We start from the raw sequence: 69,694 nt of genomic DNA, 5'->3' as shown, positions 1-69,694 counted from the left end.
GGGTCCCACCCACAGTTTTCCCTGCCAGTTTAGCAAGGCAGGAGACAACACCGGTGGTATGGGGGAAGGGAGGGAGGGAGAGGTGGAAGTGGGGGGCAACAACCAGGGCCGGCTCTAGGTTTTTTGCCGCCCCAAGCAAAAAAATTTTTGGCTGCCCCCCACCCCAGCCCTGGGCTCTCCCCCCCAACCTGCACCCTCCTGCTGTCCCAGCCCTGGGTCACTGGTAACTCACTCCCAGGGCGGGTCATTCAGCAGGAATTTTGGATGTGCACAGAACACAGATAGGATTGGTTCCCATATGGTTACAGAACTGCAGTAAAGTGGAACAATTTTCAGCTTGTGCGATTGGAGGATGTCTGGATGCATATTATAAGACTGTCCTACATAAATGAGGAAAAGTTGAGGTGCCTTTATTATTCTTTTGTCCCACTCTTTGTTTCTATAGGGAATTTGCCAATGCAATCACTGTCTTCCTTTTAAACAAATGAAACTGAAAAAAAAAAAAAAAAAAAAAAAAAAAAAAGCAATGGCTGTTGAAAATAGCAATTCTAGTCCTAAAAATCACTGGGAAGCATTGCTTGCTCAATTGTATCCTACTTTTTCTACAGCAAGTTACAGTGGATCAGTATATTTGATTTGGGAGAAATGAAGTAACAGCTGCCCAAATGGAGCTTGAGCACTCCTGAATTTTGAAGGTGTTCAAATCTGGAAGGCAGGTGCTAGATTCCCTTTCTGAATATTAGCTATATCTGGAGAGGAAAAGTCAATTTCTGCTTCCATGACTCAGAAGTGGAAATCCTCCTACATGCCTGGTACTGTATCTAAAGCTGCCCAGGTCCTCTAGCAGAGCCTCCCCTCCCTTACTTTTCATTTTAAAGTCTAGTGGGATCCACGTACCTCCCTTGCTAGGCTTCATATAGAGAGGTGCACTGTCCCTTTAGTCCACCCAATTCCTTCTTTGGGGGGTGCAAGGTGAGGTCACACCAGTATCCCTAATCCAGTCTGGGGGTATCTGGGGCAAAGCCTTCTACTCCTTGGGCTGGGCACACTTGTCCCCCACTCACAGTGCCACCCCGTTCTAGCAGCCAGCTCTCCATTCACAGCAAGCTGCAGCATGGCTCAGCAACCTCACTCCCTCCCCCTCCCTTTCCTGTTGATAGCTGCCAAGGGATTGCTGGGAAATGTAGTTCTTGCCCTGCTCCAGGGCTGGCTCTATAGGCAGGGAGCTAGGCAAGGAACTACAGCTCCCAGGGTGTGCATTACTTTACATTTATCCACATTAAATTTCATTTGCCATTTTGTTGCCCAATCACTTAGTTTTGTGAGATCTTTTTGAAGTTCTTCACAGTCTGCTTTGGTCTTAACTATCTTGAGCAGTTTAGTATCATCTGCAAACTTGCCACCTCACTGTTTACCCTTTACCTATGGCTCAGATTCCTGTGCAAACATAGGAGGGGTCAGGCTGGCTGGTAGTTGGGGTTCTCCTGTCAGGGAATGACTGTCTTTCTTTGGGACAGGATCCAGGCCCTGCTCCTGTACCAGCTGAGGATCTGAATTTGAATCCAGGGTCTTACTGATCGCCACATTTGGGGTCGGGAAGGAATTTTCCTCCAGGGCAGATTGGCTGAGCCTCTGGAGGTTTTTCGCCTTCCTCCGCAGCATGGGGCAGGGATCTCTAGCAGGAGGGTCTCTGCCGATTGAAGTCACTAAAAACAGGATTGGGGACTTCAACAGCAGAGTCCAGGGAAGGGGTAGGGACGGTTTTATGGCCTGCAGCATGCAGGGGGTCAGACCAGATGATCATAATGGTCCCTTCTGACCTTAAAGTCTATGAGTCTATGAATCAATCAGCTGAGACTGAAGCGGTCAGTGAAAATGCAAATGACCTGGCTGGCAGGGAGAAGGAGTTGCTAAGCTCAGGTGTCCTGCCTGTCTATAACCAGCGCCCTGGAGCTGAGTGGGACATGGGTGGAGGTGGCTCACACCAGCTCTGATGCTGTGAGCAAAGCAGCGTGCTCACTGCCTACCCTCACTGGGACAGCAGGGGCAAAGCTGAGCCCAGAGGGATCATAGACCCAGCTGAGTGTGAGGAACCACAGCCAGGGCGGGACAGCTGCTAACCAGGGTTTCCTTATCCAGAGGTGCAAAAGGCCTGGGACAAAGGTAAAGCAGCCTTGAGACACCTGCCTGTCATAGAAGAGCCTTTTCAGAAGGGGGCCATGGCCATAATGGGGCCCCTCAGCAAGGCAACCTGGGCAGGGAAAAAAATACATTCTGGTGGGGGTAGATTTTTTTGGTACCCGTTACCCAGAGGCAGTGGCTCTGTCCTCCACTGAGGCAGACACTATGGTAGATGTGCTGTTGATGGTTTTCAGCAGAGTGGAGTTCCCCAAGGAGATCCTTACAGTCCAGGGGTCCAACTTTGTCAACCCTTCTCCAGTGCTTGTAGGAGAAATGTGGGGTCCGGCACACCTGAACTTTGGCGTATCACCCTGTCCAATGGGCTGGTGGAGAGATTTAATGGGACCCTGAAGATGATGCTGAAGACTGTCCTGGGCCAGCATCTGCAGGACTGGGACAAGCATTTACCCCTCCTGTTTGTGTACAGGGAAATGCCCCAGGAACCCATGGGGTTCTCTCCTTTGCAGTTGCTGTATGGGAATGGAGCGAAGGGACCCCTGGACTTGGTGAGGGATGAATGAGAGGGAAAGGCCTCCCCCGATGGAGAATCAGTGGTGGAGTATGTACTGACTTTCCGGGAAAATCTCAGTGAGCTCATGGGTCTGGCCAGGGAGAACCTAGCCAGGGCCCAAGGGAGGCAGGTCTGGTACGACCGCTCAGCCTATGGGACCAGGTGAGGGTTCTCATCCTGGTGAGGATGAATAAGCTGCCTGGGATGAGTCCTTCAAGGTCATCAAGCAGCTGAATGAGGAAAAATAACCACAACTATACATACAATATGATGGGGGCTAATTTAGCTACAACAAGCCAGGAAAAAGATCTTGGAGTCATTGTGGATAGTTCTCTGAAGACGTCCACGCAGTGTGCAGCAGCAGTCAAAAAAGCAAACAGGATGTTAGGAATCATTCAAAGAGGGATAGAGAATAAGACGGAGAATATCTTATTGCCCTTATATAAATCCCTGGTACGCCCACATCTTGAATACTGCGTACAGATGTGGTCTCCTCATCTCAAAAAAGATATACTGGCACTAGAAAAGGTTCAGAGAAGGGCAACTAAAATGATTAGGGGTTTGGAACGGATCCCCTCTGAGGAGAGATTAAAGAGGCTAGGACTTTTCAGCTTGGAAAAGAGGAGACTAAGGGGGGATATGATAGAGGTATATAAAATCATGAGTGATGTGGAGAAAGTGAATAAGGAAAAGTTATTTACTTGTTCCCATAATATAAGAACTAGGGGCCACCAAATGAAATTAATGGGCAGCAGGTTTAAAACAAAAGGAAGTTCTTCTTTACACAGCGCAGAGTCAACCCGTGGAACTCCTTGCCTGAATGAGGAAAATTATGTGGAGGAAATGCCCAACCGGGCTCACAGCCACTGAGGGGACCATGTCAACATGCTGGAGCCATAATGTGACAGGGAGAGGCTGGTGCTGGCCATGTGTGGCCAGTGGGAGAAGGGGGAAGACCCCCCGGTGGGTCTCTTTGTTGTACTTAAAGTACTGCACAGGATCTTTTCAGGGGGAATAAGGCAGAACGCCACATTTATTAGTAATACATGTATTCATTAACACTGTATTATATGCATATAATATATTACACTTACACTCTCACACACGCACACAAACACACTCCGTCTTGTTGTTACCAATTAGTTGCTCCCCTTAACTTCACTGGCCAGGTGAGTTAGATGGGGGAGGGGGTGGAGCCAGGCTTCTGCTGATCCGGATCGATGCTCCCATGTTGACAAGACGAGACCCGGGGTCCTCTGCAAGACACCTCACTTTTATAGCAGCTTTCCTCTTATGCAAATCTATACCGGATTCAAACTCTGTGTCTGTGTCCATTGGTCCTTTGTGCTGCTTTTTTTTGAGTGTTGTCCCAATGCTGCAAAGAGGGTGTTTCCAAAAGAAGGTGCTTGCTTCTAACCCCCCGAGGAGGCCGTCAGTATGTCTGCTTGTCTTTAATGAGCCCACTTGACACGTTTTATTGTCCTTGGGTCTGGCTCCCAGCCCCTCTCCAACAGTTGAGGCTGTCTTGAGGTGCTGCCTTTCATGCCTTGCTTATCCACACCTCATTCATTCAACAGGGCAATTGATTAAGAGTGGGGGGGGGGGGGGAGAGCTCTTGTTCTACTGCTAGCAAAAAGAAATTTCTCTTCCATCCTCAGGGGCTACAATCTACACCAAGGGCAATGCAAAGCTTCCAAATGAGGCCCCGACACAAAGTCCCATGAAAACAGAGGTCACACGTGGGTAGACCCACCACAAGGCTACATGAAGAGGCACAATGTAAAGACATATGAAAATTATCAGAGATTTATCTACATCTTCCCTGAGACAAGAGCCGGCCTCTTGCTGGAATCAATACGCCTCTCTGACCTGCTAACCCCTGCCCAGCAGGCAGAGATCAGAGAGGTGCTGCATTCATACCAACAGCTGTTTTCCAACAGGCCTGGGCTCACTAACCAAGCTGTCCATTTGGTGGAGATGGGAGCTGGCCCTCCCATCAGGTGTTCCCCATTCAGAGTAACTAGGAACACAGCCCAGCCCTGGAGGGAGAGGTCAGAGAATTGCTGGCTTTAGGGTGATCCAGCCATCCACCAGCCCTGGGGCCTCTCCCATGGTGCTGGTCCCCAGGGTTGATCTGATTTTGTGTGGCCTATCAGAAGCTCAATGCTATCACCATGTCTGGTGCCTGCTCCATGCCTGGGCCTGATGAGAGCCTAGACAAGTTGGGAGGGGGAGGACTGGCACTACTGGCAGGTGCCTTTGGATCGAGATGCCAGGTTGAAACCTGCTTTTGTCACCCCTTTGGGGCTGTACAAATCCCTGGTCCTACCTTTCAGCCTCAAGGAGGTGCTGGTCACTTGCCAGCATCAGGTGGATCAGTTACTGAGGGGGATGGTGAATTTTACCCTGTGTTGTTAGCCAGACCTGGGAGGACCATATGTCCCAGGTGAAGAGAGAGCTGGATTGCCTCTAGGCTGCAGGCCTGACTGTAAAAGCTGGCAAGTGCAAGGTGGGGATGGCAGAGGTGTCGTACCTGGACCACAAGATGGGGAGAGGCTGCAAAGCCAGAGCCAACCAAGGTGGAGCGATCAGAAATTGGCCTGCTCCCCAGACTAAGAAACAGGCCCAGGCCTTTAATGAGATTGAGGGGTACTACCAGAGGTTTGTGCCCCACTTCAGCTCTGTTGTCGGCTTCCATCACTGAGCTATGCAAGAAGGGTAAGCCAGACAAGCTGGTCTGGACCGGCCAGTGCCAGAGGGCGCTCTGCACGCTGAAGGAGGATCTGGTCAAGGGCCCGGTGCTGGGAAACCCAGACTTTGACAAGCCCTTTATGGTGTTCACCACTGCCTCAGACACAGGGCTGGGCATGTTGCCAATGTAAATTGATGCAAAAGGGGAGAAAAAACCCATCATGTACCTAAGCAGGAAGCTGCTGTCCCGGGAGCAGAGCTATGTGGCCATAGAAAAGGAATGCCTGGCCCTCGAGTGGACTCTTAAAGGCTGCAGCCGGATCTATTTGGGTGCCACTTCACTGTGTACACTGACCACTCACCCTGTCATGGTTGCACCAGATGAAAGGGGACAATGCCAAGCTCCTGAGGTGAAGTCTGTCTCTCCAGGATTATGACATGAAGATGGCCTATGTTAAGGGGAGAGCAATGTTATAGCTAATGCTTTGTCCCAGAGGGGGGGCCTGAACTTTCCCAGGCCACTGGCTAAAGTGACCTCTCTCAGTTTGGTCTCAAAGGGGGAGAGATGTGACAAAGTGGGGATTTTCCCTTGTTATGTTGCATGTGAGCCTATGTGAGTTTTACTGTTCTTCATGAATAATGTGTGTGCCTCAGTTTCCCTGTGTGCTGCACCAATACCTTAGGGGGGTGTGACTTTGGCATCTGGCCCAGGACTCCCCAAGATGGGCTTGGCTGAAAGTCACTGTTTTCTGTGCTAACAAGTTCTGTTCCATGCTGTGTTCCTGTTGACTTATAAACCTTCCATTTTATGCTGGCTGAGAGTCACTGCTGACTGGGGAGTTGGGGTGCAGGGCCCTTTGGCTTCTGCCGGAGCCCTGCCAGGGCAGACTTGCTGCGGGAAGTGCACGGTGTGGAAGGGGATGCTGAATGCTCCGAGGTCAGACCCAGGAGGGTCGAATCTGTGTAAGCTTCTTGCCCTGGAGACTGTATGCTCAGAGAGAGAAGGCTCCCGCAGAGTCCTGACTGGCTTCACACGGAGTAGTTCCAGAGCACCGCCCCGGTGACTCCATGATAGAGAGTCCGTAGCTTCTTAGCAACCACACCCCAATTACTGCATACAGATATGGGCACCATGTTGCCAGAAAGACAGGGATGTAGAGAAAATTCAGAGAAGAGCAACAAAGGACCAGGGATCTGACAGGGTCCGTGGATTAACATTTGCCCAGGGGCAATCGATTTAAAAACACATTTTTCCTATTCCAGACAAAACATTGCTGTCCACTCCCGCCCAGGCTCACTTGTGAAGCCACGAAGACAGAGGGGAGAAGCAGGGTCCATGAGCATCTCACAGACTCAGATTTTTAAGGCCAGAAGGGACAATCATGATCATCTAGTCTGACCTCTTGCACAAATCAGGCCATCTGAGCGCCTTCAGAAGGAAGCCAGTTTTGTACAGCACAGCAGCCGTGGGTTGCTGGTGCAAGATAGGGCAAAGAGGATTCATGTGCCTCAGTTGGTCACTTGCCCATCTTAAAATTTGCCAGCTCCCATGTTAGATTAGAGAGAAAGATACAGAAGACCTTAAATAGGTACTTACTGGGCAATCTCCCCACTGTCAAACCAGATCTCTTTCCCCACATTTTCCAGCACCCCTTTCACACGGCCACTTCACATCACATGACAATGGCCTGGGCTGACAGTTCTCACCTGGGGCTGCTGCCACCCAGGCTCCTGGGGAACGAGCTGGAAATCCTCTGCCAGGGCCACGGCCTCCTGGCCACTCTCCGGGCCATACTCTCGCACCCAGCTCTGCATTTCCTCAGGCAGGAGGTTCAAGAACTGCTCGAGAACAAGCAGCTCCAGCACCTGCTCCTTGGTGTGGGTCTCTGGCTGCAGCCAGCGATGGGAAAGTTCCCACAGGTGGCCGTAAACCTCCCGTGGCCCCTCTGCATCCTAGTAGCAGAAGCCCCTGAAGCGCTGGCACTGCACCTCCGGGTTGTAGTGGCGAAGGATGGCTCCTTTCATCTTGGTGCCATCACTGGCCTCGCTGGCATCCCCCAGTTGCTGCCGCTCAGTCACCGTCTGTGGCAGCACCAGCCAACTCGGGAACTCCCCAGTCACCCAGCACTGCCCTGCTGCAGGGCCTTTCTCTGCTTGATCCACTTTGTCCCCCTGGTCAGGGTTGGCTCCATCCGGCCTCTCCAGCTTCACGGTGCCTGGCACCTCCAGCCTTGGCACAGCTTGGGAGTGGAGCCCAGAGGCAGCAGCTCCTCCCTGCTGGGTGGCCATCTCCAGCCTTGGGGGACTGGCCTTGGTACCAGCCTCCGGTCTGTGCTCCGGACACCCCCCCTCTGTATGTAACTCCGCAGCCTGGGGCCAAAGGCCGGCTGTGCGCGCTTCAGTCTCCAGGCCCTAGGGCAGTTCCTTGCCCAGCGCCTGCCCCTCTGGGGGGGACAGGGAGAAGGTACAGGGGCAGGCACTGCAGAGATGGAGGCTCCCCGCTCTATATGGACTGCCCCCCAGTACCCCGGAAGGAGAAGGGCCCTCCCGCTCTATAGAGGCTGCCCCCCAGTGCCCCAGGAGGAGAAGGGCCCCCCCGCTCTATAGGGGCTGCCCCCCAGAGCCCCGGGAGGAGAAGGGCCCCCCTGCTCTATAGGGGCTGCCCCCAAGAGCCCCGGGAGGAGAAGGCCCCCCCCCGCTCTATAGGGGCTACCCCCCAGTGCCCCGGGAGGAGAAGGGGCCCCCCCGCTCTATAGGGGCTGCCCCCCAGAGCCCCGGGAGGAGAAGGGCCCCCCCACTCTATAGGGGCTACCCCCGGTGCCCCGGGAGGAGAAAGGCCCCCCTCTATAGGAGATGCTGGGCCCAGCCCTCTAGTCGCTGCCCGCAGGGCCGGCTTTAGGAAGTGCGGGGCCCAATTCGAACAGTTTAGACGGGGCCCCGACAGGGATGACTAAAAAAAAACCACGTTAAAAAAAACACGTGGGGCTTGTACTCACCGGGCCGCGCTCCTAGTCTTTGGCGGCGGGTCCTTCACTCGCTCTGGGTCTTCAGCGGCACTGAAGGACCCGCCGCCAAAGTGCCGCCAAAGACCCGGAGCGAGTGAAGGACCCGCTGCCAAAGACCTGGAGCGCCGCCGGGTGAGTAAAAATTAAAAAGGTGCCTCTAGCCAGGGAAGGGATTCTCTGCCACTTGCCCCACTCTGGGCGACCCTGCCACTGGGCGCGGGGCCCTCTTAAGCGCGGGGCCCGATTCGGGGGAATTGGTGGAATTGGCCTAAAGCCGGCCCTGGCTGCCCGCTCCCATCACAAAGCGAAGCCCCGACTGTTCCCACCCACCTGCTGCCACTGTCCTGAGAGATAGGGTTTGGGAAGCGAGTCCCAGCGCCAGGCTCAGGCTCCCGCCCCTGCTGCTTCTGTGGGAGGTGCGATTGGCCAGGCTGCGTGTCCCTCAGGGGTGGACAATGGCGATTGGTCGGGCGGTTCTGACAGGCAGGTGGAAGCTCTTGGCCGGGCGGCCTGTCCGTCAGCCTCTCCCCCAACCACATTAATTGTATTCCTCTCACAAGCGCCGCCCCACGCCTGGTTGAAAGCCCCGCATATGGGTGGGGCATCTGGGCCTAAACCCGGGAGCATCCTGGGTAGGCCTGGCCCCGGGCAGCCCCCTCCCTTATGTAGTGGGGGGAGGCCTAGTAGCCGGTCCTGCTCTGAGCCGGGGAGTGAGTCTGGATGTGCTTGGGCAGGGAGCGCAGAGAGGAGAGGGGGCGATTAGGGGCAAAAAGGGAAGATAGGCAGGGAGCTGGAGGGGATGAGGAAGTGGGGGATGGGCAGGGAGCTGGAGAGGACGGTTAGGGAGCTGGAGGGATGGTTGTGGGCAGGGAGCTGGAGAGGATGGTTAGGGAGCTGGAGGGGATGGTTGTGGGTAGGGAGCTGGAGGGGATGAGGAAGTGGGGGATGGGCAGGGAGCTGGGGTTACCAGATCCTGGAAAGGGGAATAGCTGAAGGATCCTTGTCTTCTGCCTCTCTCTCCCATTTCTCTCTTTGATCTGTTTGCTCCTCTTGCCATAGGCGTGCCCCCCACACAGGAGAACCTGCTGGCTGAGCCCAGGGCCTTTGTCTCTGCAGCACCCCACACTGGGCCTTCTCCCCATCCACCCCAGAGGGGCAGGTGCTGGGCAAAGGGCTGCCCTAGGGCCTGGAGACTGAAGGGCGAACAGTTGGCCTTTGGTCCCAGGCTGGGGAGTTACATACCGAGCATGGGCCGGAGGCTGGTACCAAGGCCAGTCCCGCAAGGCTGGAGATGGCCACCCAGCAGGGAGGAGCTGCTGCCTCGGGGCTCCACTCCAAAGCTGTGCCAGGGCGGGAGGTGCCAGGCACCATGAAGCTGGAGAGGCCAGATGGAGCCAGCCCTGACCTGGGGAACAAAGTGAATCAAGCAGAGAAAGGCCCCATGGCAGGGCAGTGCTGGATGGCAGGGGAGTTCCCAAGCTTGCTGGTGCTGCCACAGACAGTTACTGAGCAGCAGTGAGTATGGGATGCCAGGGAGGCTGGTGATGGTGCCAAGGTGAGGGGAACCGTCCTGTGCCGCTACGACACGGAGATGCAGCGCCAGTGCTTCAGGGGCTTCTGCTACCAGGAGGCCGTGGGGCCATGGGAGACTTACAGATGTCTGTGGGAACTTTCCCATCTCCGGCTACAGCCAGAGACTCTCACCAAGGAGCAGATGTTAGAGCTGCTGGTTCTTGAGTGGTTCCTGAGCCTCCTGCCTGAGGAAATGCAGAGCTGGGTGCAGGAGGGTGGCCCAGAGAGCGGTGAGGAGGCTGTGTCTCTGGCAGAGGATTTCCAGCTCATCCACCTACAGCCTAGGAAACATCAGCCCCAGGTAGGAACATGGGAGGTGAGTGGGGTGTCTGTCTCCAAGGCAGTTTTCAGCTCCTGTCTTTGTCACTGGTGAATCAGTTAATGACACCTCTGCCCCTGTTCTTGGTCTGACTAGGTGGGGGGCTGGCTGACCCAGCAGTGGCAATTGTTAAGGCTAGGTCCACACTACCCGCCTGATTCGGCAGGTAGAGATCGATCTTCTGGGATCGATTTATCGCGTCTCATCTGGACGTGATAAATCGATCCCAGAAGCGCTCCCCCATCGACTGCGGAACTCCTGCTCCCCGAGAGGAGGAAGCGCTGTCGACGGGGGAGCTTGCCTGTGCCGCGTGGACCCGCAGTAAGTAAACTTAGTTCAATCTAGGAAATGTCGACTTCAGCTACGCTATTCTCATAGCTGAAGTTGCGTTTCCTACATCAATCTCCCACCCCAGTGTGGACCAAGCCTAAGTGGGGGGATGCCGCTTGTTCCAGATGCCAGTGACATTTGAAGAGGTGGCCTTGTATTTGACCGCAGCAGAGTTGGTTCTGCTGGATGAGCAGCAGAGGGAGCTGTACAGGGACGTCATGCAGGAGAACTACAGGAATGTCGGCTTGCTGGGGAAGGCTCAGGTATTAGCTGCTGTTTACTCTCTGGGCTGGCTGGGTCAACTTAAACTCAAGGCTCTGGCCTGGCTCCTTTGGTCAGTGTCCGCTCTCCCCATAATCTTTGTGGGAGACTGTCCTTCCCATGTCAGTGGGGCTAATCATCCTTCCTCGGAGTGCATGTTCACACCCTGTCACGGAGTCCCCGGGCGATGCTCTGGAACTACTCCCTACGAAGCCAGTCAGGACTCTGGGGGAGCCTCCTCTCTCTGAGCAGACTGTCTCCAGGGCAAGAAACTCACACAGCTTTAGGGTGACCAGACAGCACATGTGAAAAATCAGGACTGTCACTATAAAATCGGGACATCTGGTCACCCTACACAGCTTTGACCTTCCTCGTTCTGACCTTGGAGCATTCAGCATCCCCTTCCACACCGTGCACTTCCCGCAGTGAGTCTGCCCAGGCAGGGCTCTTGGGGAAGCCAGAGGGCCCTGCACCCCAACTCCACAGTCAGACGTGACTCTCAGCCAGCCAGTAAAACAGAAGGTTTATTAGTCGACAGGAACACAGCATAAGGCAGACCTTGTTAGCACAGAAATCGGTGACTTTCAACCAAGTCCATCTTGGGGAGAGGGGAGCCCAGAGCCAGAGCTCTGATCCTCCCCCTGAGCCTCAAGCCAGCTGAGATTGACTTGCTTCCAACTGCCTCGCCCCTGCCCTGCCCATTGCTCCTCCTCTGGCCTTTGCAAGAGTCATCTGGTCGTGTCCCCCTCCTGGGTCTCAAGTTATCTAGGGGCGGCCACAGCAAACATGCAGGCAACTGGAGTAACCCTTACAAAAGTCACACATGCTTATTCCCACCACCTAGACATTGGTACAATACACAGGGAAACTGAGGCACACACAGCATTCATGCAAAACAATAAGACTCATGTACAACATAACAAGGGGAAATCCCCACTTCATCACACACCCGATTATTAAGAAATGGATTTACATAAGGTCACACAGGAAATCTGAGAGTCAGAAACTGATCGCAGGTGTTCTGGCTGCCAGGCCAACATACATTTCTTACTTCAGAAATTATTGACAGCTCCTTGTTTTCTCTCCTGCAAGCAGTTCCTGTTGTTTCCCAGATGGAACAAAAGAACGAGCTGAGTGTCCCAGGTCCCCAGGGCTCTGAGGAAATGGAGATCCCAAGAGGCGCCTGCATAGGTGAGGAATGGGTTAAAGCCTCTCTACGACATCAGTGAATGAAGGGAAAACTGGGATCCCAGCAAAGCAGCTGTGAGCTTCCCAATTCCATCCTGTCTCATCTCTCTGGCTGTGTTGGGGTGACGATGGAGGGAGGGCCTTAGTGACACTCACAGTCATGGACCCACTGTGCCACTGAGCTGGCTTCTCCCAGAGTGTCCTTTCATAGTCAGAAGAAGTCCAGCTATAACTAAGTGAAAGCCCCAGGGCATCAGTAATGATGGGAGCAGGAAGCAGAGATTTGAACTCATCATTCGCCTGGGGTAGAGTTGTGAACCTCAATTATGTTATAAGAGGCTTGGCCTCCTGCTGTGTAGAGTCTACCTTGCAGCCAGGGAAGCTCTGCTCATTAATTACATTATCATGAGAGCGCTGGGTGTGAAGAGGGAGGAGGTTGCATTTCTCAGAAGGAAGAAATTGGAGCATGCAGATGTGCTGAGACTATTTCGGAAGCATTTGTTCCAGTCTTGGCACTCCTGCAGGGGAGGGAGAAGGGGCTGTTGGAAGCTTATTCCACCTACATCTTCAACCAAGATTACTACCTTCTGCCTCCACCCCAATCTCTGGACTTCTGTGCCCTGCCACAGCTTCCCCTTTTTCAATGCCACCTTGCCCTCTCTTCTCCCTCCCCTTTGCCCCCCCACCCCCCCATGTTCCTTCCTTGCTGGATGGATCTCACACAGCTGCTCCAACCCAACCAGGTTATACAAATCCTCCAGCATAGTGACCCCTGCACCCTTACCCAATTTGCGGAGATATTCTCCCATCTGGGTGGTAACTTCTGTTGGTGACCCAAGGTGTTTTGCAGACCTCAGAATCTTTTCCTATACATGTCAGGCATCAGTTCAAACTTAAGCAGCAAAGCTTTTATGAACAGTTCATAATCTCCAGTCTCCACACCTTCCATCTGGCTATACGCTTCTCTAGCTTTGGGACTGAGTGGGTGGGGTAAGACAGCAGTGCTGATCCACAGGTTGCAAGCCTTCTCAAAGGCAGTGAAGCAGGCATCTATATTCCCCCCCCCCTTAAACTGGGGCAATGATTTGGAGCCTATGTTCCCTGTGGGATTGGTATCTCAGAGTCTTTCCCCACTTACCCCTTGCCTCTCCACTCCTCCATCTCCCATTCATGGTTCTGCTGCTTCTCCTGCTGTTCTGCCCCATGCTTTCGCTGCCTCTCACTGTCCTCTAGCTTTTGTTGTTCCAACTGCGACTCCTTTGCTCTCCGCTCCAACTCCATCCGCTTCAGATCTACGGACAGGGAACCAGGTCATGAAGACGCCCTTCTGGACGGGTAACTGGATCTTGTGGACACCCTGCTGCCACTCCAGCTGCTCCCTCTGCTGTTCCCACACCCCCTTCTAGCCCCGTTTGAGTCTGGAATCTGCTTCTTAGACTGATCATCCTTCTCTAGCTGTGCAATCAGCTGTGCCGTGATGAGCCTCGCAATGCTCCACCTTCCCTCCACACAGGTCTGCGATGGTTCTACGCCATTTCTTCATTATTCCCTCTAGTAGGCCCCTTGTTTTACCACTGCCCTTATGGCAAGATGCCTCTGGTGCCTTCCGCAACCAACCATCTACTGGGTGCATTTGGTAACCATCCCACCGCTGCCATCATCTGCCACAGATCCACAGGCAGATGAGAAATCAGGTGAGGAACCAGGGCCCTTTAAGTACTCATCAAGTGCTTGCTACAAAAAAGGAGCCTGCCTTTTCAGCTCCCCGGTGATGGGGCCTTTCTGGGACCCCTGGCTGGGGAAAGCATGACAGGGCATCTCGTCCCCAGGGGCTAAGCTCCAGGGACAGTGCTGCCACGTGATTCTGGGGAGCTCCAATCCACTGAGCCTCAGACAGCTGGGAGCAGTGTTTGCTTCTCCCAGCTAGCTCTGAGGGGGCTACAGCAGAGGTCTTCATGGCACTGTGGTGAGCACAGCACCGCGAGCTCCTGGCCTGGCCCCTTGTGTTCCCAGACATGGCCCCCAGGGCAGCCAGGGACCTACCACGCAGGGTGAAGCTATGGAGCAGAGCGAGGAAGGGAGATTGGTCAGCTCGGCTAGAGCACGGGGATGCAGGCCATCTGACTTCCAAGGAACTGCTCCAAGCCCAGACACGAGTCCAGAGCTCCACAGGATGATGCCCCCAGGCCAGGCTTGGGGACTCCCCAGCACTGCTCTGCCATGGGGCCTATTGGGGTTCCCTCCCCACTCTGAACTCTAGGGTACAGATGTGGGGACCTGCATGAAAGACCCCCTAAGCTTATATTCCACCAGCTTAGGTTAAAAACTTTCCCAAGGCACAAATTCCTTGCCTTGGGATGGTATCACTGCCACCACCAAGTGAGTTAGACAAAGATTCAGGAAAAGGACCACTTGGAGTTCCTGTTTCCCCAAAATATCCCCCCAAGCCCCTTCACCCCCTTTCCTGGGGAGGCTTGAGAATAATATACCAACCAAATAGGTAACCAAGGTGAGCACAGACCAGACCCTGGGGTTTCTAGGACAGTAAAAACCCAACCAGATTCTTAAAAACAGAACTTTATAATAAAGAAAAAAGTAAAAGAAGCACCTCTGTAAAATCAGGATGGAAGGTAGCTTTACAGGGTAATAAGATTTAAAACACAGAGGATTCCCCTCTAGGCAAACCTTTAAAGTTACAAAAAAAAGAATAAACCTCCCTCTTAGCATAGGGAAAATTCACAAGCTAAAACAAAAGATAATCTAACACATTTCCTTGCTATTACTTACTATTTCTGTCATATAGGATGTATCATTTCAGTAGGAGCTGGATTACTTGCTTGGTCTCTCTCTTTGTCTCCGAGAGACCAACAACACAGAGCTCAAGGCAAAAACCTTCCCCCACAGATCTGAAAGTATCTTCTCCCCTTATTGATCCTTTTGGTCTGGTGCCAACCGGTTATTTGAGCTTCTTAACCCTTTACAGGTAAAGGAGGGATTTTATGCTACCCTTAGCTGTATGTTCATGACAGGGCCTTTCTCTGCTTGATCTACTTTGTTCCCCAGGTCAGGGCTGGCTCCATCCGGCCTCTCCACCTTCACAATGCCTGGCACCTCCCACCCTGGCACAGCTTGGGAGTGGAGCCCAGAGGTGGCAGCTCCTCCCTGCTGGGTGGCCATCTCCAGCCTTGGGGGACTGGCCTTGGTACCAGCCTCCAGCCTGTGCTCCAGACATGCCCCCTCTGTATGTAACTCCCCAGCCTAGGGCCAAGGGCCGGCTCTGTGCACTTCAGTCTCCAGGCCCTAGGGCAGCCCCTTGCCCAGCGCCTGTCCCTCGGGGGGGGGATGGGGAGAAGGCCAGTGTGGGGTGCTGCAGAGACAGGGTTCTCTGGTGGGAGGGGGCACAGCTATGGTGAGAAAAGAGATACCTACACCCTGGGAAGGGAAGGTGCCCCCTGCTCTATAAGGGCTGACCCCCCCCCTATGATGGGATCCTCATGGTACAAGCTGGAAGTGGGGTGCCACTCTACCCCCTTAACTCTCCAGCCTGGGCTGTCTTTCAGGATGCTTTGCTAGTGACAGGCAGCAACCCCTCCGGATGCTATTATCACTCAGCACCGCAGCAGTTGGAGCCCCATACCCAGCTAGATTGCATGGAGCTACCCAAAGCCTCTCATGAATTACACAGCAAAAGGCATCAGCTAATTCTCCCTGGCCTTGGCCCCTGAGCTGTACCGTCCTGCCCTGGGCAGAACCTGATCAGAGTAAGTTTATTACCCAGTCCACCCCTCCTTCAGTGTGGAGAGGACATGCAGCAGCTTTTGTACCTGAGCTGAGATTTCCCAAGCACTTTGAGCAAAACACACTGTTTTAGGTAAAATATAGAACAGGTTTATTAACTACAGAAAGATTGATTATAAGTGGTAGACATAAAAGGACAGATGGTTTCCAATGAAGATAAAAATAAGCACACAACCTAAATTTTAAACCTTATTACAGTAGGCAGTATTTAGATCAAGCAATGTTCTCACCCCACTGGATGTTACAGTCCTTAATATATGGACTTCCCCCTGAAGCCTGGACCAGTCTTCTCAGATGATCTTTGTTGTCTCAGCATCCCAGTTGTTTCCAGTGTAAGTGGGGGAGGAGACCAAGGCATGGTGCCACTGTTACCTATTTTTTATCCTTAGCTTTTTTATTTATTTATTAATATTTGAGATATCCAATGTCCTAGAACTGGAAGGGACCTTGAAAGGTCATCAAGTCTAGCCCCCTGCCTTCACTAGCAGGACCAAATAATGATTTTTCCCCAGATCCCTAAGTGGCCCTCTCAAGAATTGAACTCACAACCCTGGGTTTAGCAGGCCAATGCTCAAACCACTGAGCTATTCCCCCCCCTGGTTATCCTTGCCCAGATGTGGCCTGGTGGGCTTTGCTGAGTCATTGGGTTGAGCGATCCCCCTGGTGTGGTCTTGTGCAACTGAGTCAGGGGGTTGAGGAGTCCCCATTGTGTGGTGCTTGCTCAACCATCATTGAATTATAAATCCCTTGACTACACCTCCCCTGCTGATTCATGGTTGTGGGAGTAGTTACCTTCTTTGTATGTCCCTAACAAACTTACAGCACATCTCAGGAACAACCATACAGCACAATCTCATAACTTGATACGTACTAGCGATATACACATTTGGCTAGAACAATGGGTTTCAGCAGATAGCTTATAAGGCCTGCTTTGTCTGAACCATCTCATAATCATATGACAGTGGTGAATATGGGGGTTCCAGGGTGCTCCTTTGAGGCACAGAGTGCCCCAGGAGAGGAAGGGCCCTCCACTCTATAGGGACATCTGGGTGAGGTCCCCTTCCCCAGTCACTGCTGCCCACAGAGCAGGGCTCCAGTAGGACACACTCACCCACTGCCAGGGCCACACCTGGGGAGATTTGGGAAGTGCCCCCATCCCCATGGCACCCGTTGCAGACTCCAGTAGAATCCAACAGGAGAGCCCCTTTGCACAAAGGCCAAGGAGCATTAGCTGACTAGTGTGATGCTAGTATCTTTTCAGTCAACTTTTAACCTGAGCAGGATTTCTCAAATCCAGACACTCACCTATTCTTAACCAGCCGACAATTTGTTAATACACCCAGAACCACATTAATACATAATAAGCAGTTTAACCTTAAATGTAGACACAATTGCCTGGATGTGCTACACACACAATACAGTCCCACAAGCAGTGCTCCCAGACTAGAGTTGCGGTTCAGCAGTTACACCAGGGAACAATGCAAGTTTACTTACAATCATCAATTCTCAGTTCTTTAGTATCTCCCACATTGCTCACACTGCCCAGGTGCACTTGTCCTGAGGTGCTTTGAAGAGGGTGCTTACTTCTTTGACTACATTGGTCCAAAGGGGACAGGGTTAGAATATTAAAAGCAGTGGCTTAAAACAATTTGTTTCAACCTCTCTGAAGTGAATTTGCTTGGACTTATAAAGGAGTTAAAATCTAACATATGGCTATCATAGAAGATTAGGGTTGGAAGAGCCCTCAGGAGGTCATCTAGTCCAACCCCCTGCTCAAAGAAGGACCAACCCCAAGTAAATCATCCCAGCCAGGACTTTGTCAAGCTGGGCCTTAAAAACCTCTAAGGATGGAGATTCCACCACCTCCCTAGGTAACCCATTCCAGTGCTTCACCACCCTCCTAGTGAAATAGTGTTTCCTAATATCCAACCTAGACCTCCCCCACTGCAACTTGAGACCATTGTTCCTTGTTCTGTCATCTGCCATCACTGAGAACAGCCGAGCTCCATCCTCTTTGGAACCCCCCTTTAGGCAGTTGAAGGCTGCTATCAAATCCCCCCTTACTTTTCTCTTCTAAATAAACCCAGTTGTCCCAGCCCCCCTAATAATTTTTGTTGCCCTCCACTGGACTCTCTCCAATTTGTCCACATCCTTTCTGTAGTGGGAGGCCCAAAACTCGCTGCAATACTCCAGATGTGGTCTCACCAGTGCTGAATAGAGGGGAATAATCACTTCCCTGTTAGGCAAGAGTTAAAAATTCAGTTAGCAGCTGAGACAGAAACCCACGTAACTAATGTAGCCCTTCTGCCCATCAGAGTTGGCAGCAACAAGGGCCGGGTTCAGTATCTAGGGGTTCCGTTTCACTAACACAATGCAAAACCGGCTCAAGCCCCCACCCAGTGACCTGGGACAATTACATACCACCCCCCTGGGCACCTCTAAGAGGCAATACCCCCTCTCGCAAGCACAGAGTCTGAGTGTAGCAAAAGCCTTTTAATAAAGGAGGGAAACATTGTGGCATTATGTTGGGCAAACACCACAAACAGGATTCATAACACGAACCATGAGCAAAAGACACACCCCCCCCCCAGTAAGTTTGGCAGTGTCCTTTTCCCCTCAGGGGAAAGTCCAGCAACCCAACAGTCACCCCCAGCCACAGTTTCTGTCCTTGGTCAGTGCAGCCCCCAGAGTTCAGAAGTTCATCTGAAGAGTTTACCTCCCAGCCTGGGGGGAAGTATGGGGGGCAGCTTCCATGCTCCGCTGCTCAGGTCAATGGCCAATTGCCATACCTCTCAGCAGGATTCTGCTACAGTCTTCACTGCCAGCTGCGCCTCTCCGCTAGCCAGCCTGCTAGCCACTCACCAATATGTCTTCACCCCACACACACACACACTTAACACAGCTCTCAGTAACTTCAGCTCTTTGGTGATTTCAGCTGTTAATAGGGGAGCCTCAGTGCTGGCACACTCAGAACCACTTGCCCGAAGTAGGTCTAATGCTTAGACCTAGAAATCAGTGATTTCAAGTCTGCAGCATGTAACAAGACTCCTAATGGAGTCAAAATTAGCAATGTTATTACACAGTGGAGAGAGGATGGGGGTCAGAAGGGGACCCACACTACCAGGTACACATACCTATCCCCAGCCTCTCTCAGTTCACTGGGCTTTGGAGCCCATGTCCCTTGTCTAGCAAGTGTTACTTAGTTGAGGGTGAGTCCCTCTGTCATAAAATGCCAAGTACAGTTCTACTGTCCTTGATTCCATAACCAGGACAACAACACTTTATTACTCCTGCCCCAATAACAAAGGGACTAGGGGTCCCACAGCAGCCAAAGTGACCATTTGGGCAAGCAGTCCCTTGATGCTAGGCAGGGTGGGTGTGCCCATGCAACTGAGATCAGCTCCTGAAGTCCTTTTCCACAACTCACCACCAGATGTCAGGGGAGAGCTCATTCTGACTCTGCTTACACTAACAAGCAGAAATACCAGAGGCCCAAGGACAGTGGCAGCTGTAAACACTTGATAGACTTAGATGGTCAGATGTTCACCCAGTAACTCGGCCTCTCGGTAAGAAAGAACAGTACAAAGCCCCACCACAGCTCTCCGGATATCTGTGAATACTCACCCCTTCGCCTTAAGGTAGTCATAGATAATTGATGTTATCAAAATAGTTGTATGCATATGTTCTGCTCCTGTCATTATCATGCTCTCTGAAACAATGTTTGTCTCTGTAAGTACAAGATAAATACAAATGAAATGATAAGAAAAATGTATATAATTGGTCACTGTAGGACCATACTTTTGAAGCTGTTTATCAGTCTTCCAGGTACGGTGAATAAACCCCTTCAGTATTGTCTATGCCTGCCTGATTCTTGGGGAAAAGAATCTCCTTGCTTCACACCTTGATCTGCTGGAAATGCTCCTACTAATGCAACCCAATATGCCATTAGCCTTCTTGGCAACAAGGGCGCACAGTTGACTAATATCCAGCTTCTCATCCACTGTAATCCCCAGGTCCTTTTCTGCAGAACTGTCACTTAGCCAGTCGGTCCCCAGCTTGTAACAGTGCAAGGGATTCTTCCGTCCTAAGTTCAGGACTCTGCACTTGTCCTTGTTGAACCTCATCAGATTTCTTTTGGCCCAATCCTCCAATTTGTCTAAGTCACTCTGGACCCTATCCCTACCCTCCAGCGTATCTACCTCTCCCCCAGCTTAGTGTCATCCGCGAACTTGCTGAGGGTGCAATCCATCCCATCATTCAGATCATTAATGAAGATGTTGAACAAAACCAGCCCCAGGTTGGTATTGTAGTTTTAAGAATGCTTGATAGAGATCTTGTAGGTGTTTGTCTCTGTCAGAGGGATTGGAGCAAATGCGGTTGTATCTTAGAGCTTGGCTGTAGACAATGGATCCACCTGCTGAAGTGAAAAAACAGATTGACAGAGCCAGAAGAGTACTCAGAAGTCACCTACTATAAGACAGTCCCAACAAAGAAAATAACAGAACGCCACTAGCCGTCACCTTCAGCCCCCAACTAAAACCTCTCCAGCGCATCATCAAAAATCTACAACCTACCCTGAAAGATGATCCCTCACTCTCACAGATCTTGGGAGACAGACCAGTCCTCGCTTACAGACAGCCCCCCAACCTGATGCAAATACTCACCAGCAACCACACCACAGAACAAAAACACTAACCCAGGAACCTATCCTTGCAACAAAGCCCGATGCCAACTCTGTCCACATATCTATTCAAGTGACACCATCATAGGAGCTAATCACATCAGCCACGCCATCAGGGGCTCATTCACATGCACATCTACCAATGTGATATATGCCATCATGTGCCAGCAATACCCCAATGCCATGTACATTGGCCAAACCGGACAGTCTCTATGCAAAAGAATAAATGGACACAAATCTGACATCAGGAATCATAACATTCAAAAACCAGTAGGAGAACACTTCAACCTCTCTGGCCATTCAGTAACAGATTTAAAGGTGGCAATGTTGCAACAGAAAAGCTTCAAAAACAGACTCCAACGAGAAACTGCTGAACTTGAATTGATATGCAAACTAGATATTATCAATTTAGGCTTAAATAGAGACTGGGAATGGCTGAGCCATTACACACATTGAATCTATTTCCCCCATGTTAAGTATCCTCACAGCTTCTTGTCAAACTGTCTTAAATGGGCTATCTTGATTATCACTACAAAAGTTGTTGTTTTTTCTCCTGCTGACAACAGTTCATCTTAATTAATTAGTCTCTTAGAGTTGGTTGGGCAACTCCCACCTTTTCATGCTCTCTGTATGTGTATATATATCTCCTCAATATATGTTCCATTCTATGCATCTGATGAAGTGGGCTGTAGCCCACGAAAGCTTATGCTCAAATAAATGTTAGTCTCTAAGGTGCCACAAGTACTCCTGTTCCTGCTACTCTGAGACCTTGTCTGAGAAGACCAAGGCAAAAAAAGCATTGAGTACTTCAGCTTTTTCCACACCATCTGTCACTAGGTTGCCACCCCCATTCAGTAAGGGTCCCACACTTCTTGTTGCTAACATACCTGTAGAAACTCTTCTTGTTACCCTCACATCCCTTGCTAGCTGCAACTCCAATTGTACTTTGGGCTTCCTGATTACACCCCTGTAGGCTCGAGCGATATTTTTATACTTCTCTCTAGTGAGGTCTCACTAGGGAGTATAGACTCAGCAAAATAACTCTCAAGTATTGATATTAAGAACAGAAGGGGAAATATAATCTTTGAGATGGAATCTCCACTTTTCCGCTTGGCACTGAGATTGGGGAGAGTCCTTTCCACACAGCTGCTCCAGGAGTCGCTCGCATTTAGGATTCTGCTGCTTCTTGTGTTGGGCTCAGTCAACTCTCCTAAGCACCTGGTGACCTCAGTTTACATGCCGTGGTTTCAGGGCTCATTGGAGGGGGCTACCCTCTGATTCCCACTGGACACGTGCCAAGGGAGTGCTTAGCTTTTAGCTCTTTCATTTCTTTGCCGCTTCCATTGGTATCCAGTAGATGGCGCTGGTGTATAACAGAGTTCTTCAATCCTTTTCTTATCAGAGGCATTTTAAGTTTGATTCATTTCAAGGATTGTATTTCATTACTTGCCCCTGCTATCAGTTGGGATCCGCCTTTTAAGTAATTTCTCTTAATATCCCAAAGTTCTACCTTGGTTGATATTTTTCAACATTTCTCTGTCCTTGTGCCAGACAATGCCTATCAGAGCCGTAGGGCGAATTGGGGCGACTGCTCCAGGCCCTGTCCTGATGGGTGGCGGGTGAACCCTTGCTTTGGGAAGGCAAGCCTGCCGGCCCCACCCCTTCCGCCCAAGGCTCTGCCCCCCCCCCACCCCACCCCACACCGGAGCTCCGAAACCCCCTCCCACCCTGTAAAAGGAGAAGCCCTGACTCTGAGGGGACCCTGCGACTGGAGGAGCCTTGGCCCAGCCACATCGGGCTGAGCCTCTGTGACCGGTCCCCCGACCCACCCCACCCAATCGCCAGGCTGAGCCGCCGGGCCCCTCCCCCCCCGCCAGAGTCGGGCCAAGCCACCAGCCTCCCGGAGCACTAGGCAAGGCCGAGCCGCCCGCCTTCCCCAGCACTGGGCCGGCCCCAGCGCCGGGCCAGGCTGGGCTGAGCCATCACCCTCCCCCAGCACCGTGCCGAGCCGCCGTGCCCCGAGTGCCTGCCAGGCGGAGTCAGGCAGACTCAGGCCAGGCCAAGCCACCGTCCCCGAAGCACCTCCTGCCCCTGAAGGCCACACTCCCCCCACTGAGCTGCCGGTCCCAGCAGCCGGCCGAGCCTGCTCCATCCACTGGCTGCTGGCTCTCCACATCCCTCCTCACTCCCCCGTCCCGAGGAGGAGGGATGCAGCGAGCAGTGGGGATGGGAGGTGGCGTGGAGTGGAGGAGGCAGTGGGGGTCTCAGGGCCACCGCAGCCCAGGTGTCTGGCAGCGGGTTGGTGGCAGCACCATGGAAGGCCAGTGCGATTGGCCAGTGCAGTTGATTCCAGAAGAGACAAATCCGTCACTTCTGCCCTGGGCCCCACATCCCCCTAGGAATGGCCCCGCTGCCTATTATTCTCGAGTGCAACAGTTATTTACAATTAAAACCAATGAACCCTTTATAATCTTCTCAATTTGGAGGACCCCCACCTCCTATCTGCCCCCCCCGGACTCCTGCCCCATCCAACCCCCCCCCCATTCCCTGATGGTCCCCGCCAGGACACCTGCCCCATACACACACACACGCTCCCTGTCCCTGACCGCCCCCTGATCCCCGCCACCCCATCCAACCCCTACTCTCATTCCAGACAGCCCCCCCGAGACCCCTGCCCCATCCAACCACCCCTTCTCCCTATCTCCTGACTGCCTCCGGAACCCCTGTCATCCAACCCCCCTCCTTATTGGCTGCCCCTCCGGGACCCCTGCCCCCATTCAACCCCCTTCCTCCCCCCGACCGCCTCAACCCCTATCCACACCCCCGCCCCCCACCCCGAACTCCCCTGCCCTCTATCCAACCCCCCCCCCCAGCTCCCGTCCTCCTTACCGCGCTGCATGGAGCACCGGTGGCTGGAGCCGGGCCACGCCGCCGCCGCCGCCACCGCGCAGCTCGGAGCACCGGGTCAGGCCGGGCTCTGCAGCTGTGCTGCTCCAGGAGCTCACAGCCCTGCCGCCCAGAGCATTGTGCTGGCAGTGGAGCGAGCGAGCTGAGGCTGCGGGGGAGGGGAGACAGCAGGGGAGGGGCCGGGGGCTAGCCTCCCGGGCCAGGAGCTCAGGGGATGGGCAGAACGGTCCTGCGGGCCGGATGTGGCCTGTGGGCTGTAGTTTGACCACCTCTGCTCTAACACAAAGGCTTGAGACTGTGGCCAAAGCCCTTTCCATCACTATTTTCAGCCAAGTAGGTTTTCCTCAGAATATTTTGTCAGCTCCTGGGTCACATTTCATGGCCCGGTGAGATGGGATGTTCACCCCAGCCCAGCCCTGAAGAGATCGAGGTGACTCAGAAGGGCCACAGCTGGGGAGAGCCCAGGACTGATCAAGCCCAGCTGGGCCCAGCTGGGCAGGGGCAGGCTGAGGGTGTATAAAGCCAGGAAGCTGGCAGCAGAAGGAGGCTGCAGTCACTGTCTGAGCACAGGGAGGTGGGTAAGAAGAACCCCTCTGAGACCCTAGCCCTGCAAGAAGGGGCCACCCAGAGGAGTTGCAGGGAAGAAAGCAGAGTAGGGAGAAGCCCAGGGTCAGAAATGAGGGCTGAGATCATGTAGACAAGAGGTGGGCAAACTATGGCCCGCAGGACCATCCTGCCCGGCCCCCAAGATCCTGGCCCAGGAGGCTCACCCCCCGCCCCCTCCCCTGCTGTCTGCCTTCCCCGGCAGCCTCAGCTCACTCGCTCCGCCGCTGGCACAATGCTCTGATGAGCGGAGGGGCTGTGAGCTCCTGGGGCAGCGCAGCTGCAGAGCCCGGCCTGACCCGGTGCTCTGAGCTGCGTGGTGGCGGTGGCAGTGTGGCCCGGCTTCAGCTGGGCGGTACAGCTGTAGCGCCACCAGCCATCAGTGCTCCAGGCAGCGCGATAAGGGGGCAGGGAGCAGGGGGCGTTGAATAGAGGGCAGGGGAGTTCGGCGTGGTAGTTGGGGGTGGGGGTATGGATAAGGGTCGGGGCAGTCGGAGGGGGAACAGGGGGTTGAATGGGGGCAGGGGTCCCGGGGGGGCAGTCAGGAAGGAGGGGGGGTTGGATGGGGCAGCAGGGGGCAGTTGGGACAGGGAGAAGGGGTGGTTGGATGGGGCAGGAGTCCCAGGGGGGCCATCAGGAATGAGAGGAAGGGTTGGATGGGGCAGTGGAGGTCCAGGGGCAGTCAGGGGACAGAGAACGGGGTGTGTGGATGGGGCAGGGGTCTTGGGGGGGGGACCGTCAAGGAACGGGGAGGTTGGATGGGGCAGGAGTCCCGGGGGGGTGGGAAGATAGGAGGGAGGGGCCAGCCCACGACCCCCTCCCCTAACCGGCCCTCCATCCAATTTACGAAACCCGATGCGGCCCTCCGGCCAAAACATTTGCCTACCCGATGTAGACCTTGGCTGATTATAGGGCATCTGGTCTGCAACCCGGAGGTGGGCCAGGTTCCCCAATCTCCTACTGGGAAAGTGGCACTTACTTGGAATTAGAACAGGAGTACTTGTGGCACCTTAGAGACTAACAAATTTATTAGAGCATAAGCTTTCGTGGACTACAGCCCACTTCTTCAGCTGTAGTACACGAAAGCTTATGCTCTAATAAATTTGTTAGTCTCTAAGGTGCCACAAGTATTCCTATTCTTTTTGCGGATACAGACTAACACGGCTGCTACTCTGAAACCTGTCATTACTTGGAATTGGCACAGATGATTGCTTGGGACAGCATCCAGTTTGTCTGGAGGGGCTTTGGTACCCCAGAAGGGGAAAGCTATAGAGTGACCTGGCCACATGGCCAAGTCACATAGAGAGAGCACCCTAGGTCCAGAAGAGTGACTGGATGAAAGGGAGCCGATACCCAGACCCAGCCACAAGGGAATGCCAGGAATATATGCAAACGAGAGGGAGAGTGACTGGGATGACGTGCTATCCTATCAGTTATTTGCCTGTTGGTATGTTCTCCAGGAATCTACAGGGTTCACCCCCATTTGATCTCCTGTATGGGAGAAAGGGGGGGATCTTGGCTCTCATCCAGGACTCCGAATGGGAGTGGGGAACCAGGGACTATGTACAAAGATTCAGGAAGGAGTTAAGGAACATCATGGAAGTGGTTCAAACTCACCTCACTGGTAGTCAGCCCCCACAGCAGGCCTGGTATGAGCAGGCCTGGTATGACTCCTCTGGATTGGGGGATTTAGTGCCAGGGCAATTCCCTGGAAAAAGGCCCAACCCGCAAAGCTCAGGGGAGGAATTGCACCAGGTTTGTGGAAAGGGAGGATGAAGCCACATGTAGTGTAAAAAATCCCATCGTGAAGTTGCCCCACAGACATTGCACATGACTAAATCAAAGCCTAGCACAATCGAGAAAACCTTGTGCCTGGGATTTGTTGTGCTGAAGGGGGGGTTGGGACTTCACACACCTCAGTATCTGGTGGCTGAACATCCGGATGACTCGTTACTTGGGAGCACTGAGAGCTAACGCGGACTGAGAGAGCAGAGATCATGACTGTGCTGCAAAGCCACAAGCAGGTATTTCCTAACATGCTAGGGAGGACTCAAGACTGTTCATAGGCTTGATACTGCGGGATCCCAACTGCACCCACCAGGGCACACAGAACCCCTTGCAAATCACAGGAGCAAATTCATACTGAGATACAGGGTACACTGGAAACGGGGATAAGTCAAGAGTCTGATGGCTCCTGAGCGTCTACTGTTGTGTTGATCCCTAAGAAAGACAAGTCTGCAAGGTTCTGTGTTGATTATAGAAAACTTAATGCTGCCACAGTTCCTAATGGATATCGTATGCCCCAAACCGAGATGTTTTAGGCAAAGCAAAATATCCAAGTATGACTAACCTGGTGAAAGGTTACTGGCAAATTTCTTTAGACCAGATGTGGGCAAACTATGGCCTGGACCACATCTGGCCCGTGGGACTGTCCTGCCTGGCCCGGGAGGCATGCCCCTAGCCCCTCCCCTGCTGTCTCCCCTCCCCTGCAGCCTCAGCTCGCTCGCTCCGTCGCCAGCGCAATGCTCTGGGTAGCACAGCTGCAGAGCCCGGCCTGACCTGGTGCTCTGAGCTGTTTGGTAGCGGCAGCGTCGTCGTGGCCTGGCTCCAGCCGGATGGCGCGGCTGTAGTGCCGCCCGCCACTGGTGCTCCAGGCAGCGCAGTAAGGGGGCACAGAGCAGGGGGGTTGGATAGAGGGCAGGGGAGTTTGTGGTCGGGGGCGGGAGTGTGGATAGGAGTTGGGGTGGTTGGGGGGGGGACAGGGGGTTGAATGGGGGCAGGGGTCCCAGGGGGGCAGTCAGGAAGGAGGGTTGGATGGGGGGGCAGGGGTTCTGGGGGCAGTCAGGGGACAGGGAGAAGGGGTGGTTGGATGGGGCAAGTGTCCCAGGGGGGCTGTCAGGAATGAGAGGAGGGGTTGGGTGGGGCGGCGGGGGTCAGGGGGCAGTCAGGGGACAGGGAGTGTGTGTGTGTGGATGGGACAGGGGTCCCGGGGGGGCCCTCAGGGAAGAGGGGGGTTGGATGGGGCAGGGGTCCTGGGGGGGGAGGGCAGGAGTCCTGGGGGAGGCATATAGGAGGTGCGGGCTGGGCCACGACCCCTCCCCTAACCGGCCCGCCATACAATTTACAAAACCCTCAGGCCAAAAAGTTTGCCTGCCCCTGCTTTAGACAATGAGGCACAGAAGAAATCTGCTTTTCTTACAGACATGGAACTTCATGAGTTTAAAATGTTGCTTTTGGATTAATTACTGCAGGGACTACTTGTCAACCAACCATGTGTTAAGCAGATTACAAGACTTTGCAGGAGCTTATATCACTGATCTAGCAACATCAGCAACCCCTGGTCACTTCACAACAAACACTTGGGGGCTGAATCTTCAAAATTCAGAGATGCAGGCCTTATGGTAAAGGCATGTTAATGTAAAACAGGAACAGCAATGTTCCTTACTTTGGACATAGGGAAGAGGGCGGCCAACTCTCTCCTGCTCCCTTGGAAGTGGAAGTTACTGTTAACTGGCCTGTGCCCTAGACCAAAAAGCAGGTCCGCCTTCCATGGGCTTCGTTAACTGTTACTGATGATTTTGTGCATGGGTTGAGTGACATTGTGTTCACCATGGCGGGCTTGTGCAAGACAAAACCAAAGCCATGTAGACAAAGACTTGTCAGGAGGATTTTGCTAAGGAAAGTCTTGTCCGAACAACCTGTTCTGGCCAGTCCAGATGTTGACAAAACATTTGAACTCCATACAGCTTAAACAAAGCATCCCCTTGTATTCTTGAGCAAGAAACTGTTCAGGGGACATCAATTACTCTCTCACATAAAAGAAAGATGTTATTTGATGGGAAATTAACCAACTCAGGCCCTATCTCTTAACACAAAATTCCAGGTTCTAACTGACTAGTCTCCACTGGTGTGGTTACACAAAACCAAAGGCACCAGCTCCAAACTGCTGGGTGGAGCACAACATCCCAAGCATATGCCATGGAAGTTGTGCACATTAAAGGGAGAGAAAACATAGCAGCAGATGCCCTGTCCTGGAACAAGGGTTCTGACCCACAACCTCCAGTTCAGCCATTCAGCAGATGCTCCTGCAGCACGGTATAAAAAGGGAGGGAGGGAGCCCCTCAGCTATCTACCACTTAGGGAACATTCGGAACAGAACCCTTTGGGGCTGCGAATGGCACATCCTCTGGGCCTGAAGGGCAGCAGGTGCTGGGAGCCAGAAATTGTTTTAGGCAAAGATCCAGTTTGCTAAAATTAAGTTTTAGGCACGAGAAAGCATATTCTTTTTATTTTGTTTGTAATCCTTCTCTGTCTCTTATTCCTGCCTAGTATCACTTCAAGCTGTGTTCTTTATTTTTATTATTTATTACAAAACCATCTCAGTACTGTGCATTCAAGGGTGAGACCTCAGCTGAGTGAACAAGCAGGTGCAGGCTCTGGCTTTTTGGAGGGAGCGAACTTAGTTTCTGTGAGTGCCCAGTAAGAGGGACTGGACACTGCAGACACATCTCTGGGGACTGGGGTGCAAGGCAAGGTTTAGACTGACAGAGTCTCAAGGCATTTGCTGGTGAGGCGGACAGACTGGGATGGCAGGGAGCTGCCACATACTTGAAGCTCCAGCAAAGCTCCCTCTTGCTGAGGTGGAGGGGCTCACGATTCTGGGTTCCCTGAGGAGAGCAGCACACACCTATTCTCAGCCCTTCAGCACAAACCCGTTCTCTCCTCCCCCTGGAGTGGGGGTGGCTAGAGACGGGAAAGCGATGGGTTCCTCTGGCTGGAGAAGGATGAAGACTGCAGAGTCTGCACTGAGGGTACCGGGCATTGACAGGCCAGGAGGCAGCTGGCACCCCAGGCTCTATCTCCCAGGAAGGTGGATCCATTGGAACAAAGGTCAGGCTGGTGCATGCCATGCTAAGGGACAGAGCCAGCACTGTCCCACATGCCCTGTAGTGCTAGGAGCTGGGATTCACCTTTAACCCCTCTGCCCCATCACAGTGACAGGCCAAGAGAGTGGGGCTAAGTGGTAACAAGAACTCAGCACCCAGCACTCCCACTGAGAACACAGGCTGCTGCTGGGCCAATGGAGCTACAGCTACAGAGTCTGTTCCAGAGCAACAGCCACAGTCAGCACAGAGCAATGGGCTCTACCTGCCCATGCTCTGCACACACCGGGCCCAGAGCTCTGCGCATTGCTTTATTGAGACCAACCTGAGAAGTGAAGGGGAAAGTAGGGGGCTTTGGGGACACTGTATCAAAAAGCTAGTCGAGTAGGAAAGGCTCCCTGGAAAGTCCAGTGACGAGACGCCAGCTGCCCTGGCTCAGCACGGGCCCGGCTGGATCCAGCTCCCAACACCCCCAGGCAGCCGGCCCAGCACCCTTCAGGTCCTGTCCAAGGCCTCCCTGCTGCAGGCGCTGCCGCGAGTACGGGGCTCGATGCTAGCGGCTCTGGGATCGAATGGGAGGTCGTCACCTTCTCCCTGGTGCTGCCGATGCTGCTGCTGAACATCGTGTGGGCTCCTCGGCACAGCCAGCTGCTCGCCAGGCACTTGGGCTTCAGGACAGCTGCAGGGAGGGACAGAGTGAGAACAGGAGTTGCCAAGCCCAGCCCATCATCCCCCAGCTGGGCACACTAGGAGCCCTGCATCCACCAGTCACTGAACGTGTCTTCGGCGGGGGAAACGGCCCGCACTGCTGGAGTGTGCTGGCCACCAGTTCTTCCCTGGGAAGATGCAGTGGAGGAGGCTGTTAAGCAGGCAGCGCTGGCCTGCCCTCCAGCTGCCTGTAGCATCGCTCTGGAGTGTCTGCACCTGGATGCCAGCGCCAGCACAGAGCGGGCAGAGCAGGCACCCTGGGAGGGCTCAGAGCTCAGCTCTGAGCAGAGAGCAGCACTTGCTCCAGGGAAGGAAATACACACCCTGCACAGACAGAGCAGAGAGGAGTGGGTCTGGAAAACCCCCCAGACAGTCACTGCAACATCAGCATGTGCCCCTGGGGAGGCAGGGCCAGACCCCAGTGCCCTCAGTTCCCACCCCACAGCCAGCCGCCAAGCCAGGGGAGAGCCCTGTTAGCTGGCAGCAGCCACAGGTCTCTGATCCCCTCCAGGCCCAGCCCTGATGCAAATGGCTGAGCACCCACAGCTCAGACGATCCCACAGAGGGGCTGGGACTCAGCACCTGACGATCAAGGCCAGAGCCCATCACAGCCCTGTCCTGCAGGGAAACCTGCATCTCTACTGAGAGCAGGGCAGGGCTGGGGCAGGAGTCCTGGGGGCTCTCTCTGGCCAGGTCATGCTGGGGTCAGGCTGAGCAATAGGAATGGTCCCAATTTGCCAGGAAATCCACCCAGCCTTCCCAGCACTGATGGCAGCTGCCAGCAGCAGCGCAAGCTGCCAGGAGCAAAGGGGGGTGGATGGGGGGCAGGGTTAGCACAGACCCAGGGGAAGGAGTGTGTGGGGGCGGGGAGGACACTCTCTGGGTATGACTCTGCAGGTTTGGCTCATTCCAGGCTCTCCCAGAGCTGAGCTCTGAGCCTGTCGTCGCCCAATCCTCCCTCACAAGGTGAGCCAGGCCCAGGTGCCATGGGGATGGGCACACACAGCCACCAAGCAGAGAGGGACTCTGGAAAGGGAGGGATAGGACGAGCCAGACTCCGAGCACGGGGGGGGGGGGGGAAAGAGAGGAAGAGGAAAGAGGCAAGGAACTGACACAGCTGTGACTGGCAGGAAGCCAATGGGGGGCCACAGATGGGGAACTTCCACACCGTGGCGCCCTCTGCCAGGCTGAACTCTGGTGGGTCTGTGCAGCCCGACCCAAGGCAGCCTTGCATACTCCCACCAGGGAGGGAAGGGCACCAGCTGGACACTTACCTGTGTCTGTCGGGTCATGGCCATGCCCAGGCTCTCGGACGCACCCCAGGGGGGTTTGTTCATTGTCGGCCTCCTGTCGTTCAGGATCCGCGAGATGGTGCCCAGGGCCTCAGCCAGGCTCTGCAAGTGGGTGCCACTCAGCCCGTACAGTGTGGAAGCTGCAGGACAAACACGCTGCATGAGTCTCGCCCCGTAGCTGGGAACAGAGCCCAGCCCCATCAGCTCCTGAGATAACAGTCTGCTACTGCCGCCTCCTGACAGGAACCAGCCATTCTCCCACCCAGCCCCTGGGATAATAGCCTGCCACTGCTGCCTGCTGACGGAAACCAGCACAGCACCCTCCCCAGCCACTGGTGTAACAGCTCGCTAACACTGCCTGCTGATGGAGTTACTCCATTAATGCACGCAATGGCCCAGGGGGTGGGGTGCAGCTGAGGGGCCAGGCACCAGCTCAGGAGCTCTGCTCTTTTGTCTCTACAGACTGCCCCAGTGACTGACAGCTCAGGGACCCAAAGCCTGGCCTTTGGCATTGAGAGGTGGAATTCAATTCACCCACGGACACGGTGCCAGCATTGGCCAAATCCCCAAAGGTGCAGGCTCTTTCTTCCCCGGCCCCAGGAGCCCAGGGGTGCTCGGCCTCTTGTGAGACCAGACCCAAGGGTGCAGCAATCAGGCCAGGGCTGATGACAGAGCATTCCCTGATGACAGCATCTGATCCACGAGCCGAGCACACAGCCCCCCACAGCCATGGTTCTCCCGGTGGCCAGTGCCTACCTCGGGTGATTCTCAGCTCCTCCCGCGCAGCGTCCAGCTCAGCCCGCAGCACAGTGCAGCCCAGGCAGCGGGGCCGTGCCCCAGGGTAGGCTGCGCCGTCCTCTGGCACTCTATCTGCGCTGCCCTCTCCTTCCCATGGGGAGTCCAAGGATGTCTCCAGGACATCCCCGATCAAGGGACCATCCAGCCCCGGGGAAGCACGTCCAGAGCTCCTGCGCTGGGGACTACAGGTCCAGTCACCCTTGGAGCCGGTACACTCTGTCCGCACAAGGCCAGCAGGTGCCTGCTGCTCACATGGGGCGCAGGGCACAGGCAGCTGTGTGACCCCATTCTGAACCTCCGAGACACTGCTGCCCCCTTGAATGGTGGCTATGCCTTGTGGCACACCGTCCGTCCCCACGTGCTCTCCTGGGCCAGTACTGCACAGCTCGGTCGCCTTCCCAGCTGCTGGGCGTGGCACTGGGGCAGCGTTCTTCTCTGCTTGCCGCAGGTGCCCGGTGCTCTGCCGCGGTTCTAAGCCATTCTCCACTTGCTGTCCCTGCCTGGAGCCCACTCTGTTGCACAGGGGCTGGGGAGCAGCTGGTTTGATCGCCCCCAGGCTCGGTCTCTGCGCCAGCGGGGCGCCCGGCGTGGCAGCTGGGAGAATAAATCACCAAGAGTTACTGCTCGAGAGAGACAGGGCCCAGTCTGGGGCCAAGGGGCTGGGCATCGGGATGCTGAGTTCATCCGGCTGCGCCCAGACACTCTGGGAACTTGGGCCAGTCAGAGAGGGTCACTGGCCTCAGCTCGGTAATGGGGATGAGAGCATGACACTGGCTCACGGGAGGGTCATCTCAGGAACCCATGGCTGAGGTACCGATGACACAGCGAAGTTGCCCTGGGACATTCTCCACAGGTTAACGAGAGCGGGTGCCAGGGAGCGCACTCCCTGATACCTCCTCACGTTGGGCACATGTACAGAGACCCTCCCCCACCTCCCTGGAGATCTCCATAGCACACTCAGCCCCATTGGTGGGGTTGAGGGAGGGGATCAGTCAGAGACGCACCTCACTGCCACTAACCCTCCCTACGCTCTGGGGCCGTCAGTCTCAGTACAGCAACACCCACTGCCGGCTGTCCTGTGCTGCAGGCATGCGCAGCCAATGTGGGGGCAACTCATGGTATCTCCTGCTAGTCCCCCCGGGGCCCACACCAGCTGAACCCCCAGAAACCAGAGACCAGTCCTGCACTGGAGCCCACCCAGTGCTTCCGAGACAGCAGAATCCAGTGCTGGGGAAAGGAGCCCTCACCCAACAAGCCGCCGTTCCAGCCGTTCTCCTGCCCGCTGGCTCCCTGGGGCGCCCTCTGCCGCTCGGCCAGTAGAGCCCGCTGCACCACACCAACATCCCTGGCCCCTTCCTGGGCTGGCACCCGCACCTGAAACAACCAGTGTCTCTGCTTAGTGCCAGCTCGTGCAGGCACTGTCCCCAGCACCACACGGGCCCATACCGTGGAGCCACAGCAGTGCCAGGAGTCAAAAAACGTCCCCTGCACCATGGACCAGGCACAGGGCGAGCAGCAATTCTGGTGCCATCACCCCCTACACCACTCTGCTCCCATGGGGCGAGGCCAGGGGAAGTGCAGCATCCCATGTGCTCACCTGGTGCTGCCATCCGGGCTTCTGGGGAACCAGCTGGAAATCCTCTGCCAGGGCCACAGCCTCCTGGCCGCTCTCTGGGCCACGCTCCCGCACCCAGCTCTGCATTTCCTCTGGCAGGAGGTTCAGGAACTGCTCAAGAACCAGCAGCTCCAGCACCTGCTCCTTGGTGCGGGTCTCTGGCTGCAGCCACCGATGGGAAAGTTCCCACAGGTGGCCGTAAACCTCCCGGGGCCCCTCGGCCTCCCGGTAGAGGAAGCCCCTGAAGCGCTGGCGCTGCGTCTCCATGTCGTGGCGGCGCAGGGCAGTTCCCTTCACCTTGGCACCGTCACCGGCCTCGCTGGCATCCAGGCTGGCATGGATCTGTTGGGCTTCCCCGCCGAGGGGAGGGAGAAGTTGGGCTCCCCCCAGCCCTTTGGACCCCTGGCAGGTGTCAGTCACTCGTCTGGAGGAGGCGAGATCAGTCTCTTTCTCCCCCCCTTCTCCATCTCCCCGTGAGGCCAGGGGGCCCGGCAGCCCCTCCCGACACCGCTCGCCCCAAGGCTGCTGCCCGATCAGCGGCTGCTGCGGCACCAGCCAGCGCAAGATCTCGTCTGCCGTCCAGTACTGCACACCAGGGGGCGTTTTCCCTGCTCGCTCCGGGGCTCCTGCAGGGGCGGGGCCGGCTGCCTCGGCCTCCTGCCCCTTGGCCTGAGCTCGCACCACCTGCTCCAGCAGAGCGTGGAACTGGAGCCCAGCTCCCACCCGCACCACCGGCTCTGGCTCCTGCAGTGGGGGTGCGGACTGGGCCAGGGCCCCCACCATCTCCAGCTGCTTCTGGAAGAGCTTCTCCAGGAGCTGGGCCTGGAACTCCCGGTCCTCCCGCCGCATCTCCCGGTCATGCTGGATGAACTCGGCCAGGCTCTGCCTCTCCTCCGTCCTCCAGGCACCAGTGCGCCTCGCCCGCTTCAGCTCCAGCTGGCTGCGCCCGTGCTTCTGGCTGGGTCCCCGTGGAGTCTCCAGCGGCCCATCCTCCCGTGCCTTGCGCTTCCTGGCCCGGAGGTGCACGAGCCGGTCCAGCGCTGAGACCAGCTTCCGGGAGGCTGGTTGGGGCTCCGCCGATGCAGATGGGGAAGGGTCTGGAGAGAGCAAAAAATGCAGGGTGAGGGCCCACAGCGCACCTGGCCTGGCACGCAGCCCGTTGTACCAGTGTGGCTCACCCCCACATGTCGGCCAGGGAAACAAAATCCCCTCCATGAATAGGCCAGGATCTCCCACACGACCCCCGACCCCTAATGCAGTGCAGGAGGGACTCCTAGCACCCGCTGAACCTTCGCCAACAAGGGGGCTTACCGGGCTCGTGTGGCAGCTCATCCGTGGATGCCTCTTCCTCCTTCACCTGCACCTGCACAGCCTGCACCTCGCCTAGCGGGTCCTGCACCTCAGGGAGCATGTAGCCCGGCTCCTCACATCCCCAGCTCTCAGTGGCCTGGGTCCCCCAATGGTCAGAGGCTGAAGCTGGTGCCTCCCAGCTTTCCGGGGCAGCTGTGCCCTCCTGCCTGTCTGAGGTGCCGGGCCCCTCGCCGCTCTCCGCAAGGAGGCTGGAGCGGGTGTTGACACAGCGCTGCATGATCTGGTCCATCTCCTCGTAGAAGGGGCAGCGCATGGGCGGCCTCCCAGCCGCGTTGTTCTCTTTGGCCTTGCGATAAGCAACCTTCAGAGCTTTCATCTTCTCCCGGCATTGGTCCCCGGTGCGGTAGATGCCGAGCTTGGACAGGCGCTGGGAGATGCCATCATAGACAACTCTGTTCCTGCCATGGGAGCCCAAATCGTGCACAGCAGCTGCCTCTGCCCAGTAGGAGATGAGCACCATGACATGGTCAGCCGGCCAGCTGGCCGCCCGCTCCGGGGGCCGGTCCCGACGCATCGCAGGTGTTTAGATGGGAATTGCTCAGCGAGTGGTACCACACAGAGCTGGCTGCTGTGGAAACAGCTTGCACCTGGCAGGGATAAGAGGGTCTGTGCTAGTAACACGGACACTGGGGGAACGAAGGAAGGATTTGCTGGTAACACATACACCTTGGGAGGAAAGAGCACCAGGCAGCCACACAGGTGCTCTGCAGGGGCTGATGCACTGAGGGACAGCACTCAGAGGCCTAACAGCCCTGCTTGCAACCCACAAACCTGCCCTGATCCAGTCACAGGGAGGGAAAACCTGTGACTCAAACCCTGAGCCTGGTCTGCCCTGCCCTGCCTGCAAACATGCGCTCAGCTCCACATCAGCTGCAGCCCATGGCAATTGGCCCACTGTTTCCTGGCCAGACAGACTTGCAACCTGCATTCAGGGAACCCGACCAGCCGCACGCCCTGCTGGGCCATGCAGGACTGGAGCTGTGGGACAAGTAGACGGCAGCCCAACCCGAGGGAAGGGCGCACTTTCCCTCCCCAATGCAGCATCCTCCTAGAGAAGGAAGGGAAACACCCAGGAGTCAGCACAGGACACTCAGGCCAAGGCTAGAACAGATTAGCCAACATTTGCCAACACTGCTTGCCCCCCACATAGACACCCCCCTTTTCCCAGGTCCCTGCCCCATAACCCACCGCCTGGCCCACTACTCCATTACCCAGCTCCCTGCCCTCCAACTCAGATCCCTGCTCCTCCAACCCTTAACCCAGCTCCTTACCCTATAGGCCACCTTCTGGCCCGCTACCCCATAACCCAGCTTCCTGCCCCCCCCCAGACAAGACATGCCCCTCCGATCCACCCCAATACTCAACTCCCTGTCCTCTACTCCATAACCCAGCTCCCTGTCCTCCACTCCATAACCCAGCTTTCTGCCCCATCCCACAGCTCCCTGCCCCATAACCCACCTCCTGGCACTCTACCCCATAACCCAATTCCCTACCCCCTAGCCAAGCCAGGCCCATCCCTGCCCCCCTACCTATCCACCCCCATACCCAGTTCCCTGCATCTCACTCATAACCCAGGTCTCTGCCCCAGCTCCCTGACCCCTAGCCAAGCCATGTCCCTCCCTACCCATTCACCCCTGGACCCAGCTCCCTCCCCAACCCCATAACCCATCTCCTAGCTCACCACCCCATAACCCAGCTCCCTGCCTCCCGGCCAAGACAGGCCCCTCCCAACTCCCTGCCCTCCGACCCATAACCCAGCTCCCCGTCCCCAGCCAAAACATGCCCGTGCCCAGCTCGCTGCCCCCAGCACAGACCGGCCCCGCCCGCGGACACCTAGAGGGCTCCAGGCGGTGATGGGGAGAGTCCCCTGGTCTCCAGGCCCAGGCCTCGACCCAAGGCAGCGAGAGATACAGGCCCGGCTCTGCCTATTGGCTGCTGCTGCTGCTGCTGGGAGGTGAGGGGGCGAGTAAATAGAAGTCCAGCCCTTCCGCGGTGTGACAGCAGAGTCTGTCCAATCGCTGCCTACAGTCGCCTCTCTGACAGGCCTGTTCACCAATAGCTGATCGGATGAACCCTGGTGACGATTCAAAAGATCAACCTATCTCTGCCGGTTCCTCACTCGAGGTGTCAGCTAAAATTGACAGATGTCCGGACCGTTCGCTACGCCCTTCGACCCTGACTGGCTGCCCCATCAGCCAATCGACGCTCCCTCTCCTTCATGATTGGTCAGCCAATAGTGGGCGATATCCTGGCATCAGCGGCATTTGCTGAGAGCTTCCGGGGCAGGCGATGTACCCCCGCCCACGCGGGGTTCTGGCAGCGGTAGGTGGGTTCTGTCCAGCCCCAGCTGAACGCGCCGGGCGGGCGGCTCCGGTGTAGGGGCCTGGCCCCGTAGGGGACTCGTGCGGCTCTGCAGGGGCCGCTCGCCCCATCCCCCGCCTGAGCCATAAGCCCCCCCGCGAGTTCTACCCCCGCTCCAGAGCGGAGACGGGCCGTTTGCTCTGCGCCCCCCCCCCCCCCCCGGCCGCATCCAGCCCGCTCTGCGCGAGAGGCTGGATCCGCGGTGGGGATAGTGACCCCGGGCCAAGGCAGGGACTCCATCCTCGTCCTCCTGGGCAGGCCAGGCGCTATGGCTCCGCGGGGCTGGGCCCCGGAGCCCGTGCGTGGGCCGGTCCTGCAGAGACCGAGCGAGGATGCTCGCGTAGCCGTGCCCGGCGCCACCTGGCTGAGAAAAGCCCCGCTCCTTTGTGTCGGAGCAGAGCGGGGACCTCGGGAAAAAGCAACGGCCCTGCAGGTGTCCATAGGCTGGGGAGAGAGAGAGACCCCAGCGGGACTCGAAACACGGGCGCCTTAGGCTGTTCTGGGGGCAGGGAGCTGGGTTACAGGTGGGGGGGAGGGATCTGTCTGCTGGGGGGGCAGGGAGCTGGGTTACTGGGGGGGGAGGGATCTGTCTGCTGGGGGGCAGGGAGCTGGGTTACTGGGGGGCAGGGATCTGTCTGCTGGGGGGCAGGGAGCTGGGTTACGGGGGGGCAGGGATCTGTCTGCTGGGGGGCAGGGAGCTGGGTTACAGGTGGGGGGGAGGGATCTGTCTGCTGGGGGGGCAGGGAGCTGGGTTACTGGGGGGGGAGGGATCTGTCTGCTGGGGGGCAGGGAGCTGGGTTACGGGGGGGCAGGGATCTGTGCTGGGGGGCAGGGAGCTGGGTTACAGGTGGGGGGGAGGGATCTGTCTGCTGGGGGGGCAGGGAGCTGGGTTACTGGGGGGGGAGGGATCTGTCTGCTGGGGGGCAGGGAGCTGGGTTACGGGGGGGCAGGGATCTGTGCTGGGGGGCAGGGAGCTGGGTTACAGGTGGGGGGGAGGGATCTGTCTGCTGGGGGGGCAGGGAGCTGGGTTACTGGGGGGGGAGGGATCTGTCTGCTGGGGGGCAGGGAGCTGGGTTACGGGGGGGCAGGGATCTGTCTGCTGGGGGGCAGAGAGCTGGGTTATGGAGGGGGGAGGGATCTGTGCTGGGGGGGCAGGGAGCTGGGTTATGGGTGGGGGTGATGGATCTGTCTGCTGGGGGGCAGGGAGCTGGGTTACGGGGGGGTGATGGATCTGTCTGCTGGGGGGCAGGGAGCTGGGTTATGGAGGGGGGAGGGATCTGTCTGTGCTGGGGGGCAGGGAGCTGGGCACTGCACCAAGCTCGCCGCCCCACCAAGCTTGGCTCCTTGCCCCTCAGCACTTGGCCCTGTATGAGCTCTCCCCTAGCCCACTCAGCCTGACTGACACATTGGGGCCTGCATGGGTGCACTTTGCTGCACCCGAAGGGGCTGGCTGGGCTGTTGGTGAGCTTAGCCTGCAGGGGGGCAGTAGCTGCACTGATCATCTCTCTTGCTCTGTACAGGATGCTCATTCCTGCCACTCTGCCCTGCCCGTGTCCGCGGCACTGGCACCGATGGTAGCGTCTCTGGGGCCGATACCACTCTGCAGATCTGCTGAGAGCTTCCGGGGCAGGCGACCCCCTGTGTCTGGTGTCCCCTAGCCTTGGTCCGTGAGGACCCTGGGGCCAGCCTGTGCGGTTTGTGACACCTGCAGTAGGGGCAGCGAGCACAGGCCTGCGGCCTGGCTTTGCTGGGTTGTGGTGTGTCGTGTTGTGTGGTGGACTGGGCTGGTGCTGGGCACTGTAGCCTTTCCCCAGGGATCCTCCACCAGTCCGGCCCCCTCCTGCTGCAATGCGCCGGGACAAGCCTCAGGAGCGGGCGGCCAGCTGGCCGGCTGATCACATCAAGGTGCTAATTGCCTTGTGGGCGGAGGCGGCCACCTCACATGACCTGAGCTCGCGCGGCAGGAACAGGGTTGTCTACGATGGCATCTCCCAGCGCCTGGCTGAGCTGGGCATCTACCGCACCGGCGACCAGTGCCGGGAGAAGATGAAAGGCCTTAAGGTGACATATCGCAAGGCCAAAGAGAACAATGCAGCCGGGAGGCCGCCCATGCGTTGCCCATTCTATGAGGAGATGGACCAGATCATGCAGCGCTGCGACAGCACCCGCTCTAGCCTCCTGGCAGAGAGTGGTGAGGGGCCCAGCGGCGCGGACAGGCAGGAGGGTACAGCTGCCTCGGAGAGCTGGGGGGCACCATCCTTTGAGCCATGGGATTCCCAGGCCACTGCTGCCTTTGAGCACTGGGAGTCCCAGGCCTCGGCCTCTGACCATTGGGGATCCCAGGCTGCTGCCTCAGAGAGCCAGGGGGCTGAGGAGCTGGGCTACGTGCTCCCCGAGGCTCAGGCCCTGCTGGGCGAGGTGCAGGCCGTGCAGGTGAAGGAGGAGGAGGCGTCTGCAGACGAACTGCCACCTGAGCCTGGTAAGCCCCTGTTGTTGGCGAGGGGTTGCTGGGAGGTGCTGCACCAGGGGTCCGGCCCTGGCCCCTAGAATCCCAGCCATGCCAGAATCTTGCCATCCTGCAAGCAGCAGTTCTGTGTCAGAGACTCATGGCTGGGAGCATGGCCCAGGGTAGGGACATAGTTGAGGCTGCTCCACCAGGGGGGTGATGGCTGCCATGCTGGCCACATGTCCTTGATCTAGCTGGGTCCCACGCCTGCAGGCAGGCTCCATGGGGCCACAAACTGCCTATGTTGTGGGCTGCTGCAGCTGAGCTCTGCTCCCCTGGAGGTGCTTAGCCCAGGGGACTCTGTACAGGACGTGGGGTAACCTCGCTGCCATCGCCTGGCCTGGTTCCCTTGGGGGCTGTCCACAGGGGCCCTCCCCCAGAGCACTGGGGGGCCCACAGACTCTTCCGGGATGGACCCAGTCCCCTGTTGCTGGGAGAAGGAGCCCCAGGCCATCTGAAGAGGAACCCTGGGGAAACTGTTACGTTAATTTGGATGGAGCTGCAGGTGGGTCACAGGTGGCTGAGCTGGGTGGGTGGATCAGCCACCACAGCTGTTCACCACACCTCTGGTGAGGGACATCACCTGGCTGGTCTCAGCAGGCCCCTTTCCTTCCCCGTTCTTCATAGGCTGGCAGAGCTGGCTTGGCCATCTCAGTCTGTCAGGCTTCCACTGTGCAGCATGATTGGAGTCAAAGCGGAGTGGGGGGGATGACCAGTGGGGGATGGGAAGGGACACACATGCAAGGGGGAGACGGAGCAGGGTCTTGTGTATTGGCAGTGCTGGCCAGGAATTCCCAGGAGCATGCTGGGGTCTGGATGTCTCCGAGGACCCCTGAGGTTTGTTAGAGGGCTTTCCCTTCACCCTCTCCTCTGGTTCTTGTCATGCAGACAGAAAGCAGAAGACCAGAAGTACGAAGTGCAGGCAATTCAATGTTTGTTGGGGTTAGTTCCAAATAAGCACATCCATAGCTCTACACACCAGCAGAGTCTGTTCACCAGGTCATCTTCCCAGCTCTGATGCTGCAGAGCCTTGCCTGTGTCCTTGTTCCCCATTTCCCACCTCTTCCTTCTTAGCAGGCCCAAATATACCTGCAATGCACGCCCACAATCCCACCTCTTACAACTTAGGGTCATGTTACATTTTGGGTCTGAGGTCTTCATCTCACCCCTTTTGTACCCCATGGGAGGGGAAAGGAGTGAGGTTGTGCTCTGGTCAGAGATGGGCATTTCTTTGGTCTTTTCGTGTTTTATTGCTCCCCAGCCCCTTTGCCCCTCCCAATTGGTTGCTTGACTTTGCCTGAACCCCTATCTCAAGGCAATCTTAAAGTGTGCTCTGGAGTAACACTTTAACTGCTCTTATCTATTCCCATTGTACTAAAAATCCAGCTGACTAGGCAGAAGCAACATCACAGTGTCTTTGTCCCTTGTTTACACATTTTAGTATAAGAGTATAAAAAAGTCAAACCCAAAGTTCTATCCTAGGCTAACAAACAGACCTATATACTAACAAGACTCACCAGTGGAGGGCAGAGGCTCTGGGCTGAAGCCTTTCCCCAGAAGTCCCTGGGATCCATGATTTTGCTCCCACTAAGTCTCTGTGAGGAGGCCTTGAATGGGGCATGAGTGGAACAGAGCTGCTTGTCACCCTGGCACTAATTAGCCCTGGCACACCAATGCCACTCCATTACTCTCCAGTCCTAGTCTCCTCTTGTGTGCAAGCCATGGAGCTTGGGCACTGCAGGGCCCTTTGTGTTAGCACTGATCCAGCCTGGCTGTGCTTATCCTGTCCTGGCCATCATCACTCAGCGTGCCAGTGCCTGGCACACTTTGGAAGCTAGCCCTGGGTTGTGTGCATGGCTCTGCCATCCTGGTGGCCCATCTGAACTGTGCCTCGTGTCTGGGGCCTTCCTCTGCCTCTCCACAGGGGGAAAGCCATCCTGGGTTTCCCTCTCCTTGTACTGGGCACCATCAGCTTCATCTGAGAGTAGCACTGTGCCCCTCGTTCCATGCACCAACCCCATTGGTGCCTCAGCCTGACTGGGAGCAGGCGCCCAGCTCCCCTGCTGCCTGGGGCTGTACAGTAAAGGGAGCTGGAGGGTATACCAATACAACAGGGTGTGTGACAGGCCACGTGCGCTGTGGGCCCTCACCCTGCATTTTTTGCTCTCTCCAGACCCTTCCCCATCTGCATCGGCGGAGCCCCAACCAGCCTCCCGGAAGCTGGTCTCAGCGCTGGACCGGCTCGTGCACCTCCGGGCCAGGAAGCGCAAGGCACGGGAGGATGGGCCGCTGGAGACTCCATGGGGACCCAGCCAGAAGCACGGGCGCAGCCAGCTGGAGCTGAAGCGGGCGAGGCGCACTGGTGCCTGGAGGGCGGAGGAGAGGCAGAGCCTGGCCGAGTTCATCCAGCATGACCGGGAGATGCGGCGGGAGGACCGGGAGTTCCAGGCCCAGCTCCTGGAGAAGCTCTTCCAGAAGCAGCTGGAGATGGTGGAGGCCCTGGCCCAGCCCGCACCCCCACTGCAGGAGCCAGAACCGGTGGTGCGGGAGGGAGCTGGGCTCCAGTTTCCCACTTTGCTGGAGCAAGTGCTGCAAACGCAGGCCAAGGGGCAGGAGGCCGAGGCAGCCGGCCCCGCCCCTGCAGGAGCCCCGGAGCGAGCAGGGAAAGCGCCCCCTGGTGTGCAGTACTGGACGGCAGACGAGATCTTGCGCTGGCTGGTGCCGCAGCAGCCGCTGATCGGGCAGCAGCCTTGGGGCGAGCGGTGTCGGGAGGGGCTGCCGGGCCCCCTGGCCTCACGGGGAGATGGAGAAGGGGGGGAGAATGAGTCTGATCTCACTGCCTCCAGACGAGTGACTGACACCTGCCAGGGGCCCAAAGGGCTGGGGGGAGCCCGACTTCTCCCTCCGCTCTGTGGGAAAACCCAACAGATCCATGCCAGCCTGGATGCCAGCGAGGCCGGTGACGGTGCCAAAGTGAAGGGAACTGTCCTGCGCCGCCACGACATGGAGACGCAGCGCCAGCGCTTCAGGGGCTTCCGCTACCAGGAGGCCGAGGGGCCCCGGGAGGTTTACGGCCACCTGTGGGAACTTTCCCATCGGTGGCTGCAGCCAGAGACCCGCACCAAGGAGCAGGTGCTGGAGCTGCTGGTTCTTGAGCAGTTCCTGAACCTCCTGCCTGAGGAAATGCAGAGCTGGGTGCGGGAGCGTGGCCCAGAGAGTGGCCAGGAGGCCGTGGCCCTGGCAGAGGATTTCCAGCTTGTTCCCCAGAAGCCCGGATGGCAGCACCAGGTGAGCACATGGGATGCTGCACTTCCCCTGGCCTCGCCCCATGGGAGCAGAGTGGTGTGGGGGTTGATGGCACCAGAATTGCTGCTTGCCCTGTGCCTGGTCCATGGTGCAGGGGATGTTTTGTGGCTTCTGGCACTGCTGTGGCTCCATGGCATGGGCCCGTGTGGTGCTGGGGACAGTGCCTGGACCTGTGGGCACTAAGCAGAGACACTTATTGTTTCAGGCGCGGGTGCCAGCCCAGGAAGGGGCCAGGGATGTCGGTGCAGCGCAGCGGGCCCTGTTGGCTGAGCGGCAGAGGGCGCCCCAGGGGGCCAGTGGCCAGGAGAACAGCTGGAACGGCGGCTTGTTGGGTGAGGGCTCCTTTCCCGAGCATTGGATCCGGCTGTCTCTGAAGCGCTGGATGGGCTCCAGCGCAGGGCTGGTTTCTGGGGCTCAGCTGGTGTGGGCCCCGGGGAGACTAGCAGGAGATACCTTGAGTCGCCTGCATACTGTCTGGGTGTACCCGCAGCACCCAACCCGCTCTTCTGCCCCAGGGACAGCCAGCAGTAGTTGTCACTGTATTGAGGCTGAAGGCCCTGGAGCATAGGCAGAATGGGGAGACGTCTCCCTGCTCAGTTCTGGAGCTTGGAGCCACAGTGCCTCTGGCAACCAGCAGCAGCTATCGCAAGGAAAGTCCTGCTCACTCCTGCATCCGGAGTGTGTACTGGCCGGTCACACGTGGGCTGGAGTGTGCTCTGGGGGACGGAGCACGCACAGGCTGGTCGCTCTGAGGGCGGAGCACACCTAGGTTGGTTGCTCGAGGGGCTGGAGCATGCTCAGTTGCGCTGAGGGACGGAGCACGCACAGGCTGGTTGCTTGAGGGGCTGGAGCACGCTCAGTGGCACTGAGGGACGGAGCACGCTCAGTGGCGCTGAGGGACGGAGCACGCGTAGGCTGGTTGCTTGAGGGGCTGGAGCATGTTCAGTCGCTCTGGGGGACGGAGCACGCACAGGCTGGTTGCATGAAAGGCTGGAGCATGCTTGGGGTAACTGGAATGTTTGGCGATTTTTAGCAGCTAAGTTCTAACAGATCTCTACTGAGCATGTGCAAACTTGACACTTTCCAAAGGCTCATACGTGGCCAGGTGTGAGCAGGGTTTAATAGAAAAAGCCAAAGGCACCTCCCTGAGGCCAGCACCCCCCACCCAGTCTCTGGCCTTTGCTCCTGAGCATGGGGTGCCAGAGGTCCTATGCGAGTATTATGGCTGGTTCGGAAACTGGGCGAAGCAGGTTGTTTTCTCACTCTCGTTTCTGGAAAGGGTTGAACGATTCCTGCTGGATTCAGCTGGAGGCAGGCAGATGGCAAGGAAAAGCCCAGCCTGGAAACCTGCAGTTTGGCAAAGATACATGCAGCTGAAAACAGGATTCTATAATGAGAAGTGTTGGGCAACTAGCTATAGAGGGAGCTGCCAGCCCCGCCTGTAACGAAACCCTGATGTCTTAAGTTCTCCCTGGCGCTGAGGGAGAAGAGTGCCATAGACCTGCTTGCCGGGGTTTGGCCTCTCCAGGTGGTTCCTGTGTGGTGTGAAGGTCCCAAGGGCTCCTGCATTGACCCTCCTGTGAGGCAGGGCCATGCTTTTGTCCCTGTTACAGAGCTGAGGCAAGTGACCCTCTGTGACTGGCCCAAGGTCCCAGGGAGTCTGGGCACAGCTGGGATGAACTCAGCTCCACGATGCCCAGCCCCTTGGCCCCAGACTGGGCCCTGTCTCTTTCGAGCAGTAACTCTTGGTGATTTATTCTCCCAGCTGCCACGCCGGGCGCCCCGCTGGTGCGGAGACCAAGCCTGGGCGCGATCGAGCCAGCTGCTCCCCAGCCCCTGTGCAACAGAGTGGGCTCCAGGCAGGTACAGCAAGTGGAGAATGGCTTAGAACCGCGGCAGAGCACCGGGCACCTGCGGCAAGCAGAGAAGAACGCTGCCCCAGTGCCACGCCCAGCAGCTGGGAAGGCGACCGAGCTGTGCAGTGCTGGCCTAGGAGGGCATATGGGGACAGACAGAGTGCCACAGGGCAGAGCCACCATTCAAGAGGGCAGCAGTGTCTCAGATGCTCAGAATGGGGCTCCGTGTGAGCAGCAGACACCTGCTAGCCTTGTGCGGATGGAACACACCGGCTCCAAGGGTGGCAGAACCTGCAGCGCCCTGCCCAGGAATGCCAGCTGTGTATCCCCGGGGCTGGACGGCCCCTTGCTCGGGGCCCTCCTGGAGACGTCCTTGGACTCCCCATGGGACAGAGAGGGCAGTGCAGACAGAATGCCAGAGGGTGGCATGGCCTGCACGGGGGCACCGTCCCGCTGCCTGAGCTGCACAGTACTGCGGGCTGATCTGGACGCCACGCGGGAGGAGCTGAGAATCACCCAAGGTAGGTGCTAGCTCCCAGGGAGCCCGTGGGTCAAGGCTGCTATCAGGGGCTGCTCTGTCACCAGCCAGGGCCTGACAGCAGCAAACAGATCCCAGAGGGGCTCAGCAGCTGCAGGCCCATTGGGCCAGGGCAGGGGAGAGGCAGCATGTCTGGCAATCAGGCCCAGGTTGGCACTGTTGCCAAGGATGGGAGTGAGCTCAGTGCCAAAGGCCCAGCCCTGGGTCCGTGAGCTCAGGGATTTACTCCATGGGGGCACCACTGGGGCAGCCCATAGAGAGACAGAATCACAGCCCCAAGTTGGCACATGCACTAATGGAGTAACTCCATCAGGAGGCAGTGATAATGGGTGGTTATCCTAGTATTTGGGCGGGGCATGGTGAGCGCTCTGCTGGTTCTCATCAGCAGGCAGCAGTAGTGGGCTGTTATGCCAGGGGCTGATGGGACTGGGCTCTGTTCCCAGCCCCTGGGCAAGATCCATGCAGCATGTTTGTCCTGCAGCTTCCACCCTGTATGGACTGAGCGGCACCCACTTGCAGGGCCTGGCTGAGGCCCTGGGCACCATCTCGCGCATTCTGAACGACAGGAGGCCGACGATGACCAAACCCCCCTGGGGTGCAACTGAGAGCCCTGGCATGGCTTTACCCCAACAGACACACGTAAGTGCCTGGCCAGACTAACAGCTGCCCTGGTGCCCTGCCTGGCGGGAGCACGCTTGGGTACAAGGCTGCCAGGGGCCAGCTTGGCAGAAGGCACCGCAGTGAACAGATAGCTGTACTGGCTCTGACCTCAGTGCCTCAGCCCTCCCTCTGGGCTGCAGCACAGGCCAGTCTCCCCCCAGAGACACGCTCAGTGATGGGTGGATGCAGGGCTCTGAGCATGATGACCAGGGACACGCTCATTACCTGATCCCAGTGCCCAGCGGGGGGCTGATGGGCTGGGCTGGGAAACTTCTGTTCTCACTCTGTCCCTCCCTGCAGCTGTCCTGAAGCCCAAGTGCCTGGCGAGCAGCTGGCCGTGGCCCACCGCCGAGGAGCCCACACAAATGTTAAGCATCGGCAGCACCAGGGAGAAGGTGACGACCTCCCACTCGATCCCAGAGCCGCTAGCATCGAGCCCCGTACTCGCGGCAGCGCCTGCAGCAGGGAGGCCTTGGACAGGACCTGAGGGGTGCTGGGCCGGCTGCCTGGGGGTGTGGGGAGCTGGATCCAGCCGGGCCTGTGCTGAGCCAGGGCAGCTGGCGTCTCGTCACTGGATTTTCCAGGGAGCCTTTCCTACTCGACTAGCTTTTTGATACAGTGTCCCCAAAGCCCCCTACTTTCCCCTTCACTTCTCAGGTTGGTCTCAATAAAGCAATGCGCAGAGCTCCAGGCCTGGGGATATGGCACCTGCAAATGGGAGGAAGCGTCTGTGTCAGGGACTCCCAAGCACACCATGGCTCATCCTGATCTCCTTGGGTACAGCAGGGCATGGTCTCAGCACCCAGCCTGCCTTTCTGGGCACCCCCTTGGTGAGGGAAGCCCCCAGCCAGAGTGCCCCACTGGCTGCTGCTGCGGGAGGGAGCCTGTCAGGGGAGTGTCCAGTTAGTTCAACCAGGAGAATGTTCAGGGGTGACTTGAGCCCTGTCTATATGTACCTACGTGGGGAACAACTCTACAGCAGTGGGCTGTGCAGAGGGCCAAGAAACGTCCAACACCATCCTGGGGCTGGAAGTTGAAGCTGGACTAATTCAGCCTGGAAATAAGGTCTCCGTTTTTAACATGACAGCAAGGGACCAGTTTCCTGAGGGCATGGTGGCTCCTCCATTACTATTGATTGTAAATCAAGATGGGCTGTTCTAAACGCTCTGCTCTAGGGCTAATGTTGGGGCCATTCTGTGACCTGAGCTATGTAGGAGGTCACAATGATCCCTTCTGGCCTTGGCATTAATGCCCCAATGGTCGAGGGGCTGGGATTAAAGCAGATGACTGGGAGAAGGGGTCAGGGCCCTCTGCTGCTTCCCCATCTCTCCCCGACAGTTAACCATGCTCTGTGCAAATCCATCCCACACCAGCCACTTCGCTGGTGCTTGCTCAGACTATGCAAGTCGTAGCAAGCCTGTCAAGTTAAGCATGGCCCACCAACATGTGTCGTTGTCTCTGTCGTGTTTTTCAAAGCAGAGAAGCAGGAGGCTCTGGTAGGGGGGAGGCTGGGAAATCCCTCCGGCAGCAAGCCGGGCGTTTTGGATGTTGCATTAGCGGGGAGGCTGGCAAATCCCTCCAGTGGCAGGGCAGATATTTTGGATACCTTGTTGGGTGGGAGGCTGGAAAATGCCTCCAGCAGCACAGCAGTGGTTTCTAGACAATCCATTACCTGGGAGGCTGGGAAATCCCTCCCCGGGCATAGCAGGCATTTGGGACGTTGTATTAGCAGGGGAGATGGGAAATCCCCCCAGTGGCACAGCAGGCATTTCAGAGGCCGTGTTCCAGCAGCACAGTGAGTGTTTTGGATGTCACGTTAGTGGGGAGGCTGGGAAATCCCTCCAGTGGCATGGTGGGTGTTCTGGATGTCACTTCAGGTGAGAGGCTGGGAAATGCTGGGTGTATCGGATGCTGCACTAGCAGGGAGGCTGGCACAGCAACCATTTAGAACATTGCACCCTGTGACTGGTCTGTGGTGGCAGGGGAGAATGCACCACATTTATTTCAGGGATGCCATTGGCTCCGTGTGCCAGAGGAGTATCACCCATGTGTGGGACAGTAGGGGGAAGGGACCCCTGGGGCTCTGCCAGAGGAACATCAGAGAGTTCCTTTGGTTCCAGCTCTCTCCAGCCCAGGTCACTTCCCCCTTGCGGCTGCAGTGGGGAGTTCACCGACCCACGTGGGTCAGAGCAGGGAGGACACACCCACCTGGCTCCCCACCTGGCTCTCGGCCCCGCTGGTTGCACAGTGGGAGATCTCTTAGCCAGTGCTGGGGTTAACGCCAGATGTCGGCTGCCTCAGAGCCAGCAGCTCTCCAGCCGGCACCTTCCTTCCTGGGGCCTTTGCCTGGATTAGGGACTGCTGGAGGGAGCGTGCTGGCCCAGGACTCTGCCTCCTACTTGCCTGGCACTGGGTCCTTGGCTCTAGGTGCGTGGGGCAGAGTTTAGGACCAGTCATTACTATGCCAGCCTGGCCCAGTGAAGGCTTGCAGAGAGATGCTCATGTGGGCCTGTAGCACCCCTCTGGCCCACCTGGGCTTCACAGCCAGAGAATGCCCAGGCTGGATTGGCCACAGGGTTCAGATGAAGGGAGACATCCTAGCGCTCTGCTAACTGGTGGCTGCTAACCCCTTCCCCCCCCCCCCCCCCCCCGGACTCGAGGAGCTGGAGACGTGGCTGGTGAGGGAGAGTTTCTCTAATCCAGCGGCAGGGTAACGTCTGACCCTGACCCCGGGTGGAGTGGAACTGGGCAGGGCAGGGGAGCCCAGCCAAGTGGGGTGGTAGGCCTTGGTGTAGTGCAGGAGGGCCTAGCCAGGCATGGTGGGGCTGGTTCAGATAAGTGAAGGGCAGGAACTATTTTTCCACCCTCAGATAATACTTGGCTCCCCCCAACCCCCCACCGCTGCTCTGCTCCCAGAACATCTGGGGGCAACTGCAGCACGTGGAGACAGGCATGGAGCCGCGGAACTGCTCAGTGTGGGTGCACCCTGGAGGAATTCCCCAGGGCTCCAAACAGGCATATGAAGTCTGCACAGCTTCACTGCCTGGGACACTCCACCTAGCACAGACAGGTCCCTCCCTGACCCCCTGTAGTCCCCAGAAGGAGCCAAAGTACCCCTGTGGCCCCTGGGGGGACGACGACGTGGCTCTGCGTACTGCACCTCTGTGCAAACACTGCCCCACAGCTCCCATTGGCTACAGCTCCCCATTCCCAGCCAATGGCAGCTGCGGGGGCAGTGCTTGCAGGCAGGAGCAGTGCATGGAGGGATACCCCTGCCCCACACTGGCCGGGGCAGGCAGGGAGCCTGTCTTAGCGGCAGCCCTGCTGGGCCGCTGGAGATCGCAATTGACTGGGAGATCCTCTAGGATTGACCAGTCGATCACGATCAACTGATTGGTGACCACTGCTTTAGAGGTTCAGGCTTCTCCCATGAACAAATGAGCCAAGGAAGCAGCTTAGCAAAATAAACAAACCTACTCTACTATTTACATTAGGAGGATAATTGATGCTGAATACTGCAGCTGACAGAATGTGATATAAACAAGTATCGCACAGATAAAATATTTCACTGCAATGTTTTCCACAGAAATTGAAATTAGAGGGTGTGTTCAAAAATACAGGGGGAGGGAGGAGGACTGATGAGGGGTAAGACTGTTAGGGCAAAGGTGGGCTGTATGGCACCATACTGAAAAATGTTTTACGACCATTTTATTAGATTTAACTCATGTTTTTAAATCACACAAATTAAAGTTGGCTGTCCAAGCCTACTATGAAGCACTATTTCTACATCCTTCTTGCTTTCTTGTTGTAATTTTGCACAACTCTGTTAATGAACTTCTTGAATGCAGTGCATTCATTTTTGGTGGCTTCTCGTGTGTCAGGTACTTCCAGTCCTTCATGATATGATCAGGCAGAAGGAGACATCTTTCAGAACACAAAATTCTATTCAATGAGTAAAAAGAATGCTCAACTGCAGCTGTGACTGGGAGTAGAAAGAGATGAATTCCTACTTCTTTCATCCCAGGAAACATAACATAAAAATTGGGTCGAACCATTAGTGATGATGATGATTGATGATGAAGTTGAAATCAAATCTACATTCGTTCATGGGATGATATTCCAGTCTGTGTTCAAATTCTCTATTCTGTACTGGTCACATGGCAGCCCCATTGCTCACTCCAGTCATCTATTGGTGTTTTATAAGACAGGCATCTGTAAAAGCTACGTAGTGGCTGATGGAATCCAAAGGTAGTAGTTGTAGAGATGTAAGAATCAAGTCAGTGTACTTTACTTTTTCAGCTGGCTTAACAAACACTTCTTATCTTCTTGTAAGCAGTTAATATAAGTGCCCTAATTAGTCAACTTCTGAACTGAAGTCTTTGCTTCTTCCAGGATGTTTTCAATGGATATTGCTCTGATTGATCCAAGTGTAGCTTCCAGTGCTGGACAGAGATTTACTACTATTGTAGCAGATGCCTGGATGGCATTGTATAATGACCCAAGTGATTTCAACAGTAGACTTACAAGAGAGAATGGCGATTGTGTTCTCTGAAGTTAATAGCAAAAGTAGTCCACCAGCCTCACTACTTAGATCCGTCCCATCTCAGTAGGTACTTTCCAAAGCAAATAATAATGGTTGCAGTAATTTTAAGACAACAGCCAAGGATCGCTCATGAGAAAGCCAGTGGATTTTCCCAAGTTGGACTAATTTGAACTTCTGTCCCAATGTAGCGGATGGGGGGCTGCAGACAGGGGAGTTTGAGAGGGAGAGCAAGAGATCCCGCTGCTGAACAGGCTACCGAGTGAGAGTACTAGCTGTTGGTGTGAGTGAGTTTGCTCGTCTGTTTGAATTTTAATTGTGATTCTGATTTCAAGTGACTTCAGTTACGGCTGCTGTGGCAGTTGGGACTGAGTGCCTGACCTTGTTCCCTTGATTGCCTTTGATTGGCCTTCCCCAGTGTGACTCACGAGGGGGTGGGACTGACCTAGGCAAGCAGGCTTTAAAAGCCAGAGGCAGAGCGACCAGGGGGCTGTAGATAGGGGAGTTTGAGAGGGAGTTTGACAGAGGGAGGCCTGTGATGGTTAGGAAGACCTGCAACACCTGTGCCAGCACTGCTTCTGTCTCCTCCACCTGCGCCTGTAGCCAGACAGAGCGCTTGAGCATGGATGCTTCTATCCAGATCCTGGTGTGGTTTCGCAGAGACTGTGATTTGCAATTCCCACTTACTGACATCCAGGCTGGGGGGACCATCCAATGTGAAAGGTGCCTGCTGGTGGAATCTCTCAGGCAGCAGGTGGGAGAGCTACAGGAGGAGGTGGCTAGGTTGAGGAGCATCCGAACCCATGAGCAATTCCTGGACAGTCTCCATGTGGAGACAGCTGAGGTAGCTGTCCCAGTACACAGGACTGCTGACACACCACTGGTGGAGGAGGAGATGGCTCAGGGTGGACACTGGCAGCTGGTTACTTCTGGCAGCAGGCAGAGCACCACCGCTGCCCTGAACCCTCCCAGTGTGGTAATAGGTAACCGTTATGCTCTTCCTGATACAGGAGAGAAGGAATCACCCCCTACAGTAGAGGAGGAGAAGCCTCGTACCCCTAAGGCTGGAAGGTCTGCTGCCACCACTGCAAATAGGAAACGTAGGGTAGTGGTGGTCGGAGACTCTCTTCTGAGGGGGACGGAGGTGCCCATCTGTCACCCTGACATTTCATCTTGGGAGGTATGCTGCCTGCCGGGGGCCCGTATCCGAGACGTTACGGAGGCATTGTCAAGGATTATCCAGCCCTCTGACTACTACCCCATGCTACTCATCCATGTGGGCACAAATGATACTGCGAGGTGTGACACTGAGCAGATCAAGAGTGACTACAGGGCTCTGGGAGTACGGGTGAAGGAGTTTGGAGTGCAGGTGGTATTCTCTTCGATTCTTCCTGTCAGAGGTAGGGGCCTGGGCAGAGACAGGTACATCGTGGAGGTGAATGCCTGGCTGTGAAGATGGTGTCGCCAGGAGGGCTTTGGCTTCCTCGACCACGGGATGCTATTTGAGGAAGGACTGCTAGGCAGAGATGGCGTTCACCTTTTGAGGAGGGGAAAGCCCCTATTTGGACACAGACTGGCTAACCTAGTGAGGAGGGCTTTAAACTAGGTTCGACAGGGACCGGTGTGCAAAGTCCACAGGTAAGTGAGGAACATGGAGACCTGGGAGATGGGTCGGAAATAGGAGGGAGCGTGGGCTATAATGGCAGAGAGAAAGGAGGGTCAGGGCAAAACTGGGAGGTAAGATCAAATCAGTATCTTAGATGCCGATATACAAATGCAAGAAGTATGGGTAATAAGCAGGAAGAACTGGAAGTGCTAATAAATAAATACAACTATGATGGCATCACCGAAACTTGGTGGGATAATACACATGATTGGAATGTTGGTGTGGATGGATACAGCTTGCTCAGGAAGGATAGATGGGGGAAAAGGGAGGAGGTGTTGCCTTATATATTAAAAATGTACACACTTGGACTGAGGTGGAGATGGACATAGGAAACAGAAGTGTTGAGTCTCTCTGGGTTAGGCTAAAAGGGGTAAAAAGAAAACAGGGGTGATGTCATGCTAGGAGTCTACTACAGGCCATCTAACCAGGTGGAAGAGGTGGATGAGGCTTTTTTTAAACAACTAATAAAATCATGAGATGGTCGAGTTCAGGATCCTGACACAAGGAAGAAAGGAGAGCAGCAGAATACGGACCCTGGACTTCAGAAAAGCAGACTTTGACTCCCTCAGGAGAATAACATGAAGGGCAAAGGGGTCCAGGAGAGCTGGCTGTATTTTAAAGAATCCTTATTGAGGTTGCAGGAACAAACCATCCCGATGTGTAGAAAGAATAGTAAATATGGCAGGCGAGCAGCTTGGCTAAACAGTGAAATCCTTGCTGATCTTAAACACAAAAAAGAAGCTTACAAGAAGTGGAAGATTGGACAAATGACCAGGGAGGAGTATAAAAATATTGCTCAGGCGTGCAGGAGTGAAATCAGGAAGGCCAAATCACACTTGGAGTTGCAGTTAGCAAGAGATGTTAAGAGTAACAAGAAGGGTTTCTTCAGGTATGTTAGCAACAAGAAGAAAATCAAGGAAAGTGTGGGCCCCTTACTGAATGAGGGAGGCAACCTAGTGACAGAGGATGTGGAAAAAGCTAATGTACTCAATGATTTTTTTGCCTCTGTCTTCACGAACAAGGTCAGCTCCCAGATTGCTGCACTGGGCAGTACAGCATGGGGAGAAGGTGACCAACCCTCTGTGGAGAAAGAAGTGGTTCGGGACTATTTAGAAAACTGGACCTGCACAAGTCCATGGGGCCGGATGCACTGCATCCGAGGGTGCTAAAGGAGTTGGCGGGTAAGATTGCAGAGCCATTAGCCATTATTTTTGAAAACTCATGGCGATCAGGGGAGGTCCCAGATGACTGGAAAAAGGCTAATGTAGTGCCCATCTTTAAAAAAGGGAAGAAGGAGGATCCGGGGAACTACAGGCCAGTCAGCCTCACCTCAGTCCCTGGAAAAATCATGGAGCAGGTCCTCAAGGAATCAATTATGAAACATTTAGAGGAGAGGAAAGTGATCAGGAACAGTCAGCATGGATTCACGAAGGGGAAGTCATGCCTGACTAACCTAATTGCCTTCTATGATGAGATAACTGGCTCTGTGGACGAGGGGAAAGCAGTGGATGTGTTATTCCTTGACTTTAGCAAAGCTTTTGATACGGTCTCCCACAGTATTCTTGCCGCCAAGTTAAAGAAGTATGGGCTGGATGAATGGACTGTAAGATGGATAGAAAGCTGGCTAGATCGTCGGGCTCAACGGGTAGTGATCAATGGCTTCATGTCTAGTTGGCAGCCGGTTTCAAGCGGAGTGCCCCAAGGGTTGGTCCTGGGGCCAGTTTTGTTTAATATCTTTATTAATGATCTGGAGGATGGTGTGGACTGCACTCTCAGCAAGTTTGCAGATGACACTAAACTAGGAGGCGTGGTAGATACACTAGAGGGTAGGGATCGGATACAGAGGGACCTAGACAAATTAGAGGATTGGGCCGAAAAAAACCTGATGAGGTTCAACAAGGACAAGTGCAGAGTCCTGTACTTAGGACGGAAGAATCCCATGCACTGCTACAGACTAGGGACCAAATGGCTAGGTAGCAGTTCTGCAGAAAAGGACCTAGGGGTCACAGTGGACGAGAAGCTGGATATGAGTCAACAGTGTGCTCTTGTTGCCAAGAAGGCTAACGGCATTTTGGGCTGTATAAGTAGGGGCATTGCCAGCAGATCGAGGAACGTGATCATTCCCCTTTATTCGACATTGGTGAGGCCTCATCTAGAATACTGTGTCCAGTTTTGGGCCCCACACTACAAGAAGGATGTGGAGAAATTGGAAAGAGTCCAGCAGAGGGCAACAAAAATGATTAGGGGTCTGGAGCACATGACTTATGAGGAGTGGCTGAGGGAACTGGGATTGTTTAGTCTCCAGAAGAGAAGAATGAGGGGGGATTTGATAGCAGCCTTCAACTACCTGAAGTGGGGTTCCAAAGAGGATGGAGCTTGGCTGTTCTCAGTGGTGGCAGATGACAGAACAAGGAGCAATGGTCTCAAGTTGCAGTGGGGGAGGTCCAGGTTGGATATCAGGAAAAACTATTTCACTAGGAGGGTGGTGAAACACTGGAATGCGTTACCTAGGGAGGTGGTGGAGTCTCCTTCCTTGTAGGTTTTTAAGGCCCGGCTTGACAAAGCCCTGGCTGGGATGATTTAGCTGGGAATTGGTCCTGCTTTGAGCAGGGGGTTGGACTAGATGACCTCTTGAGGTCCCTTCCAACTCTGATATTCTATGATCCAAAGCCCTAGATTTGGTGGTGATGGGGGACTTCAACTATCCAGATATATGTTGGGAAAATAACAGCGTGGCACAGACTATCCAATAAGTTCTTGGACTGCGTTGCAGACAACTTTTTATTTCAGAAGGTTGAAAAAGCTATTGGGGGGGGGGGGCGGGAAGCTGTTCTAGATTTGATTTTAACAAATAGGGAGGAACTCACTGAGAATTTGAAAGTAGAAGGCAGCTTGGGTGAAAGTGATCATGAAATCATAGAGTTCGCAATTCTAAGGAAGGGTAGAAGGGAGTACAGCAAAATAAAGACAATGGATTTCAGGAAGGCGGATTTTGGTAAGCTCAGAGAGCTGATAAGTAAGGTCCCATGGGAATCAAGACTGAGGGGAAAAACAACTGAGGAGAGTTGGCAGTTTTTCAAAGGGCCCAAAAGCAAGCTATTCTGCTGGGTAGGAAAGATAGAAAATGTGGCAAAAGACAAGCTTGGCTTAATCACAAGATCTTGCATGATCTAAAAAATAAAAAGGAGTCATATAAAAAATGGAAACTAGGACAGATTACAAAGGATGAATATAAGCAAACAGCACAGGAATGCAGGGGCAAGATTAAAAAGGCAAAGGCAAAAAATGAGCTCAAACTAGCTACAGGAATAAAGGGCAAAAAGAAGACTTTTTATCAATACATTAAAAGCAAGAGGAAGACCAAGGACAGGTCCACTGGTCATTGAGGAGGGAGAAACAGTAACAGGAAACTTGGAAATGGCAGAGATGTTTAATGACTTCTTTGTTTCAGTCTTCACCGAGAAGAATGAAGGAATGCCTAACGTAGTGAATGCTAATGGGAAGGGGGTAGGTTTAGCAGATAAAATAAAAAAAGAACAAGTTAAAAATCACTTAGAAAAGTTAGATGCCTGCAAGTCACCAGGGCCTGATGAAATGCATCCTAGAATACTCAAGGAGCTAATAGAGGAGGTATCTGAGCCTCTAGCTATTATCTTTGGAAAATCATGGGAGACAGGAGAGATTCCAGAAGCCTGGAAAAGGGCAAACATAGTGCCCATCTATAAAAAGGGAAATAAAAACAACCCAGGAAACTACAGACCAGTTAGTTTAACTTCCATGCCAGGGAAGATAATGGCAAAAGTAATTAAGGAAATCATCTGCAAACACTTGGAAAGTAGTAAGGTTATAGGGAATAGCCAGCATGGATTTGTAAAGAACAAATCATGTCAAACCAATCTGATAGCTTTCTTTGATAGGATAACGAGTCTTGTGGATAAGGGAGAAGCAGTGGATGTGGTATACCTAGACTTTAATAAGGCATTTGATACGGTCTCGCATGATATTCTTATAGATAAACTAGGCAAATACAACTTAGATGGGGCTACTATAAGGTGGGTGCATAACTGGCTGGATAACTGTACTCATAGAGTAGTTATTAATGGTTCCCAATCCTGCTGGAAAGGTATAACAAGTGGGATTCCGCAGGGGTCTGTTTTGGGACCGGCTCTGTTCAATATCTTCATCAACGACTTAGATATTGGCATAGAAAGTACGCTTATTAAGTTTGCAGATGATACCAAACTGGGAGGGATTGCAACTGCTTTGGAGGATAGGGTCATAATTCAAAATGATCTGGACAAATTGGAGAAATGGTCTGAGGTAAACAGAATGAAGTTTAACAAAGACAAATGCAAAGTGCTCCACTTAGGAAGGAACAATCATTTTCACACATACAGAGTGGGAAGAAACTGTCTAGGAAGGAGTATGGCAGAAAGGGATCTGGGGTTATAGTGGACCACAAGCTAAATATGAGTCAACAGTGTGATGCTGTTGCAAAAAAAGCAAACATGATTCTGGGATGCATTAACAGGTGTGTTGTGAGCAAGACACGAGAAGTCATTCTTCCGCTCTACTCTGCACTGGTTAGGCCTCAACTGGAGTATTGTGTCCAGTTTTGGGCACCGCATTTCAAGAAAGATGTGGAGAAATTGGAGAGTGTCCAGAGAAGAGCAACAAGAATGATTAAAGGTCTTGAGAATCTGACCTATGAAGGAAGGCTGAAAGAATTGGATTTGTTTAGTTTGGAAAAGAGAAGACTGAGAAGGGGACATGATAGCAGTTTTCAGGTATCTAAAAGGGTGTCATAAGGAGAAGGGAGAAAACTTGTTCACCTTAGCCTCTAAGGATAGAACAAGAAGTAATGGGCTTAAACTGCAACAAGGGAGGTTTAGGTTGGACATTAGGGAAAAGTTCCTAACTGTCAGGGTAGTTAAACACTGGAATAAATTGCCTAGGGTGGTTGTGGATTCTCCATCTCTGGAGATATTTAAGAGTAGGTTAGATAAATGTCTGTCAGGGATAGTCTAGACAGTATTTGGTCCTGCCATGAGGGCAGGGGATGGGACTCGATGGCCTCTTGAGGTCCCTTCCAGTCCTAGAATCTATGAATTTACAAGACATTCAGTCCTTTTGGACTCTTGCTGAAAAAGAGTATAATGAAGACATTAAATGTATAGCTTTTTAAATGCTTTTTGAAGATTTGGCAGCTTGTACTAGCACTAGTTGGATTAGAAAGCCTCTTCAGTGTGTATTGGAGAGATTAGAGTTACACTTTTCTCTGAGCAAAGCTAGTACTCCACTATGTCTTCCAGAGAAGTTTACAGTTCCATCAAATGAACAAAGAGACATCTGTTTGGGGTTCAATTGACAAGCGTTTAACCACTCAGATGTGGGTGTGCAGTCTTGGGCAGCGTGTGTCACACCTGGGCAGCTGCCCCCTTTCAGGTTGATTGGCCCAGACTCTGCACAGTCTCAGGCAGTGTGGCTCACACCTGGGGCAGCTACTCCCTCTCCGGGCAATTGGCCCAGGCTCTGCGCATACTCAGGCAGCATGGCTGACACCCAGGGCAGCTGCCCAGACTTGGGGAGTGTGGGTCACACAGGGGAAGCTGCCCCCTATCCGGGCGATTGGCCCGGGCTCTGAGCAGGCCCAGGCTCTGTCAGAGATGCAGCCAATGTGTTTTCTATAACCTGAACATCTAGAAATTCATCTGCTGACCTACCACTGATATCAAGATAACCTAGGCAGTGACTTAATACTTGACACCTGGGGTCCAGAGTGAATGGACTCCCTGAAGGGGCCCCCAGTGAGAGAGAGGCGTGCTAAAGGGTCAGAGAGGTGCAGTTCCAGGAGACGAAGGGGCTTAATCCCTGAGAGTGGACCCCCAAAAAGGGCTGTCACGTTGAAGGGTGTTCCCCCCAGGGACCGTACAGGCCTAGAGTGGGCACGTCCTGTGAGTCGGTGACAACACCCATTTTCATCGGGGCATTCATCAGCCATGTATGCACATCTTCTGAATGCGGTGACAGTTCTTCACTTTTTCAACTGCTCAGTCTTTCACTGTTGCACTGCATGCTTCGAACCAGTCAGCTGAGTTTCTTGCAGAAAGATTAGTGAGCATTTGTGGGTCTTGGTTGGAACCAGTGTCCAACTTCAGGATTAACAAATGACAATGCACTTAACATTGGCCTTTAGTTTGTAGTGTTTCAGAGTAACAGCCGTGTTAGTCTGTATCCGCAAAAAGAAGAACAGGAGTACTTGTGGCACCTTAGAGACTAACAAATTTATTAGAGCATAAGCTTTCGTGGACTACAGCCCACTTCTTCGGATGCATATAGAATGGAACATATATTGAGGAGATATATATACACACATACAGAGAGCATAAACAGGTGGGAGTTGTCTTACCAACTCTGAGAGGCCAATTAATTAAGAGAAAAAAAAAAAAACTTTTGAAGTGATAATCAAGCTAGCCCAGTACAGACAGTGTGATAAGAAGTGTGAGAGTACTTACAAGGGGAGATAGAGTCAATGTTTGTAATGGCTCAGCCATTCCCAGTCCTTATTCAAACCGGAGTTGATTGTGTCTAGTTTGCATATCAATTCTAGCTCTGCAGTCTCTCTTTGGAGTCTGTTTTTGAAGTTCTTCTGTTGTAATATAGCCACCCGCAGGTCTGTCACTGAATGACCAGACAGGTTAAAGGAATCAAAATACTCAAAAACCAGTGGGAGAACACTTTAACCTGTCTGGTCATTCAGTGACAGACCTGCGGGTGGCTATATTACAACAGAAAAACTTCAAAAACAGACTCCAAAGAGAGACTGCTGAGCTAGAATTGATATGCAAACTAGACACAATCAACTCCGGTTTGAATAAGGACTGGGAATGGCTGAGCCATTACAAACATTGACTCTATCTCCCCTTGTAAGTACTCTCACACTTCTTATCACACTGTCTGTACTGGGCTAGCTTGATTATCACTTCAAAAGTTTTTCTTTTTTTCTCTTAATTAATTGGCCTCTCAGAGTTGGTAAGACAACTCCCACCTGTTTATGCTCTCTGTATGTGTGTATATATATCTCCTCAATATATGTTCCATTCTATATGCATCCGAAGAAGTGGGCTGTAGTCCACGAAAGCTTATGCTCTAATAAATTTGTTAGTCTCTAAGGTGCCACAAGTACTCCTGTTCTTCTTTTTGCAGTTTGTAGTGTGTGTGGTATCTCTTGTTTAAAGAGAAAGTATGATGTGACAGCCATGTTTGTTTGCATAAACTGAATTGTGTTTCCAGTATTCTTAACAGACTCATTAAGTACTTCTAAAATTGGCTTTGACAATTACTGGCTTATATGGATGGCTTTCTGCATGTCGATGCAATCCAGAGAATTTCACATTGTTTGCAGTCTTTTCACATAGTTTGTCAGCTTTGGCTTTTGCTTTGCAGTCTGGTAAACCAAGCTCCACCACTTTTACTATATAAATCCATGTTATGCTCACATTTTGAATACTGCATGCAGTTCTGGTTGTCCCATCTCAAAAAAGATATATTGGAGTTGGAAAAGGTACAGAGAAGGGCAACTAAAACGATTAGGCATATAGAACAGCTTCCATATGAGGAGAGATTAAAAAGACAGGGGGGGATTTCCGGCTTGGAATTGAGACTACTAAGGGGGGGATATGATAGAGGTGTATAAAATCTTGACCGGTATGGAGAAAGTGAAAAGCTCCCTCACATAACACAAGAACTAGGGGTCACCCAATTACATGTATAGGCAGCAGGTTTAAAACAAACAAAAGGAAGTATTTTTTTCACACAACGCACAGTCAACCTGTGGAACTTTTTGCCAGGTGATGTTGTGAAGGCCAAAACTAGAACAGGATTAAAAAAAGAACTCAATAAGTTCATGGAGGATATGTCCATCAATGGCTATTAGCCAGGATGCAACCCCATGCTCTTGAGAGCCTCTGTTTGCCCGAAGCTGGGAGTGGATGACAGGAGATGGATCACTCAATAATTGCCCTGTTCTGTTAATTCCCTTTGAAGCACCTGGCATTGGCCACTGTGTGAAGACAGAGTACTGGGCTAGATGGACCATTGGTCTGACCCAATATGGCCGTTCTTATGTTTGTATGTAAAAATTAATTATAATAAAAATATTTAGTACAGAAACTCCCAACACCAGCCAAAATTGATCACTTGGGCAGCACGGCTCTGTCTGCTGGATACCTAATGTTTCAATTTCAATTCAAATTTCCAATCAATGACTAAATTGGCAACACTGCATGTAACTACTTGACCGATGTGTTGTGGAAATTCGGGGGAGGTGGGGGGGTTGTAGGGAAAGCCTGGCGTCACTGAATTAAGTCTCAGTAGGTTACATCAGACAAAGAGGAACTGCAGAGACTAGGCATATGAATGCCTGTGCCTTTAAGAACCCAGCCCTGGACGGCCCTCCTGAGAGAGAGTCTGTGGGAGGGGAAATAAAAATGCCCCTCTGCTCCCCCCACCCTATTTTTTTTGCCAAACACTGGTGTCTCAGTCCACCAGGGTAACTGTTACCCCCTCTGCCCCGCCTGTGCCGGGGTTTTGCCCTCTGTTACCCTCTGGCAGCGTCTCACCCCTGGGCTTAATCCCAGCTCCTTCCCCCCCCCCAATTTTGCATCCAGCCCCTCTCCTAACTCTGTTTTCAGCTGCTTGACCCCCCTGACCAGTCAATTTCTGCCCCCTGCTCAGACCCTGGCCACCCCCCTGTTCCAATTTGCCCCCTTTGCCCCTTTTTAAACCCTGTAAAAAGCAGTCTGCAGAATCTTATGGCTAATAAGGGCAGGGTGAAGGGCAGTGGCTTCAGCAGATGTTACTGAGCATGCTCTGTACACCATAAGTAGAACATTCCTACAGGGAGCTGGCCAGTCTACTGTGGAGCCAGCCTTCCAGCCACCTCTAGCTCAGAAGTGGGCAAACTACGGCGCATTGGACTGTTCTGCCCAATCCCCGAGCTCCTGGCCCAGGAGGCTCGCCCCTGGCCCCTCTCCGGCTGTCCCCCCTCCCCTGCAGCCTCAGCTCGCTCGCTCCGCACCCAGCGCAATGTTCTGGGCAGCGGGGCTGTGAGCTCCTGGGGCAGCGCAGCTGCAGAGCGCGGCCGGTGCTCTGATCTGTGTGGTGGCGGCTGTGCTCCAGGCAGCACGGTAAGGGGGGGTTGGGTAAAGGGCTGGGGAGTTCAGGGTGGTGGGTAGGGGTTTGGATGGGGTTGGGGGGGGAACAGGGGCAGGGGTCCCGGGGGGGACAGTCGGGAAGGAGGGGGGGGTTGGATGGGGCAGCAGGGGGCAGTAGGGTGACCAGATGACAAGAACAAAATATCGGGACACATGGGGGGTGGGGGCAAGCTTTTTGCGGAAGCGCAAAAAAAAAAAAAAAAAAAAAAAAAAAAGAGCTGGAGTGCAAAATACCGGAAGAAATGGCGCCCCAACCAAACATCGGTTGGGACGTGAGATAAACTAAATATTGAGACAATCCGATTTTATCGGGATGTCTGGTCACCCTAGGGGGCAGTCAGGGGACAGGGAGCGGGTGTGTGTGGATGGGGCAGGTGTCCCCGGGGGGCTGCCAGGGAACAGGGGGGACTGGATGGGGCAGGAGTCCCGAGGGGGGCAAATAGGAGGTGGGGGCCGGGCCACAACTCCCTCTCCTAACCGGCCCGCCATACAATTTACGAAACCCAATGCGGTCCTCAGGCCAAAAATTTTGCCCGCCCCTGCTCTAGCTGGTGTCCACTGCTTTTATGCTGTGTTCCCAACCCCCAACTCCAGGGCACACCTATAAATTCCTATGTTTGTAATATTGTCCCTTATGAAGAACCATCTCTAGTCACCGTAGTACGAATCTCCCCAGAGCAGAGGCGGGCAAACTTTTTGGCCTGAGGGACACATCGGGTTTCATAAATTGTATGGAGGGCCGGTTAGGGGAGGGGGTCGTGGCCCAGCCCCCACCTCCTATCTGCCCCCCTGGGACTCCTGCCCTCCCCCCCCTCCCCCCCCAGGGCCTCTGCCCCATCCAACCCCCCTGTTCCCTGACCGCCCCTGGATCTTCGCCGCCCCATCCAACCCCTCCTCTCATTCCTGATGGGGCCCCCCCGGGACCCCTGCCCCATTCAACCCCCTGTTCCCCCCGCCTCCTATCCACACCCCCGTCCCCGACCACCACCCCAAACTCCCCAGCCCTCTATCCAACCCCCCCTGCTCCGGGCCCCCTTACAGCGCTGTCTGGAGCACTGGTGTCTGGTGGCGCTGCAGCTGCGCCGGAGCCGGGCCACCCAGCCACTGCCACCATGCAGCTCAGAGCACCGGGCCAGGCTCTGCAGCTGCGCTGCTCCAGGAGCTCATAGCCCCGCCGCCCAGAGCATTGCGCCAGGAGGTGATATCAGATGCCCAGCTGGAAAGCACAGGGACTTGGAACTGGAGAGAGCAGGCAGAGCCCATTTGGATGCAGGAGAGACTTAGATGTACTGTGCTGAGGGAGGCCAGGCCTGAGGGCCCTGAGAGTTTCCTGTGCTGTGTTCAGATGCTCAATAAACCCTCCTGTTTTACACTGGCTGAGAGTCGCTCCGGTCTAGAGAACAGGGTGGCATTATTCCCTCAGAGTGGAGGCCCAGGGGGTCCAGAGTGAGTGGACTCCCTGAGGGGGCCCACGGCGAGAGACAGGCGTGCTAAGGCTTGGAGAGGTGCAGATCCAGGAGGCGGAGGGGCTTAACCCCCAAGAGAGAGTGGACCCCCGAGAAGGGCTATCGCACTGAAGGGGGTTCCCCCCAGGGACAGTGCAGGCCAAGAGTGGGCACAACCTGTGAGTCCCTGACAACGTGGTAGCAGAGGATGGTTAGCGGATGCACCATGTAGACAGTTGACTGTGTGGAAGCAGAGAAAGAACTGACAGGAAGGGGATTGCAATGTGTGACAGTTTGTTAGCAAGAGTGAGGCTAACTGTAACCCTAATAACACGAGATTTGTAGAAGTGAGGATGTTTGAGGCGAGTGGGAAAGAACTGTGTGAGAAGTTGTTGCGACCTTGTGTAGATAATGTTAGATAATGTGCAGACAATATGGAATGTAGACTGAGTCTACATAAGTGAGAAAAACACGAAATCAGAATGACCAATGTATAAACAAAATGCAGCTGTTGCTTATTATTGTCTGTTACAAAAGGTATAAATGCTTGCTGTAATTGTTTACCTGTGAAGAGACCTGCCTAGGAGGGGCAGACCGTGTGTCCTAGTGCACTCTCTTCCTTTACACAGCTGTTAACGAGAATAAAGTATCTGACTTTGCTGTACCCAAACAAAGAGTGAGAACTGTGTTATTCTCCGACAACTGCAAGCACAGGTGCTTTGCAGTGAGTAGCTGCCAGCGATAAAATGAGGGAATTGAAGGAACCAGCGCGGAAATGGCCTATAACCAGCTCCGTAAGAGGGACGTTGCATGTCTGTGCAGGGAGAGAGGACTGAGCATTGGGAGGCTCACCCAGGAGCAGCTGATTGCCTGGCTGATAGAGAGTGACCAGTCCGAGGACCAAGTTCCAGATCCCAGCAGGGCTTCCTGGATGCCTGGAGAGCCTGGGGAGTAGCAGGGGGCAGTTGAGGTAGTGGCAGGGGGTCCATTAGACCCAGTTCCCCAGCCAGGAGTGGGGCTTCCCACCTGGGTTCCCCCCAGTGGATGTGAGGAGATGGAAACTGGAGCTGAGAGTGAAGGAGCTGGAGCTGGAGGAGCAGAGTCTAGCTGACCACTCAGAGCAGTGAAAACATGAGCTGGAGTTGGAGGAGAGGCGGGCCAAGAGGGCCTGTGGGGGGTAAGTGGGGAAGGGCCCTGAAACGCCAGTTCTGCAGGGAATCTGGACACCAGACTGCTGCCCCAGTCTAAGAAGGAGTGTGGGGAGATATCGATGCTTATCTTTGAGAAGGCTTGTGATCTGAACCAGATTGACCCTGCAGACAGGCTCCGCTGTCTAACCCTCTGCTGGGTCCCAAGGCCACAGAGGCATTCAGCCAAATGGAAGGTATTGAGACGGGGGACTATGACCTGTTCACACACACACATCTGCCTTGTCAGCCAATGTACAGTAACTCCTGACTTAGAGTCGTCCCGGTTAACGTCGTTTGGTTAGGTCGCTGATCAATTAGAGCAGGGGCTCTCCAACTTTTTTTCCCGTGGACCACTTGAAAATTGCTGGGGGTCTTGGATCACTTAATGATCTTTCCAAATGTTGTTTGTACCGTTAGCTAACTATTGTAAAGCGCTTTGGATAAAAGCGCTATATTAAAAAAAAACCCTTAATAATAAACAACTTTTTTTGTTCTACAGATAAAAGCACACAACTCCTATTTTAATATCAGTAGTCTGAACCTTTCTCATGCGATGGATGTGCCCTCTCTCCCCTGCCGCAGCAGTCCCCCAAGCTGGGACTGGGAGGAAGTGGGGGCCTCTCCCTCTCTCCCCCACCGCAGCAGCCCCTGAGCTCAGTCTGGAAAGGAGTGGAGTCTCTCCCCTGCCACAGCAGCCACAGAGCTGAAGCTGGGAAGGAAGGGAGTCTCTCCCTAGCAGCTGCAGCCCTGGAGCCTCTTTCTCTGGCCGCCATAGCCCTGCACATCCCAAATTCCCCCCATTCCCTCTTCTCACACCACTGCCCCCTCCCACCTACCCCCTATTCCCCCCAAGGCCACCACCTCACCTTACATGTGCATCTTCTCCAGGGTCCAGGCACCTAATTAGCGCCTGCGTGGCTCCACTAATTAGGTGGGTGGCCCTTCATTCTCTCATGTGCAGCCGCCCAGGAGTGCACCTTAGAGGGAACTATCCAAGGACCTCCTGAATGGAGCTCCCGGACCACTGGTGGTCCCTGGACCCCAGTTCAAGAACCTCTGAATTAGAGAACATGCGCGTGTAAAGTTGCGCAATGCACCCTTTTAGTGTTGTTTGGCAGCCACCTGATTTCTCCACTGCTTGCAGAAAGAGCAGCCCATTGGAGCGCTAGTGGTGGGGGCTTGGAACCAGGGTGGGCCGACAGCCCCCCTATCAGCTCCCCTAAGTTCCCTGTGCGGCAGCCTCCCAGGAGGCTATCAATTGCTGGGCAGTTCAGCTGTCCCTCCCCACACTGCCATGTGCTGCTCCTGCCCTCTGCCTTGGAGCTGCTCCCCTGAACCTCCTGCTTGCTGTACGGGGGGAGGGGGAAGGGGGTGCTGCTGTCAGGGTGTCCCCCTCCTCTGCTCCTGCCTCCCATCTCCACAGAGCAGGGGGGACACGACAGGGCTCAGACTGGAGAGAGCTTGCTGGCAGCAGCTGTCTCAAAGTCTCTCACACACAGGGTGTGTGTCTCTGTCTCTCTCTGCCATGCTGTCTCCTGCGAGCGCCCCCCCCCCCATTCGTGCTGCCTTGTAGAGTGTGAGGCTACATCAGGGTAGGCAACCTATGGCACGTGTGCTGAAGGCGGCACGCAAGCTCCTTTTCAGTGGTACTCACTGCCGAGGTCCTGGCCACCGGTCCGGGGGGCTCTGCATTTTAATTTAATTTTAAATGAAGCTTCTTAAACATTTTAAAAACCTTATTTACTTTACATACAACAATAGTTTAGTTATATATTATAGACTTATAGAAAGAAACCTTCTAAAAACGTTAAAATGTATTACTGGCACACAAAACCTTAAATTAGAGTGGATAAATGAAGACTCGGCACACCACTTCTGAAAGGTTGCCGACCCCTGGGCTACATTAACAACAATGTGTTAACCCTTGAGGGCTCAGCCGAGTGCTAGTTCATCATTTAGCAGTAAGGTCCCTGGGAAAAATCCCACCCTCTGACTCCACCACCTCAACCAAGCTTCACAATCATCATTGCTGTGTACAGTATTAAATTGTTTGTTTAAAACTTACACTGTGTATATATATAAAATATATTCTTTTGTCTGGCAAAAAAAAATTCCCTGGAACCTAACCCCCTGTGACGAACTGGGACTGTTCTTACTGTGGTCTTCGAATGCTGACAGGGGAGCGTGGCTAGGATAGTCTGCATTGGGGGATGGGAGACTGACCGACGGAGAATACCTGAGCATGTAACATGAGAACCCAGGAAGGGGTTAGAGGCCAGGTGACACCTTTGCCCGGGAAACTGAACAAAGGCTGTGGGAGGGGTCGCTGAAGAGAGAGTTTTTTCAGGAGCTGGCTGGTGATATGGCTGGGAGGCAGACGGGGCTCTGACCTCACAAGGGGGCTGGGGCGCCCTGGGACCCCAAGATGGACCTAACTGAGGCGGGTTTTGTTGTCTGTGCTTGCAAGACCTGTCTTGGACTGTGTTCCTGTCGTCTAAATAAACCTTCTGCTTTACTGGCTGGCTGAGAGTCATGGTGAATCGCAGGAAGCTGGGGGTACAGGGCCTTGTGTCCCCCCACACTCTGTGACACCCCCCTATTTACATTAATTCTTATGGGGTAAGTGGATTCGCTTAACATCATTTCACTTAAAGTAGCATTTTTCAGGAACATAACTACAGCATTAAGCGAGGAGTTACTGTATATTTTTTTAAATAATGTAAAAATGTGAGGGCTCCGGGGTGGGGATGGTAATGAAGGGTTTGGGGTGTGGGAGGGGCTCAGGCAGAGGGCTGGGGTGCAGGGGCGAGGACTGGGAATGAGGGGGGCTGGGAGTGGGCTCAGGGCTAGGACAGAGGGTTGGGGTGTGGGGGTGAGGGCTCTGGGGTGGGGCAGGGCCAGGGATGAGGAGTTTGGGGTGCAGACAGGCTGCCCCAGGGCATGGGCCAGAGAGGAGAATCCCCCCAGCCCTCTCCTCGCAGGCAGCAGCGATCTCTGGGGGAGGGCCCCCCCACTTCCTCCCTGCACCACACTCACCTCGCACCACTGTCACGTGCTCCTAGGGCCCCTCTCAGGTACAGGAAGCCCCCTCGACTCTCCTCTGGTGGGTGCTGGGGGGGGGGAGATGCCTAGGGTGGCCAGATGTCCAGATTTTATCGGGACTGTCCCGATTGTGATGGGTTGGATCACAGAAACCCCCTTGGGAACTGCCACCTGATGTGCCAAGACTACTTCTATTCCTGTTTTCCCTGCCAGCTCAGGGCTCCAGCACCCTGTCTTGCTGAGCTAGACACACCCGTCTGCTCCAACACAGACCCAGGGTCTGAATTACTTGCGCCAAAGCTGTAGGCTTACCTGAAAACAGCTCACAGAAGTGTGCTTGTCTTTAGCACTCAGATGCCCAACTCCCAATGGGGTCTAAACCCAGATAAATCCGTTTTACCCTGTATAAAGTTTATGCAGGGTAAACTCATAAATTGTTCGCCCTCTATAACACTGATAGAGAGATATGCACAGTTGTTTGCTCCCCCAGGTATTAATATATACTCTGAGTTAATAAGTAAAAAGTGATTTTATTAAATACAGAAAGTAGGATTTAAGTAATTCCAAGTAGTAACAGACAGAACAAAGTAAGTCACCAAGCAAAATAAAATAAAATGCGCAAATCTATGTCTAATCAAACTAAATACAGATAATCTCACCCTTAGAAATGCTTCAGTAAGTTTTTTCCTCAGACTGGACACCTTCCAGGCCTGGGCACAATTCTTTCCCCTGGTACAGCTCTTGTTCCAGCTTAGGTGGTAGCTAGGGGAGTCTTCATGATGGCTTTTTCTCCCCTCTTTGTTCTCTTTCACCCCTTTATATATCTTTTGCATAAGGCGGGAACCCTTTGTTCCTCTGGGTTTCCATACCCCCCACTAGAAAAGCACCAGGTTAAAGATGGATTCCAGTTCAGGTGACATGATCACATGTCACTGCAAGACTTCATTGCCCACTTGCCAGCACTCACACATAAAGGAAGACTCAGGTAAAACACAGCCATCTGCAGATAATGGTTCTGGTTAATGGGAGTCATCAAGATTCCAAACCACCATTAATGGCCCACACTTTACATAATTACAATAGGCCCTCAGAGTTATATTTCATATTTCTAGTTTCAGATACAAGACTGGTACATTTATGCAAATAGGATGATCGCACTCAGTAGATTATAAGCTTTGTAATGATACCTTACAAGAGACCTTTTGCATGAAGTATATTCCAGTTACATTATAGTCACTTACTATCATGTTTTTATAAAATCATATAGACTGCACAACGTCACACCGATATTTACTTGTTTGTCCCACGTCCTGACCAATGTTCGGTCAGGAGGCGAATTATCCTGATATTTTGCCCTCCAGTGCACAGCGGAGGGGGCTCGTTCCCCCCCCCGCCCCAACTCCGCCCCAACTCCACCCCCTCTTTCCCCCATTGGATCCCTCCCCAAATTCCCGCCCTTGCCCCGCCCCCAGCCCCACCCCCTCACTGCCCCATTGGATCCCTCCCCAAATCCCTGCCCTGGACCTGCCTATTCCCCAAGCACACCGCATTCCTCCTCCTCACCCCTCCCTCCCAGGCTTGCGCTAATCAGCTGTATGGCGGCGCAAGCGCTGGAGGGAGGGGGGAGAAGCAGGACGTGGCCCCCTGCTCAGGGGAGATGGAGGAGGAGCAAAGGCGAGCTGGGGGTGGGGGCGGTGCATGGAGCTGCCGATGGGTGCTCAGCCCCCACCAATTTTTCCTATGCTCCGGTGGCTCTTGGTTTTTTTTTGTTTGGTTGGTTTTTGCTTTTCTTTTTGTTTTTCCTCTGCCGCCGGCTCTTGGTTTTTTTTTTCTCTGCTGGCACCCCGGGCATCCCAATATTTCACATCTCTCATCTGGTCACCCTAGAGATGCCATCACATGTGCACCTCCTCCCCTACTGCTGCCTCTCACTGTAGCCTCAGTAGGGGAGGGGGGGTGGAGCTGCCCCTTGCCCAGCATGGGGCAGGAGCGGTGATTGCGGGCGGGGGGCCCCCTGTGCTGGTGGAGGGTCCCGTCGGAAAATGAAAGGGTCTGAGGCAGAACGGCAGGCTCAGGGTCAGTCTGCCCTGGCAGTAGTAGATGGGGGGCACTAGGACAGCAGTTGATGCAGGGAGACAGCATGGAGCTGCAGGGGAGCGACAGGGACGCTCTCCTCCAGGCGCGCAGGGGCAGCAAGTTGGGGCCGGGGGACACTCGGGGGAGGAGCACGGGGTGGAAGGCAGGGCTGGGGGAGAGACCCAGCCCCGAACATTGGTGGAGCTGGGCCCCCGGGCCCTGAATATTGCTGTAGCCCGGGCACCACAGGCCCATACAACTCGCCACCCCTGGTGGGGTGTATGCAAGACCTCAGGCATCACCTACAAGGAGGTCACCAACCTGCTGGTGGAACATCTCTGCACATGGGGAAAGGGCACAGGGGCCACTATCATCTAGGACGTGTATAACCTGGTGGGGTTGAAGCAGCTGTCTGACATCTGCCCTCCAGACCTTAAGATGTGGTTAGTGGACTGGAAGTCTAATGATCTGTGCTGTGCGGGGGCACTGGCGGATGAGTTGTGGATAGCAGATCGGGGGGAGGAGGGAGACCCACATCAGGGACTCAGAAGGGGAGTCACCCAGAGACCTCTCAAAGGA

The 69,694-nt window shown here is 54.6% G+C and overlaps 2 protein-coding genes across 2 annotated transcripts; one reads left to right on the top strand and one right to left on the bottom strand.

Annotated features, from left to right (window-relative positions):
- The first annotated feature begins 9,679 nt into the window (after positions 1-9,679).
- LOC128827327 (uncharacterized) lies at positions 9,680-49,729 on the top strand. Its single transcript, XM_054011186.1, has 19 exons — positions 9,680-9,805; positions 9,944-10,261; positions 10,735-10,872; positions 11,983-12,061; positions 13,292-13,393; positions 29,457-29,626; positions 30,552-30,604; positions 32,177-32,475; positions 33,129-33,816; positions 34,094-34,463; positions 36,593-36,668; positions 36,910-37,036; positions 38,890-39,554; positions 40,470-40,523; positions 41,755-42,869; positions 43,093-43,219; positions 44,653-45,264; positions 45,763-45,920; positions 46,242-49,729. The coding sequence occupies exons 1-19, from the start codon at positions 9,680-9,682 to the stop codon at positions 46,248-46,250; spliced, it is 5,286 nt and encodes a 1,761-aa protein (XP_053867161.1). The 3' UTR covers positions 46,251-49,729.
- Positions 28,320-36,662, bottom strand: LOC128826968 (uncharacterized). The gene is made up of 7 exons (XM_054010577.1): positions 36,548-36,662; positions 34,655-35,301; positions 33,326-34,440; positions 32,976-33,102; positions 31,687-32,322; positions 30,913-31,070; positions 28,320-29,609 (listed from the first exon to the last, which is right to left on the bottom strand). The coding sequence occupies exons 2-7, from the start codon at positions 35,226-35,228 to the stop codon at positions 29,601-29,603; spliced, it is 2,619 nt and encodes an 872-aa protein (XP_053866552.1). The 5' UTR covers positions 35,229-35,301; positions 36,548-36,662; the 3' UTR covers positions 28,320-29,600.
- Positions 49,730-69,694: the final 19,965 nt, after the last annotated feature.

The sequence above is a fragment of the Malaclemys terrapin genome, chromosome 21 (assembly GCF_027887155.1).
Source record: "Malaclemys terrapin pileata isolate rMalTer1 chromosome 21, rMalTer1.hap1, whole genome shotgun sequence".
Classification (NCBI taxonomy): Eukaryota; Metazoa; Chordata; order Testudines; family Emydidae; genus Malaclemys; species Malaclemys terrapin.
Note: the sequence above shows the minus strand (reverse complement) of the source record. Positions and strands in the feature narration are given on the sequence as shown.

Excerpts from the sequence above, each read along its gene's own strand:
- LOC128827327 (XM_054011186.1), top strand. The coding sequence starts at position 9,680 with ATGGCCACCCAGCAGGGAGGAGCTGCTGCCTCGGGGCTCCACTCCAAA. Across the intron at positions 33,817-34,093 it reads CCCCCCTTCTCCATCTCCCC|TGGGGGTGCGGACTGGGCCA; the intron begins GTGAGGCCAGGG and ends TGGCTCCTGCAG. Across the intron at positions 36,669-36,909 it reads GCTGCTGCTGCTGCTGGGAG|CCAATCGACGCTCCCTCTCC; the intron begins GTGAGGGGGCGA and ends CTGCCCCATCAG.
- LOC128826968 (XM_054010577.1), bottom strand. The coding sequence starts at position 35,228 with ATGCGTCGGGACCGGCCCCCGGAGCGGGCGGCCAGCTGGCCGGCTGAC. Across the intron at positions 34,441-34,654 it reads TGAGCTGCCACACGAGCCCG|ACCCTTCCCCATCTGCATCG; the intron begins GTAAGCCCCCTT and ends TGCTCTCTCCAG. Across the intron at positions 31,071-31,686 it reads GGAGCTGAGAATCACCCGAG|CTTCCACACTGTACGGGCTG; the intron begins GTAGGCACTGGC and ends TTTGTCCTGCAG.